Genomic DNA, 70,282 nt, shown 5'->3' with positions numbered 1-70,282 from the left:
ACTGGCTGTGTTCTCTTTGCAGCTTTGACATCAGAAAGGACTTAACAGCAAAAGAGCTTAAGAATCACTAATACAATTTTAGGAATTCTTATAGTATCATCATTAAGAATTAAGAAAGCTGGCATCAATGGGAGGAGAGGCCTTTGGTCTAGGCTCATTCTCCCAGTTTACGGGAATGCCAAGGTGCTGAAGTGGGAGAGGGTGTTTGGGAGAGGAATAACATCTGAAATGTAAATGCAGAGAATTTCCAAGTTTTTAAAAAAGTGAAAAAAAAGAAAATGTGAAGCTGCATGTCAGGCAGGAAAAATTATGCAAAATGATGTAGAAATTATGTATAAATGATGTGGGTATAGAAAATAGAATTGACAAAATGTAATAACCCCCCCCCCGGGCTGAAAAACAAAGAATTGAGAAATTATCTACTTGTCTATATAGCATCACTACAAGACAGAACAACTTTGTTGTTCTGCAGAGATCTGCTCCAAAGATGGGGTAACACCTACTGATTGTTACATATGTTTAACAATAACAGGAAAACCATATTAATAGCAGGAATCTTTCCTAAAATGAAATCTCCATGGCCTTGCCTGTAAAAGCAAATCCACCATTGACTGTACAGTCCATGGCAGAGGCAGCTCAGGGAGATCACCGGCTAGTTTTTAGCTTCTCTGTAATAGCTCCTGACACTCATCTAGATGACCCTTCCTACGCTAGACTCCTACCTTGTCCTCTCCACTCACAAAACCAGCTCTAGCCAACCAGTCTCCTTCTGGTTCTTCTAAAGTGTTATAAGTTTTGACCTCTCTTCCACATGTGATAGAAAAGATCACTCGTGGTACTGAGATCCAGAAATCAACATTCTCAAGAAAAGAGCTTTCCCACGGAGAGAAGCATCAGAAGCTAGAGAACACTGCAGATCTTTCTGCCTGCCATGTTTCTTCTGCTTCCAGTATCAGGGCAGGCATTTTGCAGCTCCCTTATCTCCCCGTTGAGATCACCCCAAAAAGAAATACAGCTGTCGTGTGCTCCTGCTAAAGGTTCATCAATCAGAAATATATGACACTCAGTCCTGTTAGAACATGTATTGATTCAATATAGAACAGGCTAGTCCATGTGAGTTGGTTCACCCTAAACCCTCAGTCCCTCCTCCTTAAAGGCTTCCTGGAACTCCTGGTGGATCAGGTTACCTACCTCTGCTGCCAAAGCACCCCCTAACAGGGACTGAGGACTCAGTATCAGACTCTTCTATCTACCTCTTAGTCTCTCCTCTTGCTCTGTAGAGCCACAGAGGGAAAAGGCAGCAGGTATTTTATCTTTCCCTCTGGTTATATAGCACTGTGACTGTTATATCCCAAGGCTGGGGCTGAAGGGAGAGCTAACCATAAATATTGTCACTGCTAGATTCTTTAAATGTCCTCTCATTACATTTTTCAAAAGTTACCTGTTCTGGAAGTAGTAGGTGACAAGGGCCACACAAGTGGGGTCAGCCCAGGGAGGACTGTACTGGTAGGAAATGTTGGGGTGCTGGGATCTCCGCTCCGTGGAGTGAGTGAAAAACTGGAGCTTTTTTCCACCATGGCTGGGCTAGACTCCAGGCTGGCAGGGGAAGGATTATGGGAAGGCGTTGGAACCTGTGGGATAAATTAACCAGGGTATATTGTTATGGGGTTGAACAATAAGGAAAGCTGAGCAATGGATTGTTTGTGCCTACCCTCCCCAGATTCATGCATGGGATGGTTTTCAGGTGAGGGTGAGAACACTCATGAGGACAGAGCTGGTGGCGCGGGCTCAACAGGTACTCTTAGGTACATGACCTGGGAAGGGGAAGCTCTGTGTTCGCTCCAAACTGCCTGCTTAGAGAAGGAAGCAAGGCAAAAGAATGCTGTTCAGTTTCCGGTGGGGCTCTGACAGCCGTTCATCCCCTGGCATCGGCCCGAGGTAGTGCCCTCCGGAGAAACCTCCTTGGGTTCCTCTAGCCTGAAAGGGTCTGGCAGCCCTTGGCCCCGTGCTCCTCTCCTCGCTTACCCCAGCACACTGCAAGCACACGCACCTCTTTTCCAGAGCTGTTGCTCGGTTGTTCTTGGAACTGTAAGGTCTCTTCTCCCTCCCGTCCCTCTTCCGTAGGTAATGAGGAGGGAGGCCACCCGCTGCTCACTGCAGCGTGCCTGGGTGTGGGGGACCAAGTGGACTCGTTCGGGGACTGCAGCTGCTCCTGGTCCAGTGGGCGGGGCGTGAGGTCCTGCAGCTCCTCTCCTGTATCTGAAGCATTGAAATCTCCGTCGCTGCTGGGCAGCAGGCTCCAGTCAGGGTACTCTGCGCTGCCTCTGGGGTCTTGTTGGTTGGAGGGTTGCAGGAGGCCCCGCTCCAGTTCCTTGTATTCATCAGAGTACTCGGCAGTCTCCTCTGGTCCCCCATCTTTGTCTAGAAAGGGCAAGTCCTTCCTGAGGTCCTCAAGGGAGTCTCCCCAGGCTCCTGAGGGAGAGCCCCTGCCCAGAGTCATGTCTCCGTAGTCCAGCGGCTGCCCGGGCCTCTGGACCGGTCTCCGCACGAAGGTTAGGTAAGACCGGATGGGGCCTGTGGTCCTGGGCTCGCAGTTCTCGGGGCGCATGCAGTTCACCAGATAGCAGCTGTCCTCAAACCACCAGGCCAGGTCACAGTTGAACAAGTCACAGCAAGCAGCTGTGCAGTCTCCCACAGAGAAGGTTTGAGACACCCGCATGATTCTCATGGTTTCCAGGTTAGGTGAAATGATGGCGTCCGAGTAAGTCCTGCCCTCAGAGCACTGCGGAGAGCTGCCACCTGAAGATTAGAGTGGTACATGAGTCGACGCCAAAGGTCAGATTGCTAAGCAGACAAAGAAACTGCTCAGATCTCAAAAGAAGAAGCACAAATGACCCATAAAGTCTTCAGAAAAATATCCAAGCTGCATCGTACACCTGGAGTATAATCCCAGCACTTTGGAAAGTAGAGGCAGGAGGATCAGGAGTTCAAGGTCATCCTAGAGAGCTGGAGGCCAGCATGGGTGGTCTCAAGAAATCAAATCAAACCCAAGTTCATATGCAGAATCTAAAGATACATGACATATATGCACACATATGACTCGAAAGGAGAAAGGAGGTGACAGGAAGGGGAAGGTTCTGAAAGGAAGGGGAGGAAGAGGATGATGGCAGAAAAGGCTGACAGGCCACCATGCTTTCTCTCATATCCAGAATGTAACACACACACACACACACACACACACACACACACACATTAAATGAGTAAATGCAACACAATGCCGAATATCAACTCTATGGAAAGACTTTCATCCGATGGAAGAGAAATTAGATCTGCCACACGTGTTTGTTTTCCATTTTATAAGAAGCAGCACATGAAGCTGATGTCAAACACAAATCTAGTCTGTAAATCACGTGAGGAGTTTTGGTCTAGCACTTTTCTGAGAAGATCAACGATATAGAGGAAAGACTGATTTACTAGAGCTGAACACAACAAAAACTGCATCTCTTAGAAAGATCAAGAGACAAGCTGGAGAGATGGCTCAGCGGTTAAGAGCACTGGCTGCTCTTCCAGAGGTCCGGAGTTCAATTCCCAGCAACCACATGGTGGCTCACAACCATCTGTAATGGGATCTGATGCCCTCTTCTGGTATAGCTGAAGACAGCGACACTGTACTCATACATAAAATAAATAAGTTAAAAAAAAAAAACAACTAACCATTTAAAGGGGTGGGATTGGGGAAAGGGGATAACATCTGAAATGTAAATACAGAGAATATCCTTTTTTAAAAAAAAAAAGGATGATCAAGAGAGAATGGGGAGCAGAGGTAAGGAATCCCAACCTCCCCAAAACATTGAATTTTTATGACATCTCTACTTGACTTATATGTAGACCAAGCCAGACATGTGTCCTGTCCTGCAGCAAGTGAACCAGAGCAGAACCATGTTTAATGTCTGGCCCTGGCCACCATAAGCCAACTTTTACAAGTGCCCCGGGAAATGACGATGGTTTGCTGATGACGTCCTACCTGAGACGGCTGACAACAGCAGCAGTGAGGACAGTACTCCCGGGGGGAGCAGCATTCTGCCTCTCACGGGATGAGGTCTCCAAGGCAGTTTGCAGCAGACTCCCTTTGATGGTTGATGAGCCAGCCAGATGCAGCCTTCTAGAACTTCAAAGAAAACAAAACAGAGACCAAAAAGAAGCCAGGATTAGGTAAATGTGGAATGAAGCACACTGGCCCTATCACTTATTCATGTTAGCAGGAAAGCTGCCCTGGTCACAGAATAGAGTCATATCCCAAGCATCCGTCTCTCCAGAGAAGTTGGTTAAAATAGCCAGGACAGTTAGTCCCTAAGGCACAAAACAAGCTGAGCACAGTGGCCCATGCCTTTAATCCCAGAACTCGGAAGGCAGAGGCAGGCAGATCTCTGCAGATTTGAGGCCAGCTTGGTCTACTTAATGAATTCCAGAACAGACAGAGCTAGATAATGCCTCAAAAAAAAAAAAAAAAAAAAAAAAAAAAAAAAGGTTTTACGTCAGCTTACCCTACAGACTGGGAACAAGGAGCAACCAGTTGAGAAAAGCAAGGCTCTATCCGTATCACTGTGTTTATCAGAAGAGAGGCAAAGGCAGAAGAGAGGAAAGGGGGTTGAGTGGATAAAGGGGAGGCTTCTGGCATGTTGGGGGAAGAGGCTGCTACTGTGGGAGACAGTCCTGGCTGGCTAGAAGTGAGGCATCGAGTGAATAGCGTGGAGAACTGTACCGGATAGTTTAATGTCAACTTGACACAAGCTATTCATCTGAGAGGAGGGAGCCTCAATTAAGAAAATGCCTCCAGAAGACAGGACTGTAGGCAAGCTCTGTGGGGCATTTTCTTAATTAGTAACTGATGTGGGAGGGCCCAGCCTATTGTGGGTGGGGCCATCCCCGGACTGGTGGGTTTTGGTTCTATAAAAAAGCAGGCTAAGCAAGCCATGGGGAGCAAGTCAGCAAGCAGCACCTCTCCATGGTCTCTGCATCAGCTCCTGCCTCCAGGTGGATGCCCTGTTTAAGTTCCTGTTCTGACTTCGATGATGAGCAATGATACGGAGTGTAAGACAAACAAGGCCTTTCCCCACAACTTGAGTTTAGGTCATGGTGTTTTATGGCAGCAATAGAAACCCTAATTGAGGCAGGAGTGTATTTGCTTACTGGTTAGTCCCAAGCTAGGAAAGGGGGTTAAAGATTAAGGAAGCTATCAATTAATAAAGTCCTGCTTTCTTGGAGCTAACTGCTGTAGGAGGTATTATTTAGCCTCATGAAATACTAGAGATGGCAATCCAGCTTCCCAAAAGTCTTTGGGCAGGCTAGAAAAAGGGTTGGGTTCCTGGGCAGGTTTCTATGGTTTGTGGGTCACAGTTCTGCTTTTATATATGGTCCAGCTCCTAGCATTTGCACCTTCAGTGTCTCAGAGCCCAAATGCCCCGCTCTTTCATTACTAACACGTGACTGTGTTCTTTGTGTACCAGCTCTCATACCAGGATTTCTTAGAATTACAGATGGCCAAGTGGAACTATGTTGTTTTGCTGTTTGTTTACGGGTTGTAAAGTGTTGGGTTTGCATACAGTCATGGTAGATATAAAGTAAACAATAGCTGTTTTACTGAACTTTTAAACCCATTAAAACCCAAAACCTTTTGGCCATCTGCTGATTATTTTTTTAAAGATGTATTTATTTATTATATATAAGTACACTGTAGCTGTCTTCAGACACAGCAGAAGAGGGCAACAGATCTCATTACAGATGGTTGTGAGCCACCATGTGGTTGCTGAGAATTGAGCTCAGGACCTCTGGAAGAGCAGTTGGTGCTCCTAACCGCTGAGCCATCTCTCCAGCCCTGCTGGTTAATTTTTTAAAGAGGCAAACACAGTCTGGATCCTGACGTCATCCATTTGATCACTACCATGTTCTCCTGTACAGAATGAAGTGTTAATCCCAGCACTCAGGAGGCAGTAGCAGGATGATCAAAAGTTCAAGACCAGCTTGGGCTACATGAAATTCTGCTTCAAAAGAGACAAGATATCTTTATGGCTGGAGAGGTGGCTCAGGTGATCAGCGGGACCTGCTGATGGGTAGACTGGAAGGTAGGAGCTCAGGGCAAATCCCAGGGGAATCAGCAAACACAAGAACAATCACCATTACTCAGAGTGGGAGACAGTTTGAAAGATATGCCAGAGCTGTTATGCAGGACATGTGGGCAGCCACATCAACCCAAGACTTGCTCTGAGGCCTGGGAGAAAGGATGAAGAGAAATTTAGCTCTGTGTCTGTGTCGAGAGACAGACTTGGCAGCACTTGGGAGGCAGAGAAAATTGCCTCTCTGTGAGTTCCAGGGCAGCATGGTCTACATAGCAAGTTTCAGACAGCCAGGGCTACATAACAGAGAGACCATGTCTCAAAACAAATACAGAGCAAAGCCCTTTGTGAAGGACAGACTTACCCAGTCACACACAGACACAGATTCACAAGACAGCCTTCACTCAGGCACAAATGAACACTCATGCAACAGACGGAAGGCAGAAGACCCAGAGAGCCCTAAAGTAGAGAATTCAATGGCTCCCTTAGTTAAATGTCATCAAGGGCAAGTTCTTTATTATTGGTGACTGGAGTTTATTACTAATGCCTTTAGTCCATGCAGACATAAATCCCATTAACCATAAAGAACTGAATTGTACAGCCACCAGAAAGAGCTTGCATGCAGATTCTTCCCCAGAGCTTCCAGATAAGAAGGCATAGCTGTTGAGTAACAGTTTGGCCCAGATTGAAACATCCCCAGTGGAGGAGGGAGAAAGATTCATCAGGCCCACGAAACTTACAGGGTCATAAGGCTCCTCCCTTGGGCTATGAAAAGTTATGGGTTGAAGAAGACTCTTTAGTGGTGTAGCTGCCTGCAGCTGTCTCAGGAAACTCCAGTGTTGTAGTTTTGTGAATGGTCAGCCATCCTGGGTGGGCTTTTTGGTGGTGGAGTTGCTCCTGTCAGTGAAGCCAATGAACTCATTCGTCCATTCAGCTGAATAGAATTACATTTTTGGAGTACTGTTACCCTCTCTATCTTCCCAGGAAAACTGCACAGCACACGTCAATGGAAATTTGATCTGAGTCTTGACCTGAGTCCCTTACAAATTCTAGAAATGTATGATTTTTAAAGTATTTTTAAGATTTATTTATTTATTATATGTAAGTACACTTGCTATCTTCAGACACACCAGAAGAGGGCGTCAGATCTCATTACAGATGGTTGTGAGCCACCATGTGGTTGCCGGGATTTGAACTCAGGACCTCTGGAAGATCAATCAGTGCTCTTAGCCACTGAGCCATCTCTCCAGCCCTGTATGATGTTTTAAGTCACTATTTTTGTAATATTTTATTCTACAGCAGCATCAAACTAATGCAGCAGGCAAGTGGGGTGCAGACTTTGACTGGCGTAAAATATTATGAGGCCTCATAAACAATGCTGCAGGTGGGGGGATGGGAGCAGGGAGGGGGCAAAGGGATAACATCTCAAATATAAATATAGAGTATCTAGTAAAGGGGGGCGGGAACAGCGCTGAAGGCTAAAAAGGGGTAGTGAGTCCTATGACTAGGGACTAGAAAGACACAGCCATAAACTGCAAGACTAAAAACAAACAGGACTGCCAAGGTATGTCCATTACTAGAACTCTGTTTTGGGAGGTCAGAAAAAACCTGATTTAGAAGCATCTCCACACGGACTGTGGTGCAGGTATGTATGGTAAGCATTTTTATGGGGCTGTAGAAATACTTTAGGAGTTAAGAGTGCTTACAGCTCTTACAGAGGACTCAAGTTTGGTTCCCAGCATCTACATGGGCAGCTCACAACCACATGCTGCTACAACTCCAAGGGATCTAATGTCTGCTGGCCTCTATAGGTACCCACCCATGTGCAAGCATGTGCGTGCGCGCACACACACAAGCACACACACAAAAAAAATCTTTAAAAATCTTTCAATGAGAGCTGGAGAGATGGCTCAGTAGTTAAGAGCTCTGACTGTTCTTCCAGAGGACCTGAGTTCAATTCCCAGCAACCACATGGTGGCTCACAACCATCTGTAATGGGATCTGATGCCCTCTTCTAGTGTCTGAAGATACCGAGTGTACTCATATACATTAAATAAATAATTTTTTAAAAAAGTAAAAATACCAAATGATGTAAATATTTTAAAAAATCTTTAAATAGTAAATGTTTCAATAAAAACATGCAGGCAACCCAGCTATTACATTTTTAATAGAAACTGTATTTATGTTTGATCTGAGCCAAAACACTGAGATACTATAACTATAACCCAAAATTCAACTCAAAAGAAATAAAAAAGCTGGAAAAAGAAGAACCATAAAGTAACAAATACTCTAATATACATTTACTGATAGAATTTACAAGAATTTGGAAGATATAAGTTATGAGACTGAGAGACTGAAGGGACTCAATTCCCCCTAGGATGCTGGAGCAGGAGACAAAGCTCTGTTAAAGACTATTATCTTTGGCTCAGTGTGATTAGAAAAGTTGTCCTTAGATTTATAGTAAACATGCCTTTTTTTTTTTTTACAATTTACAATTTACCTCTGATTTGCTAATGTATACCAGGATATTCTCAGACTCACGGAGCCTCCTGCCTCGTGGGAGCTGGGATTAAAGGCATGTATTAAAAACCTAACTGTAAATACACTTTTTTTTTTTGTAAATATACTTTTAATGACTTATGTAAGTGAGACTATTAAGAGCCTGATATTTAGCCAAGGGTGGTGAAGTACATCTTCAGTTTCAGCACTGGGGAGGCAGAGACTGGTGGATCTCTGTGAGTCTCGAGGTCAGCAAATTCTGAGACAGCCAAAGCCATGCAAAAGAAAGACCCTGTCCGTGACCAAATCCAAAACAACAAAACTCAACAAAAAACCATTGCTTTTTTGTTTGTAGCTGGTAGCAGCCTTGCAGAGTCAAACAACCGTGCGTGTGTGCGTGCATGCATGTGCATGTGCGTGCACACGTGCACGCACGTGTGTGTGTGTGTGTGTGTGTGTGTGTGTGTGTGTGTGTGTATTTTCTTCATACAGTTTTCCCTCTTCCAACTTGTATTCTCAATTCTTTCTATAAAATTATTCAAATATTAACCAAGAGAGCTGATTGCAATCTATTTGGATTTTAATTAAAAAGTGACTTCTTTGTAGGCTTTAGTCTGAGTTATTACAAGTAAACTGGTAATAAATTAAATTTTTTAATTTAAAAAATTTAAAAAACCTAGGGGGACTGCGGTCAGGATGTAAAGTGAGTAAAAATACATGAGTAAATAGTTAAAAACCTGTGCAGCACAGGGTTTATCTGTACTCGGGTATATGCATGTGTGTGGCACACATGGAGGCCAGAAGATGGCATTGGGTCCTCTGGAGCTGGAGTTACAAGCAGTTGTGAGTCAAAGGTCCTGTGTGGGCCCAAATGTTGCAGTAGACATCCTAAGACCTGAAGGTCCCAACTCCCAAGGCTTTCCCAGATGTTGTAGCAGGAGCGGGCACAACCTGCTGCTGGACGGTAAGGAGTAGAGCAACGGGCTGAGGCCAGAGACGGAGGGCTCTGAGCTTTCTAAAGTCAGGCACCTGCTCTTAGGGCTTGGATGTGGGTCAGTACTGGGCATTGAAGACCCAGAACTACTGATATCAGAACAGCTAAACTGGTAGGAGGTAAAGGTTCTGATCTTGTTGCTTTGGGGTTTGTGGATTTTCAGGGGGAGTGGGAGTAGCGTATCATGCAGCCCAGAATAATTTCAAATGTACTATATCACCGAAGACGACTTTGAATTTCTGCCTCCCTCTTCCAAGTGCTAGAATTACAGATATGTATCAATCATGCCCAGCTCAATTTCTATTACTCAGCTCCATTTCAACAAAGCTGACGGGAAAGTGTAGTGCAAGGGGCAGAAACTTCCCAGAATTGATAGAAAATAAAATTTCCCCACTCTGACATTCTGAGCAGGTGCTAGAGTATGAACCTGGATCCTTCCAAAATGCATTTGGAACGTAAGTCACTGTATGAAGTGTAGTAAGGGACAGAGCTACAATGGATAGGATTTGTATTATGTAGTTTTTTTTGAGACAGGGTCTATGTTGCATGTAAAAATTAAAAAACAACCCACCCCATCGCCAGCTACGCCTTAGTGCTCCCCATGTGGCAACAGCCCAACTTGGATCCTCTCCCATTCCCAGCCATCCACCCCCTGAAGCTGGCTGTCACAGATCCCGTAACCCAGTAAAATCAAAACTCTAGCGGCCTATAATTTATCAGATTTATAACAGTAAATTCTCAACTCACAAAATGGACACACGGTGAACTCAGAGCCAGTTGATATTGATACCAGCTGCCCACCTACTGGACAAATCGTCCTATAGTAGTCTATCTCCTTCCATGACATTCATAGCTACCTGTCGCTATTCAAAGCCACGTGGATTGGGTTCGTCCTCTCCTTCCTCCTCCTTCTCTGTCCTCTCTGTCCCATCTCTAAAACTCTTGACCCGCCTTCTTTTTGCACTGCCCAATCAGACTCCAGTCTGCATATATCCACAGGTTTATGGAGTTTTGGCTAGCTTGTAAAATAGATTTTTAAAGGAAACAGAACAATAGCCTACCAGTTACTTTATGGTTTTATATTTACAAGAAGGCAAATCTTCTTTGGGAGTATTAAATATAATTTAATAATAATAATACTAGGTAGGGAATCGGGATGCTTTAGATCATACCTGTTATATTTATTGTTTTTATAAAGATGTTACAAGGAAAGATGCGTGACTTTTCTGATGTTTCTAATGAAATTTGACTTTATACATCAAAATAAGTTTTAGCCAAGTTTAAATAATTCTACTTTTAGTGACATTATTTTGAAAAAATGAATTTTTTTGCATATTTTTATCTCAAAGATGACTTTTATTGGCCTGGAGAGGTGGCTTGTCTCAATGGCTGAGAACCCTTGCTGCTTTTCCAGAGAACTCAAGTTTGATTCCCAATACTCACACAAGGCAGCTCACAACCATCTATAACTTCAACTCCAAAGGATCTAGCACTCTCTTCTGGTTTCTGAGGGTACCCAGACACAGGTACCATACATGCAACCACATAGTTTAAAAACCGTTTTTAAAAATGTAACTTCTCCTTCCTTAAAGTTTTGTTGTTTCTTTTTGAGACAGGATCTCAAGTAAATCAAACTGACCTAGAACTTGATAGATTAGCAAAGATGACCTTGATCATCTTGCCTGAATTCAGGAATTAAGCTGGGCGTGGTGGCACAAGCCTTCAAGCCAGCACTCAGGAGGCAGGGGCAGGAGGATCTTGGAGTTTGAGGTTGTCCTGGTCTACATAGTTCCTCAACAGCTAGGGCTATACAGAGAAACCATAGTTTTTAAAAAGCATTTGTGTAATATTACTTTATTTTCATTACTTTTTAAGTGGGCCTCTAAGTTTGGATCCTAGCAACAAGATCTGGAAGCTCCTAGGTGCCAGGAGTCCCAGCTCTAGAAGTTTAAATTCCATATGTGGCATACATACACAAGCCAATCATAAAAAATGTTTATTAAAAACAAAACAACAGCATCCCTCTGTGTTTCCGAAGCTGGACTCCAACACTAGGGTTTGAACAATCCTTACAGCTCAGCATGTAGGAATTCTACTGTCTTATTTTAAACACACACACACACACACACACACCAACCCCTGCCCAAACAGACATCCTTATTTCCATAGACTGGGTTAAAGAAAAAGAGTCTCTGTTGGGGTTGAGGGGACGGACTTAAGCAGAGAACACACCTTAGACATAACGCATTCTTTTATAACACACTGGAGCCCTCCTGCAGCCCTCCTGCAGCCCTCCTTCAGCCCTCCTGCAGCTCTCTAAACTGTGAGGATTCGAGCTCAGTGATTTGTATTTTTCTGAAAGGAAATGCATCCCCTGCCTTGGCATTTCACACAGCAAAGATGTTAAGTTCCTACTACCTGTGGTTGGAAAAGTTCCTGCTACATGTTTTATATATGCAAATGCATTTGTATTACCCTTTCCAGCTTGCAGAGAATTCAGCTTTTTCGGTTTAAAACTCTCTAAGTTTAGAACTGCATCGACATCTCTATTTTGTCCTGTCTGCATGAGAAAGAAGTAAAATCATGAGCAGGAAATAAGAATTTACATGTGACATAACTTCAGTCTCACCGAGGCGCTTTCCCAGGCACTGTGCACTTCAGGAATAAATAAATACACACATTGAAAATTTTTGTGTTTTTTAGGAAATGTGATCTATATTTTTTCCATTATTAACAAAAATACCAATGGACTTTTCTGTTCAAGCACTTGGAAAAAAAATATCAGCATCTAACCCACGAACGAAATGTTCAGTAACGCCAGCGATAAAGAAGGGCGTGAATGCGATCATGCTTGCTTTTTCCCTTATCCAGCTACGGGAACAAACGGTATTGAGAATGACGACTGGCCATTCCAGCTTCACGACCCCGGTAAGTCTGTGCCATCTCTTTCTTTCCCTCCTCAAAGAGCAGGAAAGAAAGCCTGTAACCCGCGCTAAGCTTCCGGTGGGGGTAAAGAGAGGAGATAAATGCATTTGATAAACCGTAGCAAGTACCACGTCAACAGCACTAAACGAAATTTAAAGGTAACAATTCTCCAGTCGAAGGCATGCAATTTGAGAGGTTGGAAAGACCCGCCTCCACGAAACAAGGAAACCATCAAATCATGCAACTATCCACGGTTGCTTTTCCTAGGTGTCCAGAGGAACCCTTAGAAGTCCCCCTCTTGGCTTTTTTCCCACTGGTACCTCCTACCTGCTTGCTTTCTTCGTTGCTGACAGTTGGCCAGCCGGGCTGGGAGAGGGGGTTCTGCACCTGAGGTGGCTGCTGGGGACACTGACACTGGGCACTGCTAACTCACTGGAGATTTATTCAACACCATAAACACATCCATACCCCGCATCCCTAAGCAGAGGTAAGGAGGAATCCCAACTACACCCTAGCTAGAAATCTGGGGACCTGGAGTCCAGATTAAAAGCCTCTGAGTACTACACAGAGCAGATAAGAAATGCATTTAGCAAACGCCAGCATTGAATGAACTTTAAAGAAACCGATTCTTAGGTTTCAGGTTAGCCGCCCAAGTCTCCCTGACTCCACCCTGCTGAGAACCCATCGATTCAAACAAGAACGCAGGCAGCTGAGTGCGGCTCTTACCTGCACCCCCAGCAATGTCCAGGCTCCGCGGTGCTCCAGACTGCCCAGCAGGTGATGTCCAGTCGGGCCACCTGCGAAGCACACCTGCAGACGACACCTGCCCACCCCTGAGGCTGCAGACAGACGCTGCCTGCCGGCGCTCGTGATTCAGCGCCTTTCTGCCTCCCGGGTTACCAGGGCGACGCATACGCACGCGCATACACGCCCCTAGGGATGGCTTGTGCCGCAGCCCGCACTGCCCCACTAAACAGAGGGGCCTCCGTTTGTTTCCTTGCTCTGGTCCCTCACCCACCTCTTTCCTGCCATGGTTCTAAACTGCTGAAGGGATGGATAGGTCTCCTAGAAAAATGCTCCACCCTAGCGGCAAACAACGCTTGGCTCAGACTATTCCAATTCAAGTCACCTGACTATTCAAGTCTTGTTTTCAGCTTGTTTTCACTTCTGCAAGACACCCACCCCACCCCTCCTACTCCCTAGGACATTTTTTTAAATAAGATTTATTTATTTTATAAAGATATATTTATTATATATAAGTACAGCTGTCTTCAGACACACAAGAAGAGGGCATCAGATCTCATTACAGATGGTTGTGAGCCACCATGTGGTTGCTGGGATTTGAACTCATGACCTCTGGAAGAGCAGTCAGAGCTCTTAAGCCATCTCTCCAGCTCAAGTGCTACTTTCAAATCAAGGACAGTAAAGTGAGCCTATGTGGACACAGATCAACTCTACTTTGCAGGTTAAATGGGTACCGAGTGCATTTCAACATCTGTGACTTGCAGTGGGAATCTGAGTCAAAGGAAATTCTTGAGTTAGGGAACACTATCTGTTGCATTTTTAGTAATATAATAAGGAATGAAAGTGTCTAGGAACTGATATCAAGGAGTGGAAAGGGTGACAGAGTATTCCTCACACATCCCATCATCATGGCTTAATGACCGAGTTACACATCAGAATAGGCCTTCACTGTCATCTTTGTGGTGACACGTCTCCTGCTAGGAAATGATGACCCGAGAGCAGAAGTACACCCTAGGACTCATGAAGCTGAAGCAGGAGAATTGCTACATAACACTCTTAACAATAAATTTAAAAGCTAGACACAGGTAGACAAGCCAGGAAGATCAGATTATCCTAGTGTGTCTTGCAAGTTCCAGGCCAGCCCAGGCTACTTAGACTGTTCTTTTAAGGGGAGGGGCAGTGTGATAGCTCAGCCAATAAAGGGACTTAGTCTGATGACCTAAGTTAGATCCCTGAACACCCACATAAAATTGAAAACAACTCCACAAACTGCCGCCTGGTCTCCACATGTGTACTTACAAACATCATACATCTGGAGATGAGCCACTAGGGAGGGAAGAGAAAGCTATATAACCGAGAAAGGGCCCGAGCCTCAGTCCTAGCCCTCAGGTGCAGACAGCCACATTTCAAAGCCAACTCCAAGAGGGAGTTCCAGGACAGCGGAGGCTACACAGAAAGACCAAGGAGATGAAAAACAAACATGGACTAAAGGGGGAGGGTCGTTAAGTCAGTCACAGATGGGCTTGGAGGGCAAACACCAATCTGACTGCTCTACCACAGGTCCTGAGTTCAATTCCCAGCAACCTGATAGTGGCTCGCAGCCATCTGTGATGGGACCCGATGCCCCCTTGTGGTGTGTCTGAAGACAGTGACAGTGTATTCATATACACAAAATAAATCTTTAAAAAACATGCCCTCTTCTGGTATATCTGAAAACAGCTAAAGTGTACTCAAATACATTAAATAAGTAAATAAATAAACCTTAATTTGGGAACGACAGGTAAAAATAAGGTGTCATGTCATTCTAAATTTCCCCATTTTTGTCAGTGTCTAACTCTATAGCCCAGGCTAGCCTTACACTAATGACAATCCTCCTGCTCCAGCCTCCAAAGTGTCAGGAGTTTAATATAACAAAACTCATTTGGTGATTCCCCCTGAAAAGTAATATGCAGGGCTTTTTGCAACAGAGCAACAAATCCCACCATGGACAAGAAAGTCATCAGTCTACAAACAAATTAAAACACTTTATTTACAGCACATTTTTTCTTTACAAAGCGTTTACAAAAGAAAGCATTCTTTATTCAATCTGCAAAATATTTCCATCCTACCAGTAACAAAACTGAAAGTTACTTTTCTTCTGAATTTTTTTTCTTTGAAAAAAAAAATTCTCATGTTGCTAAGCTGAACTTTATCAGTTATCAGCAAATCACTAACTCTCATCAGAACGTTGCTGGAATTCAAAGTGCCAATGTGACTCATCAGTGTCAGCTGACAGAACCGTCTGCTATCCAGCAGCTGTCATCTACTCACTACAGAGAGATGGTCACGGTTTCACTTAAGTCTCTGAACTTACAGAATGGAAGACAACGCAGTCTCAAGAATTCAATGGCTTACTTTTTCTCTATATAAAATGATTTGAAATATATCTTAATGCCTAATTCAAACAATAGTGAGTCCTGAGATAACTGCCATTACTTGAAGTCCTAACAGCAACAAGGAGCCTGTTACAAGCTGACGGCATGTCCTTTAAACAAAAGCCCACAGTCTGAAGCATGCTTTGATGTGTTATTAACACCAATTCCCAACTGAGGACACAAGATACAAAGTAAACCGTTCATTGTTTTAGCTGTATTAATCATTCAGTTTGTTGATTCTGTGTTAGACCTAGCTTTCTTGAAAGGTTGAGATTTACGAAAATTCCGAACTAGTGCAAATAAACAGGTAAAGCTAGAATTTGGGAAGCTCTTCACAAGACTACATTCAAGGTGCACAGGAGTCCCCAGTGATCACTAGGAAATCTACCACAGTCCAGCTTCTCCAACCCGACAAGGTCTAGGCTTTGGGGAATAAGGTGTCCCCCTTCTGCTCTGAAAAATATTCGATCAAAACGATGCTTACAGGCGCGAGGGATCCTGAGATTATTATTTGCTTTTGTATCCCATGTATACTGGCAATGTTTAGGTTTTCCCAAAAATTCCCAGGCATCAAAAATATTGTCAGGTAAACCACCGCATTTGATAACCTGGCAAGAGAAAGATTATGTAAGGTTTATATATTCACTCCCCGCCCCAAATTTAAAAGGTGCTTGATATTATTACTTATAAGTGCAACTTTTTGTTGTTGTTTTTCAAGACAGCGTTTCTGTGCAATCCTGGCTGTGCTAGAATTCGCTCTGTAGACCAGGCTGGCCTCATCTAGAATTCAGAGATCTGCCTGTCTCTGCTTCCCAAGTATGGTGATTACAGACACGGGCCAGCAATAAAGTATTTTAAAATAGTTGATTTCAACTCAGAAGAGGTTAGTTCTTCTTATAAGTAGAAATGCTGCAAACACCCTCAACCTTTTTAATTAAAATTCTTGTAATTATTATCTTAATCTAATACTCATTATTTACTTAACACATAGCAGGGTTTCCCCTAATATTACAAAGGCCTTTTCTGTGCGTACTTTATTCAAAAGCTACAACGTTTTCTACCTTGTATTTCAAGTCTATAACACCTTGAATAAAATGAATCCAAATTAATTTCCATAACAACTCTCCCCACAAACATTGAATCAATTCTGTTACTTACTTCTTGATCTCTTAAATTTGTATCTCCTGCAAATATAACAGTAGTTGAATTTGCAGCCTCTTGCATTTTTCGAAAAACAGTTTTTAATTGACTTATTCTTTCTGCAGAATGTTCTCTGGTGCTCTCCAAATGGGAAGTCATAAGGCAAAATTCATTTCCAGCCAAACTCACCTACAACAATAATGACAATTGAACAGGGCACTGAGCACTGGCCACAAGGGCTGGTAGCAGGTTCCAACCGCAGAGTGATTAACTGGAAATGTATTTAGTCATCTGAAACCAGTCAGTACTATTCCTAAATGAAGAGTGGACAGTGCCACCCCACTCATGATAACTACTTAGAAACAAGAACTACCCACATAATACCTTAACTGTGCCCTTTCCAGTAGCTGCGGGCATCACTGGCACTCCTCTCTAGGACCCAATTCCAAGGTAAACAGACTGCTATAAAAGGTCCCAAACAAGTGAAAGGACAGCTACTTCCCTGTTCCATGAAGCCATGAGTTACTTGCAAACACAGATAACTCTTATTTATTGTTCCAATAATGACCAGGCAGATACTCAAAAATAATCAGTTAACTGAATGAAGTCATATATCATTTGCAAATAAGATAGTAATACATAGAATGTGTTGCAATGCCTACAGAATCATTTTAATTCGTTCAAAGCTAGAATCTGGATCCTGCCTACTTCTTAGCCTACCTCTCCACACTCAAGATGGCAGTTAATGCTGTCAGCTTTATAGAATTAGAATCACCCAGAAAGCAAATTTCACATTAGCTTACTTACGGTGGGAAGACCCACCCTAAGAATGTTAAGGGGACCAGTGGGAGATGAGGTCCCAAACTACAAAAGGGAAGTGTGAACCAAACACCAGACGTCATCACTTTGCTTCCTACTGTGGACATGATGTGACTAGCTGCTCCTGTCTCACCCTGATGTCAGTGCCCTCCAACTATATGTGACAATAAACTCTTCTTCCTAATACTGCCTTTGTCAGACACTGTCCCACTAATTAGAAAAATAGCTAATACAGTGTTTAATCACACAAACATGAACATAAGCTCATCCACAACCACAGGTTTACCCTTGCTGAAATTTGCAAAGGTCTGTCATGGATGTTTCCATTTCCATGGGTGTATTCATGCACTGAATTTAAAAAGGAGAAAAAAGAAAGCAAGCTGAGCACCACATTCATCTAATCCCTGAGTTCTACAGAAGCCCTAGCTGCTTGACACCCCACCACCATGCCTTCCCTCAACTGTGAGCTACAGTACTAGTGTGCTCCTTAGAGCACTCTATGTGCTGTGTTATTTTCTTCATTGCTATAACAAATTATTTGACAAATGTTCTCCTTAGCCAACTGTTGTCACATTCTTAAGAATATATCTAATCAGATAACAATTCAACTCTGCATTTTTATTTTGCATTTTTGCATATTTACTTTACATTTTTAAGTTTACATCTAAAATTATATGAAAGGCAAGTTTTCTGAGACTATTTAAGCTATGTGTGTAAAGGGCCAGCGAGATGGCTCAGTGGATAAACCACTTGCTTTGCAAGCCTGATGACCTGAAATCAATACCCAGAGGCACAGCGGGAAAGGAAAACTGACCGACCTCCTGACCTCCAGACCTCCTGACCTACACAGACACAAATAGGGTTTAAAAAAGTGTCCCAGTGATGTGGCTTAGCAGGTAAGAGCCTTGCCACAACAGCCTGAGTTTGACTCCTAGAACCTGTGGTGGAAGGAATAAACTGAGTCCTAAAAGTCCTGACTGACTGACACAGACAGAAAGACAGATACACAAAGATGGCTTTATAAATTTATCTATAAAGGCAATTCCTTCAAAAACTAACCAAAACCCACCCCGAACTTAAACTTACATTTATACACAGAAGGTTTCTCATCATTTTGGTATTTGGGAAAGGAATAATCTCCTGACTTTTAAAGTTCACTCTTCCTTTCTTCAGCAGTACGGCTGTGAAATATCCACTTTCATTACCTTCAGACATTTGTGGAAAAATTTACAGAAGAAAGTTAATTGACAAGATTGATAAACTGGGTGTTAATTGTATCTTATACTTTATAAATTACATAATTGTAATATTTGTGCTTAATTTATGTATGAGAGAAAGGAGCCTTTTAATTAGACAAAAAGGAAGAAATGTTGTAGATTGTCCTGGTGGCGTTTGCATTTTGATGTTAAAATTCCACTTCCTTAAGTGCTGCCCTGGCCAGGAGTGGAGGAGTGGATCACACACTCGGTGACTTCAGGGAACCTCCCCACATTTTAACCAGTCCAGAGAACAGAGCATGTGACTGGGCAGTGGAAGGGAAAGGTGGGGCTGGAGTTTTTAGAGAAGGAGGCAGATGGAGAAAGAGGAGGTGGAAGGAAGATGGAGCAAAACCATGTGGCCTGGAGGAGCTGTAGGTATCGAGGATCCCACAGCTGGGGCCTAGAGCAGTGTGGTTAGGTGTGCAGCCCATCATTCTGAATGAGTCGTGTGTTCTCTGCACAGGCTGACTGAGGTGGAGGTGTACTATAACAGTGCCTTCGCTTTACCACAAGGCCCTCATACAACAGAGAGCAAAATCACTTCAATGGGATCGAATCTTTAAGCCTCCATTTTGAAGTAGGTCAACCAAGTGCTACGCTTCTGTCCGTAATCAGAGTTTAACAAGAGATACAAATGATGTTTAAATAAGAACAAATGCAACCATGCCTTGATATTTCATTTTAGCAAATATGCACAAGTTTGAAATTTTAGAACTGTTTTTCTAAAAAGAAATACCCGCTTCAATTATTTTTACTTATTAACATAAAGCTGTAAAATAACTACAAATCCTTTAAGTATCCTGTGTCTTGCTTAGTTTCCTTAAACCCATCTGCACTCTGTAACAGCCACTCATTCTTTTCCTTTCACTCATCTTTTTCAAAGAGGAAGGTAGTTTGGATGGCAGAAGAGCATTACCTGTGATAATGTTGTAACTGCTTGCTCTCTTCTTTAGGTAGGCACAGTATGAGGGAATAACTTCCTGTAGAAATACCACATCTGGACTGTACCTAATTAAAAAGAGCAAGTTAACAACAGCAGCATGATTCATTTTCAGCTACCTAGAGAAAAGTCCACAGTATGTACATAGAAAACAACAGTTTTCTGAACCCCTAGTACTCAGTGCTTATACTGACCTTTATCTGTATATTATTTACTACACAGTGTGTAGTTCAGTGGCAACACTTGCCTAACAAGGATAAATTCAATCCCAGCATCCCCCTACACATTCCCCACACATATTATACCAACGGCGTTAAAACAGAAAACACTATATATACTACACTGGGCATCTGCAATGGTTATATACAGCAACAGATGTATTCAGTGTTACCTCTTCAGATTCTCTTAAAAAGCTGTCCAGCGACAACAGCTCCAGAGAACTTCAATGCTTTACGTAGCCACAAAGCACTCGTGAGGCCAGAAACAGATCTTTTAGGTAATTTTCACTTCATAACAATACCTATTTTTTAAAAACTTACTATGTATGTAAAGCTTACAATTCTAGAAAGCATCTCACATAAATTGGTGTTATAATTCACCCAGACCCTCCCTAGATCAAAACACTTCAACTCTCAAATATTTATTTAGAGGCCAACCTTAAAGTCAAATTTTCAAGTACACAACTTTGAACTGTTGCTTTGCAGAACCATTAAAACACTATCACAGTCCCTACCATAAAAAATGAGAATGCTTACAGAGCTAGGCAGGAGCACACCCCTCGAGCCCTCTCTGGCAGATTGCATTTATCTAATCCATCAATATTCCAGGTAATGAAAGAGACAGTGCTGCTATCTTCTGGAGGAGTTCCAGATGGACTGGCTTCTAAAATGGTATCACTTGCTTCCTCCTTCGTTAGATCAATGCTGGCAAGATCAAAATATAAAGGTTTAAAACAACAACAACAAATTATGAATTGCTGTATTTGGGGGCTCTGGAGGCAAGAACCCCCACATTAAATACTGGAAGCTGTGGCATACTTGTAATCTCAACACTGGGAGGCTGAGACCAGTGAGTACCTGAGGCCTGTTTTACCGTAAATAGTGAGTGCATGGTCCCAGTGAGACTAAAACCCAGAACTACTTCTGGAGAACCCAAGTCTGACCTGACTTCCCGATGTACAGACTGTCTGAATTTTGTTGTACAAGTCTGCCCTCAACTTGAACATGTAAACAAATCACTCCTAATCAGAAAACCCATCTTCTAAATTGTCTATGAAACTCAAGTAATTTCTGGTCCCAAGCATTTCAGATAATGGATACTTATCCTATAAATAATTTTCTTTGAAGAATCCTAAGAGTCTATAGAAAAGCAAAAGTTGGGCTAGAGAGGTCTTGGTGTATCAAGGTGCTTACTGCCAAGCCTGATGTCCCGAGGTTTGAGCCCAGATGGTAGAAGAGAGCTGCACATTGCCCTGTCTCCACATGCTGGCGGCATGTGTGTCTGCCCTTGGAGGGAACACTTTGCTCGTAGAGTTGCTTGGAAAACTCTAGCTCCTTGTTTTACAAGGTGCTCTTCCTGCACACTAACCATACAACTACCACAGGAGCACAAATAATGGCTTTCTTTAAAGTAGTCCACTTCAGGCATTTTGGTAACTTTTGATTTTTTTTGAGGGTTTTATACATTTTATTCCCCAAAAATGACATTGTTTTCACAGAAAGGTAACCCAGACTCTCAAAACACAGGTCACCTTCTGTGCAGCCACAGGGCACACCCAACTGTCCAAGACGATGTCAACAGGGTGCATGAGGTATCAAAAACAATCAGCAAATTAAGAAACACAGAACTCAACTCATTTAAAACGTGGTGAGCAGTCCAAGTGGGAGTCTGGGCAGCACTTTAGAACGTAGTGTCAGCAGGGCCACAAAAGGCCAGTGATAGAGTGACACTGTCTCTGCAGCACATGGCTTCCAGATGATGTCCAGAGCAGCCTAACGGAACCCAGGGAATTCTCTAGAACATGCCAAGCTGCCATCCCCCTAGAGTCCCTCACATGTCCTTGGAGCATGACCTTCACTGACAGTCTCTTTGCTCTTTATTCCCTAATAAGGACACGTCTTCTTTCCTTGACGTCTGAGCTTAAGTTATCCACCATCTTACTAATGCAGTTGTCCAGAACCAGGGAGTTGGTTCTGAACTCGATGTCCTTTTGACAAATGGGACATTCTACTTCCTGCTTTATCCACTCACTGATACAGAAGGAGCAGAAACCGTGGTCACAGTTCAGGGTGACAGCCTCAATAAAGTACTCTGAGCAGATAATGCACTGGAGTTCATTCTCCAGCTCGTCATTCACGTGGCTGAGAACTTCCTCCTTCTGCGCTTGAACCTTGTCCCTTTCTTCCTCAGTCCGCTCCAGTTCTTTGTTCTCAGCTTGGATAATTTTCTCAAAATCCTTCTTGCGGTGATGCAGTTCTTCCATTAGAGCCCGATGCTCCTGCAGAGCCTGTAGCAGCTCTCCTTGCTCTCTCCAAACCCTGGAGGTGATGTTCCTCTCCCTGAAAAGGCTTCTCCAGCTGCTCCACTCTTGCTTGCTGCTGAGCCTGCTCTGCATACAGCTGAGACTGTAAATCTCGCAGCTCCTTCTCCATCCTCACAATTTTGAGTTCCCCTTCCGGGTCTGCCTCTTGACGTCGAGGACAGCTATCTGTTTTTCCTGCATCTGTGTTTTCTGCTTCAGCATCCTGGACATGGTCACCTTAAACAGTTCTAAGCTGCTCTGAGATGCTGATGGGCTGCAGGCCTTTGGAAGAGTAGAGCAAGCATGAGGCCCGGAGGTCCTCTCATTCACCTCAAGAGAAGTCACATGGAGCACAAGCGTCCTAAGGGCTGACTTGCTGCTTCCCCTTTGCCAGGTGACTTCTCTGGCTCAAAGAGTCCACTGGACACTTTGGCCGGTGGGCATCTGAGATCTGAGGGCCTCGGCTGGAGGACTCTCTAACCCATCCAAACTGAATCTCCTCTTCGTTCTCAAGCCTTTATGTTTCTCCGCTGTGTGGTCATTCTTGGGGGCCAGGCAGGGAACCAGGCTCTCCCTGTCTTCTTCAATAACTTCGTATTCGTACTCCGTGTGCTCCTTGTTTTCCAGCGGCACACCAAGCTGGACACGGTCTCCCTTACGGATGCAATAACCCTGTAACGGTGCCAGCCGTTCTCCGATCAGCCAAACACCATTCAGACTCTTATTGTCCATAATTATCCACTGTCCCTCAGATTCTACTTCAGAACGCAGTGGTTTAGAGAAACCATCAGAGGGCATACCTTTGATATCAGCTGGTATGTGACACCAAATCCCCTTCCTATCTTCACCTCACTACCAGCCTCCAGCTGCAGCCACTCGCGGTCCATCCCCAGCCGCCACCGAAAGCACCAGCTCCAGCCAGCCATGAGCTGCCCGGAGACCAAGGGCTTGGCACCAGGGCAGCGCTCAGCAACCAGACAAACTCCAGCCTGGGCTCCAGTCACCTCCCTGATTCTTACTTTCAAAACAGAAAAACAGTAAAAAGAATCCCTAACCAACTATGTACCCCAAATTTTCAAAATACTAGCATTTCACTTAATTAACAATTACTTATCTTAGTCTCTTTCTACCACTTCTATCCTCTTCCAAAGACTTGCTTACATACACACTCTAATATCTGAACCATGAACTCCATTACCATTAATATACTTTACAATATATACAACAATTTTACGCTTTCCTGGAATGTCTCCAACACTCCCTGGATACTCCCTCATTTCCTAGCACTGTAGATTATCCTCAGTTCATCTCACGCCTGCTCTAGCATCAGCCATCTTGTTCTTTTTAGTGATGATTAGAGGTTAAGCTCATGATGCAGGATAAATTCATGTCAATTCTAAAGCAAAATATAAAGTGTCAATGTGCTCTTTGAAATGTATACCTGTTGGCCTCCAGCTTTAGCAAGTGTATGTCCAGACTGCCCTAGGGCTCAATATGTAGCAGCTGAAGCTGGCCTCAAACCAGGGATAAAGGGTGAGGCTCTGCCTCAAATCGAGGCCAGCTTGGTTCACATAAGCCCCAGGACAGCCAAGCGTTACAACGTGAGACCCCAGTCCCAAAGCAACAAAGGCAAGGCACGCTGGGAAGTGATCAAGCTTCCTCGGAAGCATTCCCTGATACTGCCTGGGGCGCCGGCTGCCATTTCCAGGTCCGGTCCTCTGACGCCGAACCCCAGCAGGCGGCCATTCCCCGCCCTCGGGTAGCTGCCCGCGACCCCGACCCTGGTCGCTTACTAGGCATCGGACTCGATGGACATCGGAGGCTGTCTCGGCCACGCCAGGTCGTTCTCTGGCTGCTCGAAGCAGGCGCTCAACGCTTTCTGAAAAGCAAAGGCACAAGGATGCAGGGCGCTCTCCGCCCGCCTGGGAAGAGAGGTGGATGCGAGATACTCGAACTGCGTCTGCAAGTTGTTCTCCGACAGGATGGTGGGGGGCATCGTGGTGTCGCCTCTCGCCATAGACGCAAAGCCCAGGCACTGAAGCCGCCGCCTCTTTACCTGCTTCTCCTCCGTCTCTGCTGCGGAGGGCGCCGCCGCCGGCTCTGCCGGCTCCGCCGCATCGGAACTACTGCGAGACGCCATCGCCGCAGGGTCCTCCTCAAACGGCCCGCTCTCCACGACGCCTCCTGCGCCAATGATCACAAACGCCCGGACCTGCGCAGGCCCGCTGCGGGCGTGTGTTTCTGCGTCAGTCTTCCGGCGGGAAGACTGCCCTCTCTGCAGAATCGGGCCGGGGAGGGGGAGGGAGGAAGGCCTGACCGCTGCGCGTGCGCGCTGGGGCGCTAGAGAGTGACGGTAGCACTTGATCTTCAAGGACTGGGGCTGCCGGAGCGCGCGACCCATCCCTCCGGAGCGCGACGCGAAACCGGCCGGGCTTGCAGACTCGACCTTGCACGTCCTTGCACTTTGACAGACGTCTCCTCCAGAGTTCATTCTCGCAGAGCCCAGACTTGCTTTGCGTCCACGATGAGCAGCCTGACTCAGAATCTGCGGGAAGTAATGAAGGTTATGTTCAAAGTTCCCGGTTTTGATAGAGTTTTGGAAAAGGTATTGTAGGCGAAGCCTCTGGTGAAGGGGACAAAGCCTAATAAAACACTTTAGTGGCCTCTCAAACGCAGGGGAAGTGCGTGGATTCTCATCGAAACGTAAATAAGCATGTTTGCTTTTTGGTTTTTGTTTTTTTTTTTTTTTTTTTAAACCAGCAAACTGTTGGAGCAAGCTGAGAAAAAGAGTCTGTTCCGTTTAAGGAATATAGGAATTTTCTTGTGAGGTATAAGAGCCAAGTACGGTTGAGGTGCAGAAGTGAATGAGGGAACAACCTGAACCTCTGTTGTGGTTCTTGGTTTTGAAACTACGTTTTACTATGTAACCAGCGTGGGTTGTCTGTAGCCCAGGCTGGCCTGGAATGCTACAAAGTTAACCAGAACCAATGCCTGCACCCTGCCGTTCCACATGAACTCACATAGACTGCTAGTTTCCAGACTTCATAGAAAGCCATTGTGTTTTATAGGAAGCCGTCCTTAATGAGTAGCAGAAGTCAACTGCATGGTGTTGTCAGAGTTGAAAGACTTAACCTGAGAACTTGCAGGCTTTTTTATAAATGTTTTAAAGCATGCATGTCTATTTTTCTGATTATGAAAGAATACTTGGAAATTTAAAAAGAATTTGGGCACGAAATGTAAATATTGGTCAACTACAGGCATTTGAAATCTTTCTCCTGAACACTCCCCTCTCGGGTTTTTTTAAAAACTTCATAGAATGTCAAAAATAGGAAATAGCACTTAGGTATTTAATGTTTTCCAATAAGAAATATTTTCTAAAACCAAGGACATCATTTGACAGTGACTTTTGGAAAGATAATATTACCTAAAAAGAATTTTATTGATCTAAGAGGAAATTTTAATTCTTAAAAAAAAAAAAAAAGCATTTTGTGAGAATCCGCTGTAGTTAGTAGCAAGTTTGCAGGCAGGAGCCCTTTGTCGGTAGAGTTCTATAGCCACTTCTCCCTAAGCTTTCCTCACCCTTGTGGGTATTATAATGTTTTGTAATATATTTATTTGTTTTCTTTTTTCTATAAGGGTCTCCCTATTTACATAAGACAAACAAGGTAATATTATTGGGGTTTTACTGTGTAACAGCCTCTGGGATTCTGGAATTCACTTTGTAGATCAGGCTGGCCACAACCTCACAGAGATCTGCCTGCCCCTGCCGCCTGAGGTTTAGGATTAAAGGTTTTTGCTACATTTTTGGTACTTCTTTCTTTCTTTAACTTTAGTCTTGGCCGTCCTGGAGCTCCCGGAGTAGACCAGGCTGTAGTCTGACACTGAACTCAGAGATCCTTCCGTCTCTGTCTCCCAAGTGCTGAAATTAAAGGCATACAGCACCATAACCTGCTTTAAATTAAAAAAAAAACAATAAAGTCCAGTTTATGCTGCCCATATACTCCTGTGTGCGAGGCCGTCTGCTGGAGTGTAACTGGTATTTACTCTCCCTCAGAAGTAATCAGTAACTCTTCAGCTGGGGTGGAGACTCCTGAGCCACATTCCTCCACATTCCTGCAGTGCTGACCAACTTGATTCTGTGAAGGTTTTAATCTGACACCCACCACTGCTGAGTTCATGACTCTGTCTCATGGGGAAGACGCTTGAACCGTAGAGACTTTTTTTTTAACGACAGTTTTAATGGGATAAGAGACAGAAATATTCCGGCATCTAATGAATAGGGACTAGAAGTGATCAATAACCTACAGTGCACAACTTTGAACCCCAGCGCCCTAATTACGAAGAATTGCCCAGTCCACGTGGCAACAGGGCTGAAGTAGAGGAATCTTAATTTAGGCTATGCTGTTAATTAAATACTTGGCCTTGAGTCCAAACTGGTTAACTTGCTAACCAGTCTTTTGTAAATATATACTGTGTCCTTACCCCGAAGTGAGAGTTCTTTGTCACCTTGAGACATCTCATATGTTGGCACAGGAGAGAATGTAGCTTTCCCTGAATCTCTGCTTAACAGTTGTTATCTATGGATGTGGGGCTGTTGCACAGTGGTAAAGTACACATATGAGGTCCAGGGTTCAATTCCAGTACCAACAGGTAACGGATCCCTTATGTTAGCTGGTATGAAGGTTGACTCACTGGTTATTTAAATGTGACACTGGAGACTTTTTAAGGCAAACAATGCTTTATGTAGGTTTCCAAGGTTTTTATTTTATGAAGATTTGTGTATGTCTGTGAATGAATATAAACTTGTGAGTTCAGTTCCCACGGGAGCCAGAAAAGGTATTGGATGCCCTGGAGCTGGAGTTATAGGCAAGTATGAGCCACTGACATGGGTACTGGGAACTGAACTCTTGACTTCTGGAAGAACAATACACATTCTTAACAGCTGAGCTAGCTCTCCAGCCCTATGCTTGAAATTTTTGAGATAGGGTCTCCCACATCATGGCTTTGAACTTACTTGCTCTGTAGCTGAGAATGTCCTCGAACTTTTTTTTTAATTAGATACTTACATTTGAGATGTCCCTTTCCCCTGCCCAACTCCCATCCCTCATCCCCCTCCATTTGTGTTCACGAAGGTGCACTCCCTTCCTAATCACCCTCTTCACCCCATTGTCTTGGCATTAGTCTACATTGGGAAAACATGCCTCCCTGTACCAAAGGCCTCTTCTCACATTGATGCCAGACACTGCTATCTTCTGCTACATTTGCAATTGGATCAATAGGTCTCAAAATGTGTGTTCAAAGGTTTTACTCCATGGGAGTTTTGGAGGGTTTGTTTGGTTGATAATGTTGTTCTATTCTTCCCATGAGGTTGCAACCCTTTGCAGCTCCTTCAGTCCTATCTTTAGCACCCTCACTGGAATCCCCGTATTCAGTCCTATGGTTAGCTGCAAGCATGCTCAGCTGTATCTGTATGACTCTAGCATAGTCCCTGAGGGGGCATCTCTGTCTGGTTCCTGCCAGTAAGTACTTCTTGGCATCAGCTATAGTGCTTGGATTTGGTGACTGTATATGTGGTGGATCCCCGAGTAAGGTGGCTTCTGAGTGATCTTTTCTTCAATCCCTGTTCCTCTATTTGACCTTGGATTTCCTCCTGTGTTTTGTTCTCCCTTCTAAGAAGGACTGGGACCTCCCCATTTGGCCTTCCTTCTTTTTGAGCTTCTTAACATCTGTGAATTGTTTCTCAGGTAATCAGAGCTTTCTGGGGCTAGTATTCACTTATCAATGAGTATATATCATGTGTGTTCTTTTGTGACTGGGTTACCTCACTCAGGATGATAGTGTCTAGTTCCATCCATTTGCCTAGGAATTTCATGAAGTCATTGTTTCTAATAGCTGAGTAGAACTCCAGTGTGTAAATGCACCACTTTCTGTGAGATTCCACCTCACACCAGTCAGAATGACTAAGATTAAAAACTCAGGTGACAGCAGATGCTGGCAAGGATGTGGAGAAAGAGGAACACTCCTCCACTGTTGGTGGGGTTGTAAACTGGTACAACCACTCTGGAAATCAGTCTGGCGGATCCTCAGAAAATTTGACATTGTACTACCTGAAGACCCAGTTATTCCACTTCTGGGCATTTACCCCAAAGATGCTCCAACATATAACAAGAACACATATTCATAGCTCCACCATATTCATAGCAGCCTTATTTATAATAGCCAGAAGCTGGAAAGAACTCAGATGTCCTTCAACAGAGGAATGAATACAGAAAGTGTGGTACATTTACACAGTGGAGAACTACTCAATATTAGAAACAGTGACTTCATGAAAGTTCTTGAACTCTTAATCAGCCTGCTTACACCTGTAAATGCCAGGATTACAGGTGAATTACTGTGCCCAGCATGTTTGAAATGAGTGAATCAATGTTATTAGGCAGATCACTGGGAGCGCAAATGAGGAGAGAGGACTGTGCTTTTCACTCAAACATGGGCTTAGGTGGTGGAGTGGGGATTGAAAATGGTGTAACAGTGTGAGTCCTATACATATAGCCCATGTGAATGTCCAAGGTGCTGGCAAGAGATAACACACTGACGTCACATAGAAAGAAATAGAACATTGTGTGTGCATGTGTGTGCAAATATAGAAGACTTGTCTTTCTTTTAAGACTTAGGTCTTACAGGTATTTTTGTGTAGCCCAGGCTGGCTGTGAACTCACAGTTCCACCTGCTTCTGCTTCCTGGAATTAATGGTATGTGTGAGCACTCTGTCTAAGCTCCACCCCACAGTTACCTGGCAACAGCCAGGTGGGCCTAACACTATAAGAGGAACTGCTTGCCCCCCTCCCCACTCTCTCTGAGTGCTCATGGCTGACCTCTACTCCTCCTCTCTTCCTCTCCCCTTCCATCTCCTCCCCTCCCCTCCTCTCCCCTTCTCTCCTGCTCTCCTCTCTCCCTCTACCACCCTCTTAACCCCCCTCCCCAGGCCCTGAATAAACTCTATTCTATACTATACTGTCTTGTGGCTGGTCCCTCTGGGGAAGGGATGCCTCAGCATGGGCCTGCAGAGCACCCCTTCCCCCACTCCTCCATAGAACATATTCCCCCACTCTTCATCTCTTTATAAACACAACAGTATCCATAACACCGCCCAGCTGAAACAATGTTTTTAATAGATTGAGGAGTTCAGTGTGTCAGAGGTGGCTTAGTTCATGCCAGCCTACTGAAGTCTTTCAACTCCTGGCATCCTGGGAATGGAGCAGACTTGGGTTCCAAGCAGAGGCAGGAGGTTTGTTACAAGTCCAGCCTGGGCTATATAGTGAGAACCTGTCTCTAAACAAACACATAAACAAGCAAACACACTGCAAGTCTTAGAGTAACAGTAACTTCTGTAGTGGAAAATCTCACTGGCTTTGCTTGTGTCCTCTTAGGCAAAGCAACGTTCTAGACTCAAAGAGACCTGTTTGTTTGTCGAGACACTTTCTTTTTCTATATAGCCCTGGCTCTCCTGGAGCTCACTGGGTAGACCAGGCTGGCCTAGAACTCACAGAGATCCTATCCGCCTCCCTCTGCCTCCCAAGTGCTCGAATTAAAGGTGAAAGGGGACTTTTAAGGACTAAACTTTCAAAGAGCTGGCATGTATTAGAAACACAAAACCAACCTGCAAGCTGTCATCTATGTCCACAAGCACTCTGGCATATGCATCCAAACAGATACAACTCTTGGGTTTTTTTCTTTAGATTTATATATACTATATATATATATATGTATATGTATATTCATATAGTCCTCAGACACACCAGAAGAGGGCATCAGATCCCATTACAGATGGTTGTGAGCCACCATGTGGTTGCTGGGATTTGAACTCAGGACCTCTGGAAGAGTAGTCAGTGCTCTTAACCACTGAGCCATCTCTCTAGCCTATAAATACCACTTTCAAAGAACAAGGCTCCAGGAACTGCTTTTGGTGTCCACGTGGCTCTCACATTTTTTGGCCTGTCTGGCCTTTTCCTATCTTCGTTAACTGGCCTCTATAAGAATTTCAGGTATCATTTTCCTGTAAACCTTTTCTAATCCCTCATTAGAACATGGGTTTGAACAAGAAAAAAAAAAAGGTTCCTTTATTGTAAAGGTATCTATTTCAAGAGATCTGTATCAGACTAGTCATGGTGGCACACACCTATGATCTCAACAATTAGGAGGCTGAAGAAGATGGTCCTGAGTTTGAAGGCAGCCTGAGCTACTCAGTCAGACCTCCTCTTAAAGGAAAAGGGGAGGAGGCAGGGAGGCAAGCCTACATTCATGCAGTCCACATGACTTCCTGCAGCTGCTGCTGCTTTCTGTGCCTGATTTCAGACTGAGCTCTCCAAAAGCAGGCATTAAACCTCACATGTGGCCGGGGCTGGTGGCACATCTGGAAGGTAGACAAGAGGACTGGAGGTCATCCTCAGCTCTGATGACTCAAGACTTAGTCTCCAAACAAAAATGAAACTCATTCTTTTTGCCCTGCAGTCCTTGACTCATGTTGGGTGTAGCTCACCGATAGAATACGTGGCTAGCATTCGTAAGTAAGGAAGGCCTCTCCACTATGCAGTATTGGTTTGTGAGGACATCCTATGGCTGGGACCTTTATTGTAATATAAACAGGCAACGGTGACTTTTTCCTTTTCATTTACCAGTTGCATAAAGCACAGCATTGTTTATATTATATTGTTTTAGTTTTTTTCCCCCTTCATGGTCTGTGTGAATAAAATACAGAAGCTACATGTCCTCTGACATCAGGTCAGTGATTGGAATTCAGGAATAGCAGAGTGTGCCTCTAATCCCAACACAGTGTGGAGGTTGCTAGGGTGTGTGGGGAGGGGTTTCTCAGAGATAGGGTCAGCCCAGACCCTGTCTCAAAAATTAAAATATTGATGATAGGAGGCGTTTGTATATGCTTGGCCCAGGGAGTGGCACTATTAGGAGGTGTGGCCTTGTTGGAGTAAGTGTGTCACTGTGGGTATGGGTTTCAGACTCTCATCCTAGTTGCCTGGAAGTCAGTCTTCCACTAGCAACCTTCAGATGAAGATGTAGAACTCTCAGCTCTGCCTGCACTATGCCTCCCTGGAAGCTGCCATGTTCCTGCCTTGATGATAATGAAATGTACCTGTAAGCCAGTCCCAATTAGATGTTGTCCTTTATAAGACTTGCCTTGGTCATGGTGTCTGCTCAGAGCAGTAAAACTCTAAGACAGGAGGTGCATGGGGTGACAGACCTCGAGCAAAGTCTCAGTTCTATCACATACGAGGTGACCCTGAAATGAACTACTGAGTATATCAGCAAAATAGAAGTATCTGCAAAGTATCTTTTATGGAATGCTCTTCATTTACACATTGGACAGGACCTTCACGCAGCAGTCCAACTTGCCTGGATTCTGTTATTTTATTTCAATTTTCTGTTTAAATGGCATTCTGATTTTAGCTTGCTAGTACTCATGACTTGAAGAATGACTGAACGTGTCTCCTGCCAGCCTAAGTTGTTTGAAACTATTCATTAATTTGTGTGGAAAATTACCTTATATAAAAACTAGAAAACACCCCATTTAAACCTTCTTATAGGTAATTAGAAGATGACAGATTCTGGGGGTCAAAGAGCCAAGCCTGTGATGCTGTCATTCAGGAGGCTGAGGCAAGAGGACAGCGAGTTTAAAGCTAACCAGGACTACATAAGCTCTGTCTCAACAAAAATATTCAAAAGGTCATTAGGAGGAGCTGAGGGATGGCTTGGCTGTTAAGAGCATTTGTCACTCTTGCAAAGGGTCTGGGTTCAAATCCCATCCCCACATAGTGGCTCACAACCATCTGAAATGAGATCTGATGCCCTTTTCTGGTGTGTCTGAAGACAGCTACAGTGTACTTATCTATAATAAGTTAAGTCTTTATGTATACATTTTCCCATGGAGGTGCCTGTGGAGACCAGACAAATCTTCTGGAACTGGAGTTGTGATTGTGAGCTGCTGTGTGTGTGCTAGGAATGAAACTTGGGTCCTCTGGGGGAACATCAAGCGTTCTTACCTGCTGACCACCTCTCAGCCCACTGATCTGATCTCTGCAAACTGAGGAATAACAAAAAACAAACAAAACTCACATTGGTTTGGGTGTTTGTTTTGTCTCTAAAACCAACTTGTATCTGTGATCCAGTTCTCAACAGGCAGGAATCTGAGGGTGCACCCTCCTGTCACGGGTTACTCTGAAAGTTGGACTCTTGTCAGAGGTTGAGCTAGAAAATGAGCTGTTCTAATCCAATAATAATAATAATAAATAAATAAATAAAAATAAAAGCTATTTATACAAATGCTAATTTCTACCGTTAACTGGAAAGCTAGGAGAATTTCTGACTTCATCTTTTTAGGCAGATTCTGTTTCTGCAAATGACTTTTTAAAGACAATAGCTCAGGGCTGGACATACATGCAGGCAAAACACACACACACACACACACACACACACACACACACACATTTTTAATTAAAGACAAAGGGCTGGAGAGACAGCTCTGTGGTTCAAACCACATGCTACTCTTGCTGAAGACCTGACTTTAGCTCCTGGCACCAGTTGGGTAGCTGGCTTAGAGCTGTCTGTAACTCCACCTCCAGACTCTTCCACCCTGTTCCGGGCTCAGCCCCTACGCACCATGTGCACATTCTCACAGGCCCACCCAGAGAAACAGAAAGTGGCATGCAGACCTTGACTCACAAGTCCTCCTCCCTGGCACCATGCTGCAGTCACAGGTGTGTGCCTCTGCACCAAGCGTCCAGCTTCGAGACCATTCTTGCCATGCCATTTGTATTTGAGCTGCCCTCATCCAACAGAATTAATGCGGGTGTTTTTCTCCTTACATTTGATACTTAGGTGACCCTTGTCTCTGCTGCTCCTGAGAAACTAGTCTGTGAGATGAAGGTGGAAGAGCAGCACGCTAACAAGTTTGGTACTCTCCACGGCGGCCTGACAGCAACCCTCGTGGACAACATATCCACCGTAGCGCTGATGTGCACAGACAGAGGGGCACCCGGAGTCAGTGTTGACATGAACATAACGTACGTATCCAGATGCTATCCCAGACGATTTCTAAAAAAGCCCCTGGTACTCATTTCAAATAACTTAGACTGTTAACAATAGGGGATGATGACAAAAATCTGTGCATTTCCAGGACCGGTATCCCTTTTTGTTAGTTGTCTTCAATCCACAGTTGTCTAAACTCAAGATTTATAACTTTTGATATAGTCCTTAAAAGTATCACTGGTAAGCACACTCCGTTGATCCCAGCAGAAACAGGCAGATCTCTGGGTTCAAGGAAAAGCTTTGTCTACAAAGTGAGTTCCAGGATAGCCAAAGCTACACAGAGAAATCCTTTCTCAAAAGACAATAAAAAAGGTATCACTTGTGCCAGGTGTGGTTGGACAGGCCGTTAGTCTCAGCACTTGGTAGGCAGAGGCAGGTGAACCTCCAAGTTCTATCCAGGATCACTGGTTTAAAAACAACAAAACAGAAAACAAAAGTATCGCTAATTAGCAAGATGAGGTGCTGTAATCCCAACACTTGGTAGAGACAGGAAGATCAGCAGTTCAAAGCCAGTCTCCACTATGTGAAATCCTGTGTTCCCCACTCCTATCCACACCCATCCCCAAGAAAATTGTGACTGACATTTGAGGGAAAGTTGTTGGCCATTTTTTGTATATGCAAAACCTTGCAGCAAGGCAAGCACAGGTGTCAGGAAGGGATCCTGAATCTCTCCTGTGACTACTGTTTAGATGACACAGTAGTGTGTGCTCTGGACCTCAGCCTGTCACTATTGGAAAAGGTCTGTAGAAGGCACTTTTCCAAAATGGAAAATGTGAGTTCTAAAGCTAGGCATGGTGGCTCATGTCTGTAGTCCCAGCACTTGGGAGGTGGAAGCAAGAGAATCTTCAGTTCAAGGTTAGCCTAGGCTACAAAGCAAGACCCAGTTTCAAAAAACCTAGAACCTTATCAGTTTCTCTTAAGCCTGGGAATAAACTGGGAGTTCAGTATGTAGATCTACGTTAAGGTGATACATGATTGGACAGTGGAGAGGTAGGCGGAGAAAAGATAGGAAAATGGAAGGGGTGGAGAGAAAGGAAATCAAGATGGAGAAGGATGAGCTGGATCCAGGTAGACTTAATTGGTGTTAGGTAGCTATGAATATTAAGGGATCCTATAGGTCTTTAATCTCATATAGAAGGGAAGTTTGTATCTTTGTCCATCGGATATAATCATATTGTGCAGAGGGTTTATGGGTTGAGAATTTAATATATAAAACCATGAAAAACTACCAGGCTGTGGAGTAATGTTTGTGTTGGGCAGAGTGAGACCCCGGGGGCTGTTAAAGGATAAGCCTTTATCCCTTTTTAATATTTACAGCAACATCAGTAAACAAATCACAGGATAAAATACAGAAGACAGATGGACAGAAAAGAGACTGTTTGCGCTGAGCAGTATTCAGTGGTCCTTACTTTACCTTGTGTGCTGAACAAGCCCAACTAGTGATACTTTTGCACGAGGACTCTTAAATGGGCAGAAGTGGTGGAGAGTTAGTTCAGTGGTTAAGAGCTTAATGATTCTTGTTGAGGACCTGACTTTGGTTCCCAGCACCCACATCAAGCTGACTGCTGGTAACTCCAGTCCAGAGACACCTGACACCCCTGGCCTCCTTGAACAATTATATGAACGTAGCCGAACAGGGGTACATATGTAATTAAAATAAGACAGAACTGGAGAGATGGGTTGGCAGATAAAAGGCCAGAGAGCTGAATAAGTGGGTAAGAGTACTTGCTGCTAACCTGATGACATGAGGGTAAGCCCTGGGACTCACAGGAGAAAACTGACATTAAGTTTCCTGCTGACCTTTACTCAAACACCATGTGTGCAAGCACACACAAAGTAGATGCAAATGTAATCATTTAAAAATGCAGTTGTTTGTGAAGTGGATCTTGACCTGCTGTTTTATATAAGGGACCTGAGCATTTGTGGATTTGGTAGGGACAGGTCTATCTACACCATCCTCCTAAATACAGGACAGCTGTATATGCCGTTTATTTTTGACAGCTAAAAACTTCATATTCAGTTCACCTGCTTGTAGTTTTTTGTGTATCAGAGTACATGTGTGTATGCCACACACATACAGGGACCAGAGGTTGGAAGTCATCAGAGTCCCTGGAACTGGAGTTGCCAGTTGGAACTGGGCTGCCGGGCCATCTCTCCAGTTTGTAGTTTGCATGCTGTCCTTTTGGAGTTGGATAATGTAAGCCGACGAGCTATGGACACCCAAACACTTCACTTAGGAAGCTTAGTAGACTAAATGAAAGCTGGAGGTGGTAGGAGCTTGTCAGTCTTCCAACAGTCCCTTACCACTAACCATACCTAATCCTGTTTTCTTTCAAGGTACATGTCACCTGCTAAGATAGGCGAGGAAATAGTGATCACAGCACATATCCTGAAGCAAGGTAAAACACTTGCATTTGCCTCAGTGGATCTGACCAACAAGGCCACGGGAAAGTTAGTAGCACAAGGCAGACACACAAAGTACCTGGGAAACTGAACAGCAGGAAGACCCGAAGCAGCCGCGATGCGGAGTGTGGTTTGTGAGCAAACCTTCTGAAATAAATGATCAAAACCAGAGGTAGCTAGACAAGCATTTCTTCTGGGGGGGGGGGGGGTTAAAAAACCAAATTGAAATCAGTATAAAAGTTGTGTGTCCATTTTCTTTCTTTTGAAACAGGGTCTCTGAGTGCGGGACTAAAGGCATGCATCACAACACCTAGGGGATTGTATCTTTTTTAGAAGCTTCCTGTTTAGGTGAGGTGTGTGATGACTGGATGAAGGAGTTCTTGGCTCAATGATTTGGGTTCTGGCTTTGAGTCTGGCTTTGTAGCATCAGTATGGTCTTGACTCAAGTCTTCTTCAGCCTCCTGAGTGCTGAGATTCTAAGAAGGTACCACTTTTGTGCCTAGCTAGTTTGTTTTGGGTTCAGTAGGTTTGGCTTTTTTTCTTTCTTTTTTTAAACGTATTCAAGTTCCACATCCTGCATCCCACAGTCCTGCTCATCTCTCCATCCCCTCTTCACCCTTACAGCCTCCCACCTGAAACACACATACACACAAACCAACGAAGCACAGAAAGCATCTCATAGAAGCTGTAGTATGTCAGTGTCCCACAATGCATTCCTCCGTCTACACATCACTTGCAAATGTTCACTGCAATGAAGTCATTGGTCTGGTTCCTGTGACACCATCAATGTTGGGTCCTCATCTGGACTCCTCCCAGTTATCCTGTTGTTGCCATGTCAAGGAGATCCTGCAGCTTTGGTCAACAAGACTGTCCCTTTCACACCTCCCAACCATTCCAAGATATAGTCCTGCATCTGTGCAGATGGTAGCTGAGCTGGTCAGCTCTCCCTTACTCACTCACCAGGGTGAACTCTAGTACAGCTCTGGCTAGGCCATGCAATGGTGCCATCTACAGGAGGCAGGGTCAGCTCTCCTGCTATTATGCAATCAGGGTCTGCTCACCTTCACCCATGCCTCCAGACCAGCCCCACTGTGCTGCCTAGTCAAATGCTGCACACTCTGAAGGACTGGTCCACCAGAGACTGTCATCAGGACCAGCTCCATTCTGTTGTCCAGGTGAGGTACAGGGCCTCTCCAGTGCTGCAGCTGGAGAGGCAGAGGTAGCTTTCTCAGGCTCATGACCCTGTAGGCAGCTTCCCAAACTGCCTGAGGTGGTGACCTTTTTGGAGTAGCCACTTCTTAGTTCAGATAGCAGCCTTCAAACCATAACCTGGGGCCCAAGAGTTTAGGAGACACAGTAATCTAACATAGAATAACTAATCCTTAATGATATTGTAGGTCTTTCTCAGCACTGAAATAATGTGCCATTATTTTCAAATTCTTTTATGAGACAAGATTATCAAACTTCCAAATGGATAAACCACAGCCATACTATGAAAATAAAAAGCCTGTGACATGGCGCTAAATTTTGAAGCTAAGCCCTTGACAATAGAAATACCATCCTCTGCTGTATGTCTGGACCTGACATCTTTTGTACAGAAAGGACATATGATCCCCTCTGGAGCTCACAGCCCACTGTATTGAAAAGTTAGCATATTAGTACACTTCTCAAAGATATCAAAAATTGGACTCTTGCTTTCTTCTCAGTGAACATCAAAACTGGAAAGAAAGCTTTCAGCAGGTTGAAACTTGCCAAGTAAAATGTTGTCTATAGATCTATAGACTCCCAAGTTGTGGAAAATAGGAAACCTAGATCTTAATTTCTAGTCCCTCAACAAAGGACCTGTGTACTTGTAGGAACTGTACAGTGCTGGAGGACAGGACACAGGGAAGTTCTGATTTATCTGTGATAGTGCTTCAGAAAGTCTTACATATCCAGGATGGTGGGGAGGGTTCAAAACCTCCCCACATGTTGATGGCCACATCTTGTGACATGGCTCACGAATGCTGAGAAACATTTGAGGGGTAATTTGGAACATCTTGGTTTCAGTTAGAGACGACGAAACAAGAGTACCACCTGCCCCAGGGACATCTTCTGGCCTCCACAGGCATTGTATGCATGTGATACAGATGAGGGCACAACAGCTATACACAAAGGCTGGAAACTTCTCAAAAGGTTGTCTTGGCACTAGGAGGGGCGGGGCACTTTCATCCCTTGCCTTCAGTCACACTAGTAGTTGAGTTCATAGGGCAGAAACACAAGTTAGTTTTAAGGAGATGGCATGTGTTTCTGGATAGTAACCATGGACAAACTCCAATTTTTTTGAGATAGTTAACAAAACTAGAACATGGATGGCACTGTGTTATTTTTAAATTTGGTAGTGGTTCTATAAAATAACTAATAATAAATATCGCACCCACCACTAATTCCTCTACTTGTAACATAAACCTAAGTACCAAAGGGTAAAAATAAACTATGTTTCAGTAAATATGTAAAATATACAAAAATAAAGTGTGGGGCTGGAGATGGCTCAGTGGTTAAGAGCACTGACTGCTTTTCCAGAGGTCCGGAGTTCAATTCCCAGCAACCACATAGTGGCTCACAGCCATCTCTAATGAAGATCCAATGCCCTCTTCTGGTGTGTCTGAAGACAGCAATAGTATACTCATACATAAAATAAATCTTTAAAAAAGAAAAAGATATGTGGCAAAATCTTATAAAACATCCTACAGTGTTCTTGACAATGTTCCTAAGTTACTGAGATAAAGCAAGTGCTGAATTGCCTTATAGTGAACACAGTGTAACAGTAAAATGGTTTTTAAAACGCCTCTGGATCCAACTGATTTAAATCCTCTACTCAGATAATTTTGGGCAAATCTCCTTCCCCTCCAAACCTTTAGAGAATAATAGCTGCAACATAATGCCTGACCTCCGGAAACCTTCAAAATGCTCTATCAAATTTTTCTGATAAAACAACCTTCTGAAGTAGCCAGACATGGGATAAAAACAACTTATTACTGCGATTTTTGTATATTCATCTGAATAGCCAGGAAGCTTCCACCTACTTTATTTAGGTTTCTTTCTTTTTTTCAAATTCCAACCAGAAGCTAAATACAAATGGAAACTAGTAAGCACTAGTTTTACTCCAGAAGAATAGGATTCACTCCAATAAAGTATGCAACCCTTAAGCAAAGCTTTTCTTCATTTAAAAGAAAAACAAAACAAAACAAAGTAAAAGCTATACAGTAGTCTTTCCTTATGTTCATTGCACAAACGAGCTCTGCTTTCAGAACTCTTCACTCTGTAGGCATTTTTACAACGTAAGATCCCCACTTTTGTTTTCTATCCCAAACACTCAACTTCTTTAGGATGCTGTAGAAACCAGTATTTCTGCAAAATTCACTGGATTTTTTTTATTTGTAATTAAAATTTCTAACACCAAAAAACAAAACAAAAACCAAAAAGTCCTCTACTTATGATGGTTTTTGCAGCTAAGACTGTTCCTCGGTTTTGGGGCTGCTTTAGCCACAGCAGAGTCCAGATCTGCTTTAATGTGTATAAATGCATCTGCACACAGCAGAGTACTCTATATCAGCAACTTGGGGAAAGAGATCTGGGAAAAAAATACATGTACTAATGAGTACCAAGAAAACAAACATGGCCCAGTGCACATGAGGCAGAAATGCCTCAATGAGATGCTTTTTTTCATTAAGATTTCTTCCCCGTGGTTGTACTTTCTTTTTTGTAACAACCATCTGGTCATTAGAATGAATCTGACAGTGCTCTGGAACAACGGTGACTATAGCAAAGCTAAGCTTATGTGTTATTTATACCTGTTACATTCACTCTCACCCTCAATACTGATGACAGATGTCAGAGGCAGAAACCAGCACACACATGAAGACCACAATACTGAGCATCACCTGTGGTTCCGAATCAGTAAGCGTTTCAGTGTACAGTGTCCTTCCTTCACATCTTAGTAAGATGCCAGTGCAGTGCAGCAATCTGCAAAGCACCTTCTTTCACAGTCCGTGCAGAAGACATCTAATTTTTTTTTAAAGTTCTGTGATACAAATGATTAAAATAAATCCAGGATGAACAAGTTTCAAAATGCATAGTGTTCTGTGCATGAGTCCATTTTCTTTAAACTCTGAAAGAAAAGTGGTAAGAAAACAAGAAAAGAAAATAGCTACTGCATCCTCTGGTCTTCTCCATTTTGCTGGTCTATGCTCTTATTACTCTGGCATGTAAGGACGGAGGTGATCCTCTATGGTGCCAACTGCCCAGTGGGTGAGCTGTTCCTGTGGCAGGTAGAGGCAGATGCTGCATAACTTGAAGATAGTGGCTTTGTTTTTTGGAGTCTAGAAAGAAACACATTTTTAATAATTTTAATAGTTTTAAACTGTCAACAATTTAAAGCTTACAGCACTGTAATAACAAGATAATGAAATTAGAGTAGAAATGTTTGAAATACAGAGAATCAGTGCATGTTTAAGTTTAAAACACCTGGGAAGTCAACAGAACTGTCCTGTGCCCCAACACTAACTCCTCTAATCAAGAGGACACACCAGGTCCTCTCTAGTGGGAAATGAAGATCTGGCCTTCCCATCTGCTCCTAGATGGGGAATATAAAGATCTGGTTTCTAATATACACAACCAACCATCTTTCCCCCCATCAGTTTTTTGAGATAGGGTTTTCTGTGTGGCCCTGGCTACCTTGGAACTCATTCTGTATACCAGACTAGCCTTAAACTTCCAGAACTCTGCCTGCTGGGATCAAGTACATGCATCACCACTGCCTGTCTTCAAACAACTTGATTTAATTCCAAGTTTACTTAAAGGTTTTCCACTCTATTCTTGATGGTCACTGACCCCAGATACAGAAATCAGAGTCCTGAACCTTTTATGAGCTTTGAGACACGCCATTAACTTGTTAAGTTAGTTTTTTCTATACAGTAGAGTCTGAGAGATTGAAGGGGGTTCACAATATGCTTTAGATATCATTGACTAAATCACAGGTCTTAAACATGCTAGACCAAGTTTCAATTCAAATGTCACAAAGAAAGGAGGAAAGAAGTTGGCGTGGTGAGCCACAACACTCAGGAGGGAGGCAGTCAGATCTGAGTCACTTAAAGGGCAGCCTGGTCTATGTAGAGACCCTGTGTCAAAACAAAGGTTTAAAATGTCACAAAACCAAGTCACAGTAACTGTTTATCATTTGTACAATTCGCACCAAGCAGAAACACATTCTCTGGAGCCAAGACCTACTCAGTGCATCTACCCAGGCTAGTGAGGCCTGTGTCATAGCTTTGGAGCACACAGCTACACTGAATGACATTCAGAGCACACGGTCTCTTCAGGTCTGAGCTCCTTACCTTGGTATGTCTTGCTATAAATAAGTAACAGCCCTAGACAATCTCTCATTTCTCAGCCTGAGCCTGAAATTTTACTGCAGACTGCTGGATTGCTGTTCAACTAAGAAATAGTTGGGCTTTTTTATTAGATACTCTGCATATACATTTGAGATGTTATCCCTTTACCCAGCCCTGCTCACCTCCCTTTCCCCCTCCACAGCCTTCACAAAGGTGCCTCTCTGCCCATTGCCTTGTCATTTCCCTGCACTGGGACAATAGTTAGGCATTTTTCGTTTTTTTCCTTTTTTGTTTTTAATTCTCGTTTAAAACATCTATGTCAGGGCTAGGTAGAGAGTTTAATGAGGCATGAGGATCTGAGTGGCATGCATAATTCTAGATTCCCCAGGGCTTGGCCATTGCCTGAGGAACCACACCCACAATAAGGCATACATATCTGCATACTTGCACCCCTCCCCTTGAACACACAAACCACTTATTTAAAATTCATACTGTGATCAAATGCAAGTAGAGCACGAACTGAGAGTCTATTTTTAATTAGCTCCCAGGCCACTGATTAAGAACATCGGGGAACTTCTCTGGAAGAGCCTAAGACAGGTTTCTTAACTTCAAAAGAGCCCCAAATTAGTCCTAAAAAAATCTTACCTGCAAATGCTGTCTGTCAATGAAGAGAAACACTGACTGGTTAGGATTGTTGACAACAATTCCTGTCTTGTCCTTGCGGCTCAGTACATGCAAAAACTGTTTCTCATAGTCACCGTGATGAAATTCAAATTTGGCCTAGTTGTAAAATACAAAGGTTTTATACAGCTAAATCATACTGCACTGCCCACCACCATCGTCTTACTGCTCCCAAGAAACAAACAGGCAACTAGATTTAGTTAAAATTATGCACAGCATAAAACTCAACTCATTTCAAGAAAAATCAAATAAAAATAAGTTTTTGCCCAACATAGTAGCACATGCCTGTTATTCTAGCAGTAAGGAGAATGAGGCAGGAAGACAGGATGATAAACACCCTATCTCAAAACAAAAACAAATTAAAAAAAAAAATTACACACACACAAAAATCTTCAGTTAACACTAGTGACATTTCAAATACCCAAATCACATCCAGCTTGATTTCTTGAAACACAGGACATTTTCTTACAAAGAAAATTCTACTAACATTACTTCACTATAAAATTTTGTGACCTTTAATACTTACAATTAAACAGGAAACGAAAACCTAATGAACCCAAAAATGCACAGTCCTCAGTGTACAAAGTAGTCCCACTTGTATAAATGGGCTTCTGAAAATATAAACCCTTTGGAAAAAAAATTGTTATGGAAGCAAATTAACTTCATCCTTCCACACATCTATGAGCAGTAGAAGGGAACAAACGCTGGGCAGAGCTCAAGCTTGGGGCCAGAGAGATAGCACTGGCTGATCTTCAAGAAGTCCTAAATTCAATTCCCAGCATCCACATGGTGGCTCACAACCCTCTGTAATGCTGTAATGAGATCTGAGGCCCTCTTCTGTTATGTCTCATATGGATAAAAATAAAATACATTTAAAAAAAAGTGAACTACATTATTATCTTCAACATCCCAGACTGAACGTATGTGAGAAAAACAAAACCTATCAGCACTAAACAAATATGGACTCCTCATTCCTCATATCATTTCCAAAACAATGCAGTGTGTAACACTATGATACTTGGCTGTTAAGCTTTTCTAAGATTATCCATGGCATACAGAAGTTCATATGCAAACAATATGCTGGTTTATACAACCTGAGCATATGCAGAGGTTCTGCAGTCAATCCCTCTAAGATGTGTAACATAGGAATGCGGGTTTTAAATTACTTAAGGAATAAACTTATAGCCACATTACTGCTTATTTACTGCAGGGGAGCTATAAAATTAGCAATGTTATTACATGTAGATTATAATCAATCCAGAAGGTTCTAAAATTAGTTCAAGGAACTCTTGGTAGAAAGCCTCTTGCTTTTAAGAAGGGTTTATTCTGGCTTGTCACGATCTCCTTAACTGAATGGACCTAGGCCTGCTAGTCCTCTATTTTTTTAACTGCCTCATTCCTTCTTCTGCAGGAAGAGGTTCACACACCTACTAAACACTAGTACTTAGGTTAAATGTATATATAAAATACTTAGGAGAAAAATTAATATGATGACTTTTAATAACCGTTACACATGATTTCAAATAAAAGCACTGGAGAAAAGCTTTTAATTATTTCAAATAACAGTCCAGAGGAAAAGATATATTATACATTATAAAATAAACTGGGTATGGTGGCTCACACCTTTAATCCCACAGCCATATCTGAAGGAGTTCAAGCCGGCCAGTGCTACATAAGAACAAGTAATATTCAAAACTGTACCTTCTTCCCCAATGGAAACTGAAAACCAGCATCTCTAATACACAGTGAGCAGTCTAGAACCAAGGTACATCTGTGCTTTCAGAACATCTGTACTCCCATTTTCATCCCTTTCATATTCAGCTTATACATTCTACTCTCTAGCACAGTGCTTCCCAACCTTGCTAATGCTATGACACTTTAATACAGTTCCTCATGCTGTGGTGACCCCCAGCTATAAAATTTTAAATTATCTCCTTGCTATTTAGCTCCTGTTATGAATCATATCTAATGCAATTCTGTAGGAGCTGCAGCCCACAGGCTGAGAACCATTGCTCTAGTACATCCATGTTAGATCTTAGCTACTGGGGAAAAAAGCAATTTTACCAAGATTTAATCTATGGATTTTTTCTTTTCTTTCTTTCCTTTTTTTTTTTTTTTTTTTTTTTGTTAAGAACTCACTTCTCTCATGTCCATCTAGTTTAAGTTTTATTACTATGAGCAGGAGACACATACAAATTAATGGCCTATATCACATACAAAAATCAACAGAAAGAAAAATCCTAGTTAACAGGTAAGAAAAGTTCTGAATAACAATTTTCATATTCCTAACAATAAGCTATTCAACATTTAGTCCCATATACTTATTAAAATAGACTCAAATACATCATTATTTTTCTAGTTCTAAAATCTGAGCATTCATTGTAGGAAACTATGGATACAAGTCAGCAAAGAGGACTAGAGCTGGAGCTATGATGGAGAGACTGCCTCTAATACACGAGGCCTGGGCTCCATGTTCAGCTACGTAAAACTAGGCATGGAGCCAGGAGGATCAGGAAGTTCAAGGTCACCCTGAGAACATAGGAAATTCTAGGTCAATCTAGGCAACATGACACTTTATCAAGAAAAAGTCTAAAATATTAAGTTCATTCAAAATCAGAGGGGCTAAGAGATTCTATAATTCTTATATTTTCTTCTAATATTTAAAGACAGAAAAGATTTATGAAGTAACTATTAGAAGCATATTCCCAAAGACTACAATTTAACCCCAATTATAGGTACTGCCACAAACTGCTCACTATTTTATTTAGAACAAAATACCTGAACAGGCCTAAAAGGTTCATCAGATTCCTTCCACCGAGAAAACAGGAGACAAACAATTTTCTCAATATCATTCCGAGGCCAAAGAATGAAATCCATCTCCTGAGTACAGCCAATTACATCCTAAAAAAGGAATCATTTTCTAAGTTTTAAAGAAGCAAAGTGGTAACAAAAGGTACAAATTCAGTGTTTAACTACAGGGTCAGGGCATCAGAGCAAATGTTTCACTTTCTACCTTCAGGGGTATAGACTGCGTACAATCTAATTCCAGCTCTAGTCCTAACTTTTAAATTGTAGTCCAGTCATTTAACCAGTGCTTCTCAGGCAGAGAAGACCTAACTTCCTCCGTATGTGACTAAGCTCTAGCTAGGGAGCTAATGTTATTAGTGTATATGCCTTTTTCATCTTTCAAAAACCAATGTAATTTGGCAAAACTGTCTTGAAACAGAATAGTCTGATGTGTTGTTAGCTGCTGTTCTCCGCTCCCTGAGGCCAGTACACTTCTCCAGGTCCCCTCTGCGTTAGCTAATTTTGGATTATGCACCAAATTAACTTCAATGTAATTCAGTTTTGAAGGTTAGCAGTAATATATTTCCTTCAGAAGATTTATTATTACAAGGGGCCATGACATTTTTCCCTCACAGGGAGAAACCTATCATAGTAATCACATAAATCATTATCATTCCATCTAAGTGACCAAAGCTTTTATTAGAGATACATCTTTTTTATAAAGCACTTGAAATTCTTTAAAACCAATGTTATATTGTAGCACTGAAGTCCCTAGCAGGGAAGAATGGATGCATCTACAAGCTTTCTTTATCTAGTGAGAAATGTCTTGAGGCAAAAACATTTACACATCTGAGGCCTTTAAGCGTAACTAACTCCTGATTTGAAGGGAAAAACTGCAAACTTTAATTCATACAAACTCATTTCCTTAGTCAAGACTTCAGAACTTACCCTTCTCATAGACTGGTATCGAGGGGCATGGAGCTGCACCACATCCTTCTGTAGAAGCTCTATAGAACTTTCCAAGGAATAGCTGGAATCTCGCACACCTTTCAGAATATTTTCTTCATAATTATTTGTCATGACTGGTATAACCTCAGACACTTCAAAAAGTGCTGACTTTTTCTTCTAAAAAAAAAAATTCAGTGATACACCGTTGATATAATTTAACTGGTTCTACAGACAACAAAAATCAATTTAAAACATGAAAATATTCAAACAAATTAACAATTTTATTCCTGAAATGGAGTCAAGTTCAATGATACTCAGTATTTCTGGCTATTATCTGACTAATGTTTAATAAAAGGTAAAAACATAACATGAAGTGCTCATTAGCAATCCAACTCCACACTACAAAGCCTATGTGGTAACACTAGGTGATGATCTTAAGAGCTTCCATTCAGAGCCCACACTGCATTCATTAATACCTTCTACTCATCCATCTTATCAATTTTGCCATCATGTTAAAAAACAAGCATGTACACACACACACACACACACAAAACAGAAAGTGTGAAAATAACAGCTCCAAAATACTTCAATATTAAAACTATTCTGGAACCACTTTGCAGTCTCTTAAACAGGTGAAGGTTCTTTAGCACAAACCCTTAAGACTGAGGTAATAAGCTCAGAAACTCCCATAAAGAACTGGAGATCTCATGCTAAGACTGCATCTCTGACTGGAAGCAGACCACCTTCAGTGCAGTCAAAGGTACACTCCTTTTATACACAACCAATCCAACAGCCCTGTTGATAAATGTCCATCTTCAACTGCAGAAGATACTGCTTTCACTGACTCCTCATTGCCTTTCACAACTCAAATTTGTCTGTTGTTTAACTATGGAACTAGATAAGCACACCACCCCCAACATCCTTTTAAGATGATCTTTAAAAAAAAAATAGCAATTCTAAACAAAATTTACCACTTCAGTTTTTAATTGCTTCTAAAAATTTAAATGTATTTTCATTAATCAATTAATATAAGAAACTCCACCTTCATTAAGGTTTGATGAAACTGGCTATACTTAGCATATAAACAATTCATTCTAATATAACGTAAGACAATCCTATATATAACTTTACCAAAGTTCACTCTTTTGATGCACATAGAAGTTTCAGTTATAGTCCAATGTCACCTAAAAGTGTATTCTACTAAGCCCTTAGAGCTAAGTACTTCAATTAAATCACTTGTGCGAATTCACAGTAAGAACTTTAAATTACCTTCTCCTTGAACACAAAGGCAATATACATCTTGAAGTCAAACTGGTCAGCTAGAGATTCTTTTTTCTTTCTAAGCTGAGCACGTAGTCTGTTCAGAGCTTGTTTCTTCCGGGAGTTTGGGTCCCCCATTTTGAAATACAGGTGGTACTAAAGCCTTTGGAAATTGTCACTAAACTATGGGCACTTTTTCTTAAGACTCAAGTACAACAGAAACAAGTCATTTTTTTCCTGCTAATATGATTGAATAGCTAAAATCACAACTGTAACCCCAAACTGCACCTTCTGGCAATATTAGCAGACTGTCATACCACAGGGTCAAGAAACAAAAGTTGCTGTCCAGTCATGTTTGGACAATAATGTTTCGGGGTTAGATGGGAAAGGGGAAGGGAAGGAAAGAAAGAGAAAAAACTTGGAACTAACTTTCTGGAAAACACATGTGGCTAAACTGCCAAAATAAAAGGCACTGAGGGGAAAATGAAAAACCTGTCATCAGGATTTAGGTGTGCAGTAAAACACAGCCAACACCAGTCCAATCCGTGAAATCCATCCGGATTTTTCCCCCTTTTCAGAAAAGAGATTAAGAAGTTGGGGGGGGGGGGGGCGGCAAATTGTGATGTTGGTTCCCAAATATAGAAGAAAAAAAAAAAAAAAAAGAAAGAAAAACCAAAAACTGAAAACCACCAAAACAGGGTAGGTGAATGAAACTGAAATCCCCAGTTGGATTTTACCCAGCCAGATCCATGGCTGAAGTACCTGATTAATTCTTACTTCAGATTTCACTACTGCTATGTACTGCCAGTGCTTTGCTATTGATTACACTTGGTGGTGAGCAAAGAGAAAAGTGCAAAATCAGCGGAGAAAGGGGAGAGGTACAGGGTTTCCCTGCAATCAACTACAGTGTATACCGGGGGTGGACAGCTGTTGCCCAAAGGAGTCATGACCAACTTCCCCATCACCCACGTTTTCACCCTCAGGCGGCTGCGAACGCTGCCAAGGAGAACCATGATGGCAGAGGGAAAGGGGGGGGTCTATTAAACGGTATTAATAGTTACTCCCGGCTCTGTGATTAGCCCTGATTAATGCCCGGGATCCAAGCACCCTTAGCCCTGCGGTGGGGTTCTACATTCCCCGGGGAGCCCTCCGTATAAATCTGACCCCGTTCGGGTTCGGGATGGTAGGGAGTTCAATTATCTTCGTGTGAGCATGGCTGAGGCAAAGGTGGCGGGTTCTCCCACGTCCCAGGCCGGGCCCGGGGATCACCTGCCTTCGATCCCCAGGTCCCACCCCCAACCCCTGGCCTTCAGCGGCAGCGACTCACTCGCACCACGGGAGACACTGGATCACTCGGGTTCTCACTCATCTCAACGTGGAAACAATTCCCGCCCGGGTAGAGGAGGCGGGAAGAGAGTAAGTGGGAAGGATCAGTTGGGAGGGAGGGGGAAAGAAGAAAATAATCGTGTTAATAATAATAATTACTTCTTAAAATTAAGCCCACCCTCCCACCCCAAAACAGAAAGGAATGAAGTTCCCGGGTTCTGGATTCGCTTTTTTTTTTACCCCCCCGTTCAACAGCCCATGTTTTCCCGAGTGGGGAGGGCTGGGTGGTTTCCCAAGGGGGCAGAGGCCGGGATCTAGGCGGCAGGGCGGGGTCCCCGCGGAGAGGAAGAGCGGGACTCGCTGGCCGACCGTCGGTGGGCCGTCTAGCCGCAGCCTGCGGGCGGAGCGGCGGCTGCGGAGGAGGAGGCGGCTGCGGCGGCGGGGGCGCTGCTCGTGGCGCGGGCGGGAGCCATGTCAAGAGAACACGACGGGCCGACGGAGCCCCTCCATGCCCGCTGCGCTGCGCTCTGTGGCCGGGCCGCGCGCGCTGCTGCCGCCACTCAGCCCCCACCTGGGCCCCATAGTCGGGCTCGGCGCCCCGGACGGCGACGGAGGGAAGGACGGCGAGGAAGAGGAAGGCGCGCGGGAGGGGAGAGGGAGGGGAGCCCTGCGCTACGGCCTGTCCGCGGAGTGAGCCCGGCAAAGTTGGCTCAGTTCGAGCGTCGGCTCCCGAGGCCTACGGCGCCCAACAGTCGGTTCGGGGAAATAGTCCAAGAGAGTCCGGGCGGACGGGGTGGAGAAGCCGGAGCGGAGGAGGTCGAGCGTCCGCGGGGCCACAGCCTCGGTTTTCGCCCCCGCACCGGAGTGGCTTCAGAAGCGGCGGCTGCCTCGGGAACCTCCCGGGTCCGGGGCCGAGTCGCGTTTGAGGAAAAGAAACAAGAACAAACAACTTAAAATGGCAGCGACGGCTGCTGCGTCACCCGCCCCTCCGCGGCGCCGCCCCGAGCGTTCTACGCCTGCGCGCAACCCGGACGCTACCATGTGTTGCGAAACTGGAAGGGAAGGCAGGAAAGGAAGAGGGTAGGTTTTCACGAATGTGAAGACAGAAAAACCAAACCGCCAGTAATGCACGCTACGGAAAACGTGTCAGAAATAGTGAGCAGGCTTGAAATGAAGCTTTCCGTGAGAGACTTATTTCCTTAGGGGAGTTTAGGAGCAGATACTCCCCTCTCTATCAATGTGGACAGACCTAAGGTGTGGAAAGGGTCTCCCGCCACTTCCTCCGCCCCTCTGTCCCTCCTCTGCCCAGGTCTCCAGTGTTGGCCCCCGCCCCGTTATCTTTACGTCATAAACGCACGCCCCCCCCCCCGCCCTCCTTTGACGAAGCACGGGATAGTGTTGCTCTGCTGCGGAGCTGTAATTGGACGCGGGGCGTCAGAGCAGCGGTTCTCAACCTGTGGGTCACGACCCCCGTGGTGACATCCAATGATCTTTTAATAGGTGTTGCCTCACACCATCGGAAAACACTCAACGATGCTAACAGCAGCGAAATTGCAGTTAGGAAGTAGCAACAACAGAAATTTGCGGTTGGGAGTCACCCCAATAGGAGAAACCGTATTAAAGGATCTCAGCAAAGGGAAGGTTGAGAACCGCTGCTCCAGAGACCATCAAGAGCGGAAGCCTGGAAAGTGGGAGGGAAAAAAAATGGGTTGGAAGGGGCCGGGTGAGGAAGAAACCCAGAAGACTGAGGGGTGGTTAGGTCCAGTTTATTACCCTCAGAAGACGGCCGGCTGGTAACGACGGAGAATTCCAGTTCGCGGAATGAAAATTGCTTGCAAACCTATGGACTCCATCCTCACACTTCCTGCGCCACCCCGGCGAACAGACCTCGGGCTTTAAGAGACAGCCCTGTATGCACCATTGCTGGGATCGGAGGAGGCACCCGAACTCCACGTATTTGATTTCCCACCGCGGTGAACAGGGGTCCCTGAGGACCTCAGACCTACATCCCATCTTCTGACTCTGTCCTCAACCGTAAAGGGGAAACTGGAACGTTTACTGCTGAATCACGCTGTCCTTGACCCCAAAGAGCGTTCACTTGGTTTCTGAAAGCTCCGGTGTGATAAAAAACTAAGTTAGATAATTAATCAGCGAAGGTCGATACTCCCCACGTGGAGCAAAGCTCGTGTGCTTCATTCCTCGCTACCGGTTGAAACTTTTAAAAGTCCAGTCTCCTAAATAGCTGCCTTTTGCTTCGTGAAATCAAAATGTATTAGCTATAATCACCCTTTATTCATAAGCCAAAGAAATTACTAGGGTCTATTCTTCTATGTAAGTTGTCCAGAATCAAGGTTGGCATTCCTGGTCGTTCCAAATTATTTCCAACATTAAAATGAGTCGGCCATAGTGGCTGTAATCTGAACACTCAGAGAGGATAGTTGTCACTTCAAAGTCATTCTCCTTCACAAGTTCAAGCCCAACCTGGAATACCATAGAAACCTTATCTCCCCTCCACCACCACCTCCACTAAATATAATAAACAAACAAACAAACCAGTGTGGTGACACACGCTCGTAATTCCAGAATTGGAGAGGCTGACACGGGGAAATCGCTGTTTGTGGTCAGCCTAGTCTATGTAACATGTTCCAGGCAAGCCAGGGCTGACTCCGTGGGTAAAGGCACATCTTGCCAAACCCTACTTGAATTAGATCCAGAACCCATCAGTGTGTCATGAGCACACACACCACTACATACAATAAATATAATTGTCAATTAAAAGCTATATGTAATAAGACTTACAGTGCTCACTTGGTGATTTATCCCGCAATCATACAACAAAAAGCTCACATGGGTAAAACAATATTTCAAAATTAATGGTATTAGTAAGAATGTGTATACATGATATCACTTTCAGGCCTTTATAGAAATGAGCACATATGTTATCCTTAACCTAATGTATACACTGTAAGGGTGTTTGGGGTTTTTGCTGAGTAGATTAAGCATCACATTCTCACCATAAGAAGACCCAGTACCCATTTATTAGTCATTCTCCTTCCTGGCCCCAGGAAACCACCGATCTATACTGCTTCTTTTAACGTTGCCCTTTTTAGAACTTTAGGTAAATGAAATGCAGTATATGACGTTTTATGATTGGTTTATTCAGATTTTTAAAAAAAAACTTTCTAAGTGTTCATGGAAACCAGAGATGTCATACTCTCTGGAGCTGGAGTTATAGGCAGTTGTCAGCTCCCAGACAAGGGTCCTTTGTAAAAACAGTACAAACCCTTCCCCCGAGCCACCTCTTCAGCCCCCTTAACATGTTTCTTAAAATCTATTCATAATTTACCAATACTTAATTTCCTTTTGCTAATGAATCATATTCCATCTTAAGGCCTGCCTTTTTTTTTTTTTAACAAGAAGTTTATTTAAACAAGACGCTTGACTTGAAGGGAAAACTATCTAGGATCATTTTGTTCAAGAGTAATTTATCCCTACTTAAAGACAGATTGCCCTACATGTAACAGCTACGTACAAAAAAAGTTATAAAATTGTCCTTGGTTTTACAATGATAAATGAAAAACATTAAAATTCTCCAATCAAACAAGGTATGCAAGAATTTTGTGTTGTTGGGTTCTTTTGTTAAAACAGTGAGAGAGCAAAATAACTTACTGGAATATAAAGAGAAGAGTTGAATGAGCCACTAATGGAGAAGGGGGTATTTTCACAGAACCAGTACTTTCCCCAGACAGTCTCCATCTGATGTCAACCAAAAGAGAACATTGGCCATTTAGTTTTAAAAAGGGGGAGGGGAGAGTAATATGCTTGTGCACATACACCAGTCACAATAAAGAAATGGGGACAGGGAGATGGAAGAAGAGAGAAAACTATAGTGTAGTAGTCAGGGTGTGGAGGGACCAAATTGCGGTTCTAATTGAGAATGTGTTCTTGGTCGATAACAACATTCTGGAGTAAAGTAGCAGGCTCCCTTTTTAGTAGACACCCCTGTCTGCTGCTGGAACACATCAATCGTATCTTCATCCTCCATTTCCAACTGTGCAGGTGCGTCTGTTTCCTTGATTGGTTGTCCATCAAACCGGAATCTGATCTGCCTCATTGACAAACCCGGACGTTCACAATGGGCTTTCATTAGTTTACTAAGTGGTGTGCGCCTCTTAATCTTAAACTGCACCACAGAACCATCCTGTCCCGCCACCTTCAAATTAATATGATCGTTGTTCTCAGTCTTGACTCCTTCCTTGGGTTTCTCGTCGGCCATGGCGAGCGCCGGAGTCTCCTCAGCTGCCGCTTCACAAAAGAGGCACCAGGTCCGCACTGAAGGAGTTCACAGGCAGCACCAGGAGCCGCAGAAGAAGCAAGGCCTGCCTTTCAGCTGCAGAAAACGGACACTGTTCCTGCCCTCTGCTGTTACAATGATGTTAGGAATACTTACTAAGAGGTTTGTCTACATACGGCTCCTCAAATTCTCACGGTTAGAAACCTAGGAGTAGAATTTCTGTGTCGTCTACTTACTGGCCTTTTTTTTTCTTCTTCTGTATTTATTGGGAAGAATATATTCAGGGGTTTGTTGTTGTTTTGTTTTTGCCTATTTAAAATTTGTTATTAAGTTTTTATTTCTTTCGATGATATCCTTCATGGTATAAAAGTCAAATTAACTCTTTTTTCTTGTATCTGTACTTTTGGTGTCATATCTAAGACCAATGAAGAGTTTCATGCTTCTGCAGTAACTCTAGGCACAGAGAGGCAGCTGGGCAGTAGGGGAGGTTCCTGAGACAGGAAGATCACATAAAACTCAAGAGTTTGAGGCACATGATGTCAATATAGAGTCCCTGTATGACAACCAAACTAAAATCAAGATGGAGAAATGTTAAGGAAATTTGCAGTCTTTAGTCTCAGAACTGAAGATAACTGGTTATGAGCTGAACAACTCCAACTTGTGCTGTGCAGCTCGACCAGCTGAAACGAGCCACAGAACGGAAGTGATGTGCCTAAAAGGGCATTGGGGTTAAGACCGCTCTGGCTCAGTTTCCTCTGAAACTTGGAAAGGCATTAAAGCACTGTGAGGAAAGGAAATGGAAAAGGAAAATCTGATCATAATGATCTGCAGTGGCATTAAAAGGCTGTGAACTCGATCCCCCCTACCCCCCAGGGAAGCTGGGAAGATGGCTCAGTAAGTAAGTGCTGCTTGTACAACCACAAAGACCTGAATTCAAATCCCAAGCATTCGGGCATGGCTGAGTGCCTGCAACCCTAGCACTGGGGTGGCCTGAAGCCAAGCTCCAGACAAACCTGCCCCAAGGGAACAAGGCAGAGGCTGGCAGAGCAGGTCACCCAGGGTCACCCAGAGTCACCCAGGTGCACCCCAGCACGTGCATCCCTACATATAACCCAACACACAAAATAGTAAGCAAGTCAGTAAGTAAATAGGATTTGGTAGGAATGGCTCAAGCCTGTACCTCCAGCACTTGAGAGGTAAGGACAGGACGATCTTCAGCTACATCAACGACACCAACCGTGGAAAAACACGTAATTATGTTAGAGACCTATTTTGAGTTAGGCTGCTCCGAACAACAGGATTGGTGGAGCCATGATGGTGGCACCTTGGTTAAAAACAGCTGTTTAATTTCTTCTGTGAGTGCTTTTTGTTAAAGATGGTGCATGTTATTTAAATATACAGGATTGGATGACCTGCTCCTGCGTAGTACTCACAACCTTTAACTCCACTCTAGGGGATCTGATACCTTCCTCTAGTGTCAGGGCACAAATATACATGCAGGCAAACATAAAATAGGATTTTATTTCTTTTTAAGTAACAGGGTCTTACTGTGTAGCCCAGGCAGCCTCCCTACTGTTAGGATTAAAGAAGTTTTATGGGCACATCTGAGTTTTAATGGATACTACTAGATACACTGACACTTATTTGGTGAAAATGCAGATAGCATAAAAGGGGGTACTCTTTTCTTTTTTAGAAAGAGTTCTAGAAAGTCTGAGTTCAAGCATCCTCCTCCTTCTGCTTCCCAAGTGCTGGGGATACAGATTTCAGTCACATTTGTAAGAAAGAAACATGTAAAGATTTTCTGCCAGCTTTTTTTTTTTTTTTTTTTTAGAATCAAGACCAATCTAAAAGGCCACTCCTAGGTTCCCCTCTGGCCCTAGAAAGGCAGCACTAGGTGTCCCAGTTTGCTTTTCTACCAGATTAAGAGTTACTCAATCATGCACTTACATCAACCAAATATAAGACATGGAGACGGCCAACAGCAGGCGTGGCGGCTCACCCTAACTCCAGCTCATGGGAGAACCGCCCAAAGTGCTGGTTTACAGAATGAAACTGTGTTTCAAAGGGCAGAAACCAAAGACCAGCAACAAAATTGGGAAAGGGGAAGGGAAAAGCCAGTGAAGTGTTTACTGGCTTGTTAACTTTAACACATAGGTTGCATACGTTTGCTCTTCTGTTCCAGAATCTGGGTTTCACAACACTTTTCTTCCACTTCCTATTCGTGATCAGCAAAAACACCGCATTGCTCAGGAGCTCACAAAGACATTTACCCTTCATTTGTATCTGAGGTAGATCAGACACAGACCTTCTTAACAGTCACAGAAGTGCAATAAAGACCTACTCAAAACAAGGCTGTTCCTCAGACTAACTTGTTTTTGGACAGCAAGGTTTGATCACAAAAGTAGCAGTGACAGCCAGAGCCCTTGTCTCCAGATTTTAACCTGAGATATTTTTCTGTGGATGATAGAATATGACCCAATAGGGTCACAGGAGCAAGAGCGAATCACAGTAGGCACGCTGACTCACAGTAGTGTCCCCTGTATCTTATTATCTTTTTTAAGATTTATTTATTAATTTATTATATTTAAGTACACTGTAGCTGTCTTCAGACACACCAGAAGAGGGCTTCAAATCTCATTACAGATGGTTGTGAGCCACCGTGTGGTTGCTGGGATTTGAACTCAGGACCTATGGAAGAACAGTCAGTGCTCTTAACCAGGGCTGACTGCCCTTCAAGATCCTGTTGCACTACACAGTTAAAAATCAACGCAGAAGGAATCAGTGGAGGCAGGGAAGAGAGAAGCCTTACAGACATGGAGTCCTCCAAGGTAGTCCTCCTGGGTAGCCCCAGGAATGGGTCTATTTTTTTTAAAGGAAGTGTGGAGATGGGAGCGGGACTGAGGATACGACTCTATCTCCATAGCAGAGCTCGACAGTGTGCCGGAGCCCCCAGGGTGATCCCCTATATCACTGGAAAGAAAGGAGAGTGGGGCAGGGGAGGGGGGCAGAAGGCTTCCAGGCAACCTGGACAGAAGGTAGGAAGATGGCTGTGAAGATCCAGGAATGGAGAAATTAGAATATTTGAATCAGTGGCACAGGAAGGAAATCAGTGAAGGGAAGGACAAAGCCATGGAGATGGGGGGGGGGGGTAAAGAAAGGGAGGGGGAGGAGAAGGAGAAGGGAGGGGAGGAGGAGGAGAGAGAGAAAGAGACAACGTCCCATTTGACAGGTTCCTAGACGTTCATAAGAAAGCAGTAAAGATGCCAAGGAATGGTAACAGTGGGCCACAAATGGAATGGAAGTATGTACACAACGAGCCAAGTACGGTTGGCAGCAGTCGACTGGTTGCAGTACCTGTGACCCTGCAAACTCCAGAACCAATCCCCATCTCTGCATCACCCTTTTCAGCGATCTGGAATTCTGCACCACACACAGGACCGCAAGGTCATTTAAAGGAAGGGAAGGAAACTTGTAAGATTCTCTGCATGGAAGGATCTTAGCACAAAACCAAGTCCCTCTTTGCCCCAAGTGAAACAGCTAAATTCCTGAGACAGCAGCTTTGCAGAGAAATGTTGTGCCAAACCAGATTGATCATGGCTTTTTTTTTTTTTTTTTTTTTTTTTTTTTTGCAGAGCAGACCATGCGGGAAGAAATGGAAGGAAGTTGGAATTGAGAACATGAGTCAGGCTGCAACTTGTTAACTGGCCTCCTTCCTTCCTCCTGCTCCACCAGTTCTCATGCTGGTGATTCACGACTTAGAGATGCAATAGTTCCTAATATCATAGTGGGAAGGCAGGAAACAGGAGTCCTTTGGGGGGCTTCTCTCAGGGAAACGTTTCTTTCACTGTAGACACGGCCTCAAAGCTTACTGGCCATGTGACTAGCTTCTCTTAGATTTGAGGGATGCCCATAAATGAACACAGATTGGCTATACTATATTAGTTCATGGCTCAACAAGAGAAAGTACTGCTGGGGTTGGAGAGACGGCGCGGCTGTGAAGAGCGCAGGCTGCTCCCAATTTGCAGAGGACCTGAGTTTGGTTTCTGGCACCCACGTCTGGTGGCTCAAAGTCACCTGTAACCTCAGCTCCTACATGGCCACTCACGTGCACATACACAGACAAACAAGAGACACAAAATTGTCTCTTGGAAACAACCAATGGGGGCTGGGAAGATGGATCAGCAGTTAAGAGCACCGACTGCTCTTCCAGAGGTCCTGAGTTCAGTTCCCAGCAACCACATGGTGGCTCACAACCATCTGTAATGGGACCCGATGCCCTTGGCTGAAGACAGCTATGTACTCATATAAATAAATTAATTAAAAACAAACAAACAAATGTATTAAGTCACATGGTGGCACATGCCCTTAATCCCAACATTCAGGAGGCAGAGGCAGGAGAATCTTTGCCTAGTCCTTCCCTGACCCCACATCCACCACGATAAATAAGTAAATATAATATTAAAAAAATTTCAGCAGTGGATTGTTCCTGAGAAATAACACCCAAGACTGGCCTTTGGCCTCAATGCATGCATTAAACACGAACACATTAGAGATAAAAAGGACTTCAGATACTTGTGCTTCGTTTAGAATATGCGTAGAAATCAATGCACCTCTTTACTCTCCTCTGAAGATGCTCTATTTGCAATAGATGGTAATTAACACAAACCTAAAACTGGCTAAAGAGCACAGAGTGAGGGACCACAGGATGCTCAACCCTAAAGGGAACGTACGTGCCACATGCACTCCCTCCCAAGTCACAAGGATCACTTCAGAAGAGGGAGTGGAAAGAGTGTGTGAGCCAGAAGCAGTGGATGAACACAAGGAAACATCTGGACTCAAGTGAACCCACAGTCATTGCAACACACAAAACTTGTGCAAGAGCAGGACCAAACTCAGAACAAGATTTAATCCCAGCCAACCTGGCTCCATTGTCTAAACTAAAAGTTCATAGCCTGATTATATGTTTTTAAAAAAAATCTGGGTACCAGGAAAAAAATCATAGTATTATTAAGTTCTACACGGCCTGTAACATTTAAACATACCATTTGAAAAGTCTCCAGGACATACAGGACATAAAAGGGAGGGCAAACAGCAGGATTAATAAGAGATGACTTGGTTTGTGTTGTGTTAAAACCATTGTGGTAAATTGAAGGATCGATGGGGAGAGGCAGTATTTACCATCCCAGAACTGATAAAGATTTATTAGAGACCATTTACTAGAAGGGTGTGGTGGCACACACCTGTAATCCCAGCACCTGGTTGGCACTGGAGGATCAGGAGTTCAAGGCCAGCCTGTACTTGTCCAGATTTACCTCTAATAAAACGAAACAGGAAACTGAAGGAAACTGAAAGCTAAAGGAAGAGCAGCTGCAGCAGAAACAGAAAGAGAGGCAGAACAGTTCCTTCAGTGCTGAAGGTCAGTGTCAATCAGACACACTTGATAAACCTGCAGCCACCTGGGAGATGGGCCTGGGCTTGCCTGGGGGTGTGCCTTGGTTTCATTCATTTTAATTGATGTGTGAAGACCCACAGCTATCAGAAGCAATGTGAGCAGCTGTCCGGGCTCCTGCTGCCTTGGCTTCCTTGTCTGATGGTCTGTCTATACCTTGGACTGTGAACCCCAAATAAACCGTTCTCCCTTCAGCCACTTTTGTCAGAGCATTAGGAAAAGAAACCAAGGTAACTAACTGTCTCAAAGATGGGCTCTGTCTAGTGGCAGCTGCTTAAATTATGGCGAAGAATCTGCTGTCCCATAGTAGGGCTTTGGGGCTTGCTATGTGGCTCTGAGAGGCCTTACAGTTCATATATAGCAAAGGCTGACCTTGGATTTTAGAAATCTTCCTGCCTTGGCATCTTCAAATGTAGTTTCACCTTTATTATTCATTTATTTCTCTTTTAAAAACTGGGGATTGAACATAGGATCTCACGTATGCAAGACGAATACTCTAATGCTGGCTGCAGCCTATCTTCCCCTTGTTTTATTGGTTTGGTCTGTAGACAGCCATCTGAAGTGTGCATGACTGTATGGGTAGTCCCTCTTACATGCCTTCCACAGGCAAGCAGACACTCCGTCACAGTACCATCCAAAGGCATGCTGATTTGGTACATGCTGAGGAACAATAGAACTGTAGTAAGAGCACTTTCCACAACTAAACTATTATGCTTTTAATCAGAGCCAAAACTTTGTAGAAACAAAACCAGGAAAACCCTGTATGGTAACAGACAATAGTCTTGTATGTGAGCTGAGATGTTTAAGGCAGGATTTCTTGGTGTCGTGTAACATGATAGCCCACACAGGGCAACGTACGCTTGTATGTTTAGATGTCTTCAGTACCTTCTCTCCTCTTCCTGTTCACATGGTAGAGAGGTGGTAGCTCAGCTTACAGCTCCTGTCATGCCTGCCTTTCGCTGCCATGACAAAAGGAACAGATGCAGGAAGGGGGTGAGATTCATAATGTCTGATTTTGAATTCATTTTTGGTCATCGTGCATTCAGAAACCTTTTTCTATTACCAACTCTTGTGCCCCACTCCCCTGCACCCTCCCCAACTTCAGCAACTTGATCCCCATAGCATTAGAACCTGTGTCACATCCCAGCTCAAGAGACATGCCGTGTGTTCAATGAGCAGAGTGAAACATTTACAGAGAAAAGTGAGTTATAATCTCACAAACCTGGTGGTTGGAAGGTGAGGAGCTGGGTCTCTCGTGGCTTGTTTTCTTGCTGGTGGCAACTTTCTTTTTTTTTAAAGATTTATTTATTTATTATATGTACGTACACTGTCACTGTCCTCAGACACACCAGAACATCAGATCCTATTACACATGGCTGTGAGCCACCATGTAGTTGCTGGGAATTGAACTCAGGACCTCTGGAAGAGCAGTCAGTGCTCTTAACCTCTGAGCCATCTCTCCAGCCCCTGGTGACAACTTTCTTAGAGGGGATAAGTGGATAGCTTTGTGGAAAAGATGGTGCCAATACAGAGCCCCTGTGTGGTGTGGTCTGTTGGTACATGCCAATAATTCCAATACTCGGAGATGGGAGCAGGAGGGTTATGAGTTTGTGGCCAGTCTGGACTACATAATAAAAGTCCGTCTTGAAGTAAAAGAGCACTCCTCTTTTTTGGACAGATCCTAGATTTCCTGATATAGTTGACCTTTGAGCCCAACAGTTTTGGGTTCAAGGTCAGGGGGCTGCATCTTGTTTTCTTTTTGTTTGTTTCTTGCTGGCAGCCCCCTATTGTAGCATACAGGACTTCATCTGATGAGGGAGACGGAGCACCCAAGAGCAGAACATATTTTTTTTTTCTTTCTGCATTGACTGCCTAGGGTTTTATTCCATGCTTCATTTCACACTTATTTCTGAAAATAATTTTGTCATATGGTGTGTGTGCGCACTCGTGCTAAAAATAATCCACCTCGTGTAGCACCGATGATGCATGCCTGGGAACACATCTTCTGCATGCCTTCGGAACCCTCTTCTGGCTTCCGGTTTATGGCCCATGCTGTCCCCGTAGGTTGTCTTTCCTTGGCCACCCTCGGCCTTTCCCATCCACCGGCTCTTTTCTAGCACTACTTAAACACCCTCAGACGTGTTCCCTCTAGGCTTGCCAGGGTTTATTTTTCAGTGCTGGGACTGAACCCGCAGAGGTAGTTTTCTGATTCCACAGGTTCTCATGCTACTCTCTTCCTGACGAGACCTTCAGTGAGAGACCTTCAGTGAGAGACCTTCAGTGAGAGACCTTCAGTGAGAGAGACCTTCAGTGAGAGACCTTCAGTGAGAGAGACCTTCAGTGAGAGACCTTCAGTGAGAGAGACCTTCAGTGAGAGACCTTCAGTGAGAGAGACCTTCAGTGAGAGACCTTCAGTGAGAGACCTTTAGTGAGACCTAGCAGACCACTAAATCTTCCTTTATCTTTTAAGATTTATTTATTTTATGTGAGTACACTGTAGCTGTCTTCAGACACACCAGAAGAAGGCATCAGATCCCATTACAGATGGTTGAGAGCCACCATGTGGTTGCTGGGGATTGAACTCGGGACCTCTGGAAGAGCAGTCAGTGCTCTTTACCTCTGAGCCATCTCTCCAGCACCCACTAAATCTTCCTTTATTAAGTCTGACAGCAAGTTCCTATTGATAAAGGACTAGATGTACTTTTATGTGTCCTTGTTTGTTGTAGGGACGGGAAGCAGGGCTCTGTGTATGCTAGAGGAACATTTTCCCTCTGTTGCACCCCAGCCCTCATTTTAGTTTTGTAGACAATCTCACTAAGTTGCCCAGGTTGGCCTTGAACTCATGCTATAGGCCAGGTGCACCGTGAACTTTCGGTCCTCCTGCCTCAGCATCCCAGGTCGCTAGAATTAAAGCCTGCACCAACAGACCATGCCGTTTTCCTTATTTTTTTTTTTTATCACTAACCTTGCTTTCAAGCTCAGCATGGTGGCACACACCTTTGATTCTGGCACGCAGTAGGTGGAGGCAGGAGGATGTCGGAGAGTTTAAGGCTAGCCTGGTACGTGCAGTAAGATCCAGGGCAGCCAGAGCTACATGGTGAGACCTTGTCTCGGAAAAACACAAAATAAAGCAAAACAGAAGGTGCTTGATTTCAAGATGCCGCTGCTGTCCTGGTTTGATTGCTTTGCAGCCCTTCCTGTCAATGGTCTTCACAGGTAGGTCCTGGGTCTTCTGTTAAATCTCCCTAAATTATTCTTTACGGTAAGGACAGCAAGATTCCAAAAGTAGAGTGATTTGTTCAGGGATGCAGTGGGTGGTGCTATCAGACTGAGGCCCCAACTAGCCTTATTCTGTGCAATACCTAGGTCTAGGGCACGCTGGTTGTGTAGGACACTGGGGACACAGGACATCCCGATGCCATCTTGCCTCCTCTGCCTCTTGCAGTCTGCTTAGCCCTTCCCTCCCCTCGATGTTCATCTGGCCCTTGCCTGTCCCGCTCCGTCACACATCAACAATCAGTTGGCGGTTGGTTCACTGCATCTTGATCCTAAGACTGTGACATAGGCTCGTTCCCCTCCTGAATTCTCTGCCACGCCTTGTGACAGGTCATTTTCGAGGTTGACGTCACTGGATTTAGAATCACCCTAAGTGACTCATCCTAGGATGGGCCAGTGAAGGTGTTGGCTGAGAGGTTCGCTGAGAAGACCCGACTGGCGCTGGATGTGGGTGGTACCTTCTTTGGCTGGAGTCCTAGACTGAGTGAAACAGGGCAGAGGACCAAGTGAGCCAGGCAGGGACGCTTGTCTCTCTGAGGCTTCCTGACCGTGGATAAAGTGTAACCATTTTCCTCACAGCCCAGTTGCTGCATGCAGAGACTGTGTGAGCCCCTGTGGCTCCCCACCTTCCCTAAGTCAGGTCTGTCAGCTGTTCTGCCACAGCAGTGAGAGAAGTGACTCACACACTCTTTTCCTCTTTCATTTCTCACATCTACTGGCCTTGCTTCAATCCTCTTCCCATGAGGCCTTTCTTTACTAGTCGTGAGGTCAGCTCTCTAGTTCAGCCAAGAGTAGAACAACCGCTGTCCCCATTGCATTTCTGTTGCTGTGTTCAACGCCCAGACAAAAATCGGACTTAGAGGGAAGAAGAGTTTATTTTAGCTCGCAGTTTTAGGTTACAGTCTGTCACAGCAGAGATGTCAAGGCAGAAACCTGAGGCAGCTAGCCACATGACATCCACAGTCAAGAGCAGAGGGAGGTAAGCGCATGCACACTTCGTGTTCATTTATCTCTGTGCACCCAAAAGCAGGGATGGTACCACCCACTTTTGGGTTGAGTCTTACAGCACTTAAAGCAATCAAGACAATCACCCACAGACATGCTCACAGGCCATCCCGATCTAGGTGATCCCTTTTGGAAACCCTCTTCCCAAGTGATTCTGAGTTGTGACAAGTTAAAGTTAACCATCACAGCACTGATGACAGGAGCCAAAGTAAATCTTCCCTTTCCTCAGGAAGGAGATCCTCAGCATAGCTATGGAGGCCAACAGAACCGTCTTCACAACTCATAACCCCAACAACTGGCACGTGGATTTTACTAAGAATTTGTTTGCTTTAAGAATAAGGAGAGGGGGCTGGAGAGATGGCCCAGTGATTAAGAGTACTAACTGTTCTTCCAAAGGTCATGAGTTCAAATCATGGTGGCTCACAATCATCTGTAATGGGATCCGATGCCCACTTCTGGTGTGTCTGAAGACAGCTACAGTATACTTACATATTATAAATAAATCTTTTTTTAAAAGAATAAGGAGAAAATGAAACACTTCCTATTAAATATTTGATATTTGATACTTGAGGAATGTTATCTTCTCAAGCAAAGCAAAAAGCACTTACAGGAGCCTTATTCTGTATGGAGGTAGACCAGAAGCCTAGACGGCCTCCATCCACCCCTTCCAATATGGTCATTCTGCTTGTTTTAATATACTCCACGTTTAGGGAGACAGAATAAACTGCATCTGTCTTTGTCACTGAACTCAGAGAGAGCTGGCTGTGGTGATGCGTGTCTGAGCTCTGGATACCTGAGAAGCCAGAAGGTGCTGAGGTGAAACCAAAATGGGCTGCAGAAGGAACTTGTGAGGCACTGCATAAAACAGTTTTCGAAAGGATGTTGTATAGCTATGAGCCGAAGTTCAGTTTGGTCAACAGATGAGACACACTCGATGCAGACAGTTGAATGAATGAGTCTCTCAGATTCAAGACCTGCTTTTAATTTAAATAGTGTTGTTACCTATTGAGAAGAGGGACTTATTGTGATTGAGGTTATTAAATTATTGTGAAGAAATTTATGAACAGTTTGTGAAGATTTTCCTTTTTTTTTTCTCCAGACACGGCAGTGTACTCCATTAATCCCTGCTTGGGCTGTGGGCAATTATGCGTTAGTCTCAGGCCAGTCTGGTCTACACAGCAAGTCACTGAGGGAACTCATAATGAGGCTTAAAAGAAAAAAAAAAAAGACCATGTGGTGTGGGTGCTGGGAACTGAGCCCCTCGGAAGAAGCCGTGTGAACTCTTACCTGCTGAGCTCTTTCTCCATCCTCTGATAATGGATATTTTTGAAACTGCATCCAAACATGCTATTTGAAGAATTCAGTGGGTTTGCTCTTTTACAGCTTGGGGTTTGGGATGACAATTTAGGAAGTCAGTAGGGATTTCTTTTCTCCTTTTCTTATGGAAAAACATGGTTACATTTCTTCCTAAATACATCAACACATTATATTATAATCTATTGGTGACAGAGATCCTTAAAACTGGTGTTGCAGGCTGGAGAGATGGCTCAGCAGTTGACTGCTCTTCCAGAGGTCCTAAATTCAATTCCCAGCAACCACATGGTGGCTCACAACCATCTGTAAGGGGATCTGATGCCCTCTTCTGCTGTGTCTGAAGACAGCAACAGTGTACTCACATACATTAAACAAATAAATCTAAAACCAAAAACTGGTGTTGCATTTTTCTTGATTGACTTTGTGTGTATGGGGTGGGTCAGGATTAAGTGCTTCAGGGTCAATTCTCTCCTACCCTGTGGATCCCCGGGAGTCCGCTCAGGTTCTCGGGCCTGGCAGCAAGGGCCTTTACCAGCTGGGCCCGATTGCTTACTAAGTTAATTGCACTTTCAGAATTCTCACTTGTGTTTTCACAGGACCCTCCCAGATCAATCTGCTCCCAACCCTCAAGATACCGCTCCCTAGTTCCATTGTTTTCTGACTTGGACTCCGAAGAAGGCTTACTTATTAACTGGGGGAGACCTATGTGCATGAGGAAGTCATAGGTCAGCTTTATGACAAATTCTCTCTTCAGTTTCTCCCTTTGAAGATGCATGTACTTACCCGGCAGGGGACAGGCCAGGGTTAGAATGGTAGTTTTCCCAGGGCTAGCCTTATCTCTTTCACTGGATGTGCTGACTCTGAGATTTCCCCAAATGTAGGAACTTGACTGCATCATTTGTAGAGGTAGGGGACTACATGTGAGTTCTCTGATAAGTTATTTTTCCTCCAGTGAAATGAACCAACTCAAGCCAGGTTATAGTAAATACAGGTTTATTGAGAAGCTGCTCTCGGTCTGGGGAGCTCACTGGCCCCAAGGAAAGAGGCACAGGAAGGGAAAGAGAAGAGAGAGGAAAAAGAGTACATGTAAAGAGGAAGAGAGAGAGCGGATGATGTTAAAAGATGACATTCCAGGTTTCTGCACCAATGTTAGGAAAAGAATGAAAAGTGTGTGTGTGTGTGGGGGGGGTGTATGGCCCATGGAGGTGTGGCAAGAAAGGCCTGGAGTCGAAGGGGATGCCTCTGGGGGGGCCCATGTTGGGAATCCCTTCCCCCCGAGGGACCAGCCACATGATGGTATCGTACGGAATCGTTTATTCAGGTCATGGGGGGCGTTAAGAGGGTAGTAGAGGAAGGGAAAGAGTAGAGAGGTAGAGAAGTAGAGGGGAGCCATGAGCCCATGGAGGGGTTGGGGAGGGAAGGGAGAGAGGAGGGACGGGGGGGGGGGGAGAGCAAGGGAGCAAGCATCCTGTTTTAGTGTCAGGTAACTGGGGTGGAGCATACCAGCCCCTGGACTGGAAAGTTCAGTGTTGGGGGCAGAGTATGGCAGGTAGAGACTGAAGGCTGTTGGGAGAATCTGGAGGCCAGGTCTGCTTTGGTATGCAAAATATGCACCTTAGTCCCCTGTCCTGGGTCCAAAACTAAATAGTCTCATCTAAAATGATGAAATAAATCCATACATAGAAACAAATATCCATATGTCTTTCTTATAAAAGAATTAAAGTATCATATATGAATACGTTTTAGGAGGAGAGATTTTATGACCTGAAATTATTCCCGTTGATATCAGGAACCAGCTTTTCAGATGGTTGCAGATCCCCTCCAAACCCAGCAATGATGGTAAGATCACCCATAGGTGACAGGAACCCAAGCATCTGTTGCCATGGCAATGGCCATATATTCCCAGCATCCATTTGGTTTACCTCCCACCTTTACCTGTGAGCAGTTATGTTACAGCCTAAATAAAAGGCAAACCCTTTCTGACCTTCACCTCTTCTCTCTCTTTCCCCCCTTTGTCTCTGTCACCCTCTTTTGTCCCCTTCCCCCACAATAAACCTCTCTTATGTGGAACTGCATTGGCCTGGTGTGGTCACAATTTTCTTTTTAATTCTCTTTAAAACTACATCAAAGCATAAAGGAGTAGTAGCACAGACCTTTAATCTCAATATGGCGGTGGGGCGGGGTAGCAGAGGCAAGCCAATCTGTGAATTTAAGGCCAGCTTTATCTACATAGTGAGTTTCAGGACTGCCAGAGCGACATAGGGAGACCCTGCCTCAAAACAACAATGCCAAAGCTCAAAACACCAAACAAAGAAACAAAGTAACAAAAACAACATGGGGGTGCCATCAAGGGAGAGAATGCTCAGTGGTTTAGAGTACCTGTTGTTCTTGCATAGGACCTGGGTTTGATTTATTTCACCCACACAGTGGCTCTGCTTCCAGAGGATCTAATAACATGCTCTTCCGGCTCTTCCAGGCCCTGGATCCAAGTAAACTTAGGAATGATGTCCTTAGGGCGCTCACCCGAGAATTATTTAGGGAAATATTACTTGGCACCAGACATACATGCGGTGAGCATATATACATGCAGATAAAATACACAAAATATAAAAAAACCAACCCTGTTAGCATTTTGCCTAAATTTTGCCCCACAGTTACCTGGCAACAGCCAGGTGTGCCTGATTCACTATGAAGGGGCTGCTTGCTCCCTCCTCTCTCTCTTGTGTTCCTGCTCCCACTCTCTCCTCATCCCCCTTTCCCCTCTCTCCATGTGCTCATGGGCCGGCCAGGGGCGGAGCATACCTGGCTACTGCCAGGTAATTGAGGGGTGGGGTTCACAGAATCCCAACACCCTTTCCTTCCCTCCCCTCTCTTCTCCCCTTCCCTCGTTTCTCTTCTCTCTCTCTGCTTTTCTCTGTCTCTATTAACATCTCAACTCCCCTCCCCTCTCTTCTCTCCCCTTCCCTCCTTTCTCCTCTCTCTTTCTCCCTGCTTTTCTCTGTCTCTACCACCCTCTCAACTCCCTCCCCATGCCCTGAATAAACTCTGTTCTATACTATACCATCATGTGGCTGGTACCTCCGGAGAAGGGATACCTCAGCATGGACCCACCAAGGCACCCCCTTCCTCCACACCTCACCACACCTCCACCAAACATGTGCCCCCTCTTTATCTTTTTATAAACACATCAGCCCCCCCCCCAAAAAAAAAACTCTCATCATCCTCAACATCAACTAATCCTATTAAGGTGGTTTTAATTTTTGATATAAACTTTATATATAACATACTCTTTTTAACATTTGAAAACTAAATTTCTCTTATTCTGCTTTTGAAACTTTTCCTTATGGTGTATGTTGCTGTTTCCTAAGAGCGTTTTCACACTCGAATGAGCCTGAATGTACTCCCTACTCCCGAATTAGTCCTCTTATTTCCTCTGAAGAGTCTTGCTTCCACTCGATGCATACTTACATGATTTCTTGTATTTATGTAAAAAAATCTAAGAACTACACAAAAGAGAAAACATGACACAAACATACTTTATCTTTGTTTTTAATGACAGGGTTTCTTGTGGCCTAAGCTGGTCTCAGACTTTCTATTTAGCTGAAGACCACTGTAAACTCCTGACCCTCCTGCCTCTACCTCCCGTTCTGGGATTTTGGGGTGCGCTACTGCATCTGGTTCTTAGTCTACTTTTTCCACTTACTATCTTAGGGATTTCTCTACCTCAGATATCTCAATTCCTTTTTTACGACTCTGTAATATTTCACTGTACAGACATACCATAACTTATTTAATCCATCCCTATGTATGTGTCACTAGGCTGTTTCATCATTTAACTATTGTAAATTACACTATAATAAACCAAGTATGGTGGTTTATATTCATAATCCAGGTACTAAGGAGGCTAAGGCAGGAGCGCGAGGGCAGCGTGGTCTACGTAGTGAGTACGAGATCTGAGCCTTCATTAAAGTATGAGACCCTGTCTGACAACAATACCACCAAGAGATAACTTGTGTGTGTGTGGGGGGGGGCAAGAAACCTGTTTCCCCAAGTTCTGGCATTTAGATAGAAGCCAGTATTCCCTGGGGACTTGGGAAGCCAGTCCCCACTTCCAAAAGGAGTGACTCTCTTTATTTCTAACAAAAGTAGCTTAGACTCTCATTAACATATGCCTGAGGTGATATCCACATATCACTGGCCTCCAGGATCCCTCTACTCACAGGCACTTGGTAAACACTTCCAAACTCCACTCCCACCTCACCCTTTCTCCCAGGTACCCATTCCCTATAGCCTGGAAGACCCCACCCTGTCCCCAGTATTTCTTTTTGCTTCCCCTGACAGGCCGCCTTAGCAGTTTGAAATCATTTTCCCTCCTTTTACCCACAGAGCAGCTTTTTCTTCACTGTGGTCTTTGGATTCAGCTGGTGCTGAAACCAACGAGGGACAAGCATAAGACCCCTTCCAAGGGGCTTGGCCTCTCCTTACTGAACCAAACTGCTGAGTTTTGCCTTTCTGTTTGCGGGTCACTTGCCCACAAAGGCTTCTGGCACTTACAAATGACCCTGAGTTCTAGAATCTGCCTCTGTGGTGGTTTGAATAAGGACTTGGCCCCATAGACTCATGTTTGCAAGCTTGGTCACCAAGGAGTGGCACTATTTAAAAGGATTAGGAGATGTGTGGCCTTGTGGGTGTAGGTGTGTCACTGGGTGGGCTTTGAAGTTTCAAAAGTGCAGGCCAGGCCCAGTGTGTCTCTCTCTTCCTGCTGCCTGCCGGTGCATCCTGACGTAGAATTCTCAGCTACTTCTCTAGGGCTGTGTCTGCCTCCATGATGATGGATTAAACTCCCGGAAACTGTAAGCCAGCCCCGATTAAATGCTGCCCTTTGTGGTGGTTTAAATATGCTTGGCCCAGGGAGTGGCACCAGTAGTGTGTGTTAGCATGTTGTCTAAGTTCTACCCCACAGGTGTGCCTGACTCAGTGTAAAAGGGGCTGCTTGCCACCTCCCCTCTCTCTTGCCTTCCTGCTCTCTTCCCTTCCCCCTCTCCACGTTCCCATGGCCGGCCTCTACTTCTCTACTCTCTCTGCCTCTACTACCCTCTTGACTCCCCTCCCCACGCCCTGAATAAACTAATTTATACATACCATCAAGTGGCTGGTCCCTCAGGGGGAAGGGATGCCTCAGCACAGGCCTGCTGAGGCACCCCTCCCCCATACCTGACTACACCTCAATAGTGTTGGGATTCTGTAAGCCCCACCCCTCAGTTACCTAGCAACAGCCAGGTATACCCCACCCCTCAATTACCCAGCAGTGCCCAGGTATGCTCCGCCCCAGTGACCTGACACTATAAAAGGAGCTGCTTGGACCCTCCTCTCTCTTGCTCTTGTGCTCTTGCAGCTTTGCTCTCCCACCCCTACCCCTCCTCTTCCCTTCCCCCCCTCCCTCCATGTGCTCATGGCCGTCCTCTACTCTACTCTCTCTCTCTGCCTCTACTACCCTCTTAACTCCCCCATGACCTGAATAAACTCTATTCTGTACTATACCGTCCTGTGGCTGGTCCCTCAGGGGGAAGGAATTCCCAACATGGGCCCCACAGAGGCATCTCCCTTGCCTCCCACTCTTCATCCTTCCCCTAACATTGGTGCCGAAACCCAGGACATCATCTTTTCACAACATTGGTGCCCCGTGACTTTTCCTTTCAGTGACTTTTCCTTTCATTGGTGCCCCCTCTTTTCCTTACAAATAGAATACGTCCCCCCCCCCATCTTTCTATAAACACACCAATGTGACCTTGTTGAAGTGTTAAAGTAGGTGTGGCCTTGCTAGAGGAAGTGTGTCCCTGTGGGCTTCGAGACCCTCCTGCTAGTCACGTGGGTGCTAATATTCTCCTGTTTGACTTTGGAACAAATTGTAGAACTCTCAGCCCCTTGTCTGCCTGGACACTGCCATGCTTCCTGTCTCTGAACTGAACCTCTGAACCTGTAAGCCAGCCCCAATTAAATGCTGTTGTTGTTAAAAGTCACAAGGCACCAATGTTGTTAAAAGATGACATCCTGGGTTTCCGAAACCAATGTTAGGAAAAGGATGAAGAGAGTGGGAGAGATATGGCCCATGGAGGTGCAGCGAGGCCTGGGGGCAAGGGAGATGCTTCTGGGGGGCCCATGTTGAGAATTCCTTCTCCCTGAGGGACCAGCCATGCGACGGTATAGTACAGAACAGAGATTATGGGAGAGCTATAGGGTAGTAGACGCAGAGAGAGAGAAGAGAGGAATAGAGGTGTAGAGGCCAGCCATGAGCACGTGGAAGGGGGGAAGGAAGGGGAAGAGGAGGGGTAAGGGCGGGAGAGAAAGAGGCGAGGGGGGAGGGGGGGCAAGCAGCCACTTTTATAGTGTCAGGTCACTGGGGCGGAGCATACCTGGCTGTTGCTAGGTAACTGAGGGGTGGGGTTTACAGAATCCCAACAGTTGTCCCAACATTTCTGTTGGACAATGAAAAAAGGAACACGGTATTGTCAGGAGTCCCTCTTGCCTTACAGGGCCTGCATCCTGCGGAAAGGAATGCCTCTTTGTGACTTGGGACAAGTCTCTCAATCGGCTTGGAGATGGTTTTCCAAATTTGCATATCTCTGACTAAGCAAACAGGTGCCTGAGATCCTACAGGGTTTAGGATTCTGCATCTTTTTCCCTGAGAAGTGCCTGGTTCTT

The 70,282-nt window shown here is 44.2% G+C and overlaps 5 protein-coding genes and 1 pseudogene across 7 annotated transcripts in view; 1 reads left to right on the top strand and 5 right to left on the bottom strand.

The window, feature by feature from the left end:
• KIAA0319 overlaps positions 1-4,079 on the bottom strand; it is a gene marked incomplete at its 5' end in the record, with an annotated part of 42,454 nt that extends 38,375 nt beyond the window's left edge. The window contains 3 exons of the mRNA XM_080917952.1: positions 1,442-1,631; positions 2,051-2,799; positions 4,025-4,079. Coding sequence (XP_080774078.1) covers positions 1,442-1,631; positions 2,051-2,799; positions 4,025-4,079 — 994 coding nt within the window. The remainder of the gene's footprint in view (positions 1-1,441; positions 1,632-2,050; positions 2,800-4,024) is intronic.
• Positions 4,080-15,280: 11,201 nt separating this feature from the next.
• TDP2 (tyrosyl-DNA phosphodiesterase 2) lies at positions 15,281-24,568 on the bottom strand. 2 transcript variants are annotated; one of them, XM_080918058.1, is made up of 7 exons: positions 24,425-24,561; positions 24,162-24,247; positions 20,603-20,770; positions 19,824-19,915; positions 18,735-18,853; positions 16,848-17,018; positions 15,281-16,297 (listed from the first exon to the last, which is right to left on the bottom strand). In XM_080918058.1, the coding sequence occupies exons 1-7, from the start codon at positions 24,506-24,508 to the stop codon at positions 16,022-16,024; spliced, it is 996 nt and encodes a 331-aa protein (XP_080774184.1). In that variant the 5' UTR covers positions 24,509-24,561; the 3' UTR covers positions 15,281-16,021. The 2 variants fall into 2 exon arrangements, with proteins under 2 accessions (XP_080774184.1, XP_080774183.1); XM_080918057.1 differs by having other exon boundaries at positions 24,162-24,568.
• LOC308421671 (E3 ubiquitin-protein ligase RNF8-like) lies at positions 21,943-23,294 on the bottom strand (annotated as a pseudogene). Its single transcript has one exon. The product of its transcript is annotated as an E3 ubiquitin-protein ligase RNF8-like (transcript).
• Positions 24,569-24,724: 156 nt separating the features above from the next.
• ACOT13 (acyl-CoA thioesterase 13) lies at positions 24,725-36,037 on the top strand. The gene is made up of 3 exons (XM_080917873.1): positions 24,725-24,973; positions 33,256-33,440; positions 35,803-36,037. The coding sequence occupies exons 1-3, from the start codon at positions 24,893-24,895 to the stop codon at positions 35,957-35,959; spliced, it is 423 nt and encodes a 140-aa protein (XP_080773999.1). The 5' UTR covers positions 24,725-24,892; the 3' UTR covers positions 35,960-36,037.
• Positions 36,038-38,919: 2,882 nt separating this feature from the next.
• On the bottom strand, positions 38,920-49,192 carry LOC308421799 (uncharacterized protein C6orf62 homolog). Its single transcript, XM_080918252.1, has 5 exons — positions 46,926-49,192; positions 45,657-45,833; positions 44,700-44,822; positions 41,886-42,020; positions 38,920-40,229 (listed from the first exon to the last, which is right to left on the bottom strand). The coding sequence occupies exons 1-5, from the start codon at positions 47,052-47,054 to the stop codon at positions 40,104-40,106; spliced, it is 690 nt and encodes a 229-aa protein (XP_080774378.1). The 5' UTR covers positions 47,055-49,192; the 3' UTR covers positions 38,920-40,103.
• Positions 49,193-52,140: 2,948 nt separating this feature from the next.
• LOC308422077 (small ubiquitin-related modifier 2-A-like) lies at positions 52,141-52,518 on the bottom strand (the record flags this gene model as incomplete). The annotated part of the gene is made up of 1 exon (XM_080918535.1): positions 52,141-52,518. One exon carries the CDS (start codon positions 52,516-52,518, stop codon positions 52,141-52,143), a length of 378 nt encoding a protein of 125 aa, XP_080774661.1.
• Between the last annotated feature and the right edge of the window lie 17,764 nt (positions 52,519-70,282).

This window comes from Micromys minutus (assembly GCF_963924665.1).
Source record: "Micromys minutus genome assembly, chromosome: 6".
Classification (NCBI taxonomy): Eukaryota; Metazoa; Chordata; class Mammalia; order Rodentia; family Muridae; genus Micromys; species Micromys minutus.
Note: the sequence above shows the minus strand (reverse complement) of the source record. Positions and strands in the feature narration are given on the sequence as shown.

Excerpts from the sequence above, each read along its gene's own strand:
- LOC308421799 (XM_080918252.1), bottom strand. The coding sequence starts at position 47,054 with ATGGGGGACCCAAACTCCCGGAAGAAACAAGCTCTGAACAGACTACGT. Across the intron at positions 44,823-45,656 it reads GATACCAGTCTATGAGAAGG|GATGTAATTGGCTGTACTCA; the intron begins GTAAGTTCTGAA and ends TTCCTTTTTTAG. Across the intron at positions 40,230-41,885 it reads TTGACAGACAGCATTTGCAG|ACTCCAAAAAACAAAGCCAC; the intron begins GTAAGATTTTTT and ends GTTTCTTTCTAG.
- ACOT13 (XM_080917873.1), top strand. The coding sequence starts at position 24,893 with ATGAGCAGCCTGACTCAGAATCTGCGGGAAGTAATGAAGGTTATGTTC. Across the intron at positions 24,974-33,255 it reads TTGATAGAGTTTTGGAAAAG|GTGACCCTTGTCTCTGCTGC; the intron begins GTATTGTAGGCG and ends TTTGATACTTAG. Across the intron at positions 33,441-35,802 it reads AGTGTTGACATGAACATAAC|GTACATGTCACCTGCTAAGA; the intron begins GTACGTATCCAG and ends TTTTCTTTCAAG.
- TDP2 (XM_080918057.1), bottom strand. The coding sequence starts at position 24,508 with ATGGCGTCTCGCAGTAGTTCCGATGCGGCGGAGCCGGCAGAGCCGGCG. Across the intron at positions 20,771-24,161 it reads TCCATCGAGTCCGATGCCTA|CATTGATCTAACGAAGGAGG; the intron begins GTAAGCGACCAG and ends TGATCTTGCCAG. Across the intron at positions 16,298-16,847 it reads CAAATTTAAGAGATCAAGAA|GTTATCAAATGCGGTGGTTT; the intron begins GTAAGTAACAGA and ends TTCTCTTGCCAG.